The 72089-nt window shown below is 42.4% G+C and overlaps 1 protein-coding gene and 2 long non-coding RNA genes across 3 annotated transcripts in view; 1 reads left to right on the forward strand and 2 right to left on the reverse strand.

Moving 5' to 3' along the window:
- Positions 1–523: 523 nt before the first annotated feature.
- LOC143876037 (cuscuta receptor 1-like) lies at positions 524–30148 on the reverse strand. Its single transcript, XM_077377642.1, has 6 exons — positions 29625–30148; positions 27643–27720; positions 20167–20319; positions 19135–19287; positions 10724–10876; positions 524–2397 (listed from the first exon to the last, which is right to left on the reverse strand). The coding sequence occupies exons 1-6, from the start codon at positions 29983–29985 to the stop codon at positions 797–799; spliced, it is 2499 nt and encodes an 832-aa protein (XP_077233757.1). The 5' UTR covers positions 29986–30148; the 3' UTR covers positions 524–796.
- LOC143876038 (uncharacterized) lies at positions 3843–32374 on the forward strand. Its single transcript, XR_013250286.1, has 5 exons — positions 3843–5821; positions 18846–18913; positions 31683–31797; positions 31902–32113; positions 32240–32374. It is a non-coding gene; the product is annotated as an uncharacterized LOC143876038 (long non-coding RNA).
- Positions 32375–60505: 28131 nt separating this feature from the next.
- LOC143875713 (uncharacterized) overlaps positions 60506–72089 on the reverse strand; it is a 12307-nt gene continuing 723 nt past the window's right edge. The window contains exon 2 of the long non-coding RNA XR_013250177.1: positions 60506–60807. This is a non-coding gene — a long non-coding RNA (uncharacterized LOC143875713). The remainder of the gene's footprint in view (positions 60808–72089) is intronic.

Raw genomic sequence — 72089 nt, forward strand, 5'->3', positions numbered from 1 at the left:
TCTGTATAAATCCTTGCTCTGCCACTGCCTAGGGAGTATCTTTATAGGAGAAATTATATGGTGGCCGACTGTGAAGTCCCCTAGAGGTGGTACATCAGACGTACCCTTGATATTTGATCCAACAGCAGCCTCTTAAAATTAAAGTGGGCAGATGTTGGATCAAATATCAAGGGTGGTACCGCTTTGACGGTACTTGACGGTCGGGCACCATTCAAAAACTCTCTTTATAGATCTAGAGATGAGAGAAGAGATCCCCTGTAGATCCCCTGTAGAATTATGTTTTATGCAAATGGATAAACATGGTGCTTATCATCCTTAGTGAGCGGTTGATTGGAACAGGCCCACAAAGGATCAACGGTGATCTAGCCAAGGCCACACTAAGGTAGGGATTATTTTAACGATAGCTTAGCAATTCTCAAGAAATATTTTGTTTTTATGTCATTATTGTGGTATGCTCTTTTCTTTGGAGTCATGATTGCCAATGCTTTGATCTTTATGGTGTAACTAATACTTCACAATCATATTATATGCATTATAACTGGAATAAAATCTTATTATTAGTTCTCACAATAACATTGCAATACAGGGGAAGGAAAGTTGAAATTAAAATTACTTGGAACAAAGATTTCTCAAGAAATGACAAAATCGTACATGCATCCATAACATTGAAGTATTTATACCACCAATTCTTGTTGAGAAGAAGAAATCCGATGACTCCCCAAAATCCCAAAGCATATGACATTGCTATGAATGAGTAGAAAATCACAGAATTATCAAGAACACTTGATTTTTCCCCCTAATCTCTAGGAGGTTGTGGATGGATGTCCAAGGAGCAATTTCTTTTTAGTGGTGGCCCACATAGATATGGATTTCCCTCGTAGCTATCCTCGCCAAATGTGGAAAATTGTTTCTCATAAGGGATACTACCTGATAGGTTATTGTAGGCGACCATGAAAAAAGTAAGTGAATGGAGCTTAGTTAATTCATAAGGGATTCCCCCGACCAACTTATTATGAGAGAGATCCAAACTTTCTAAGTTTTCTAAGTATTGGAAGGATTGGGGAAGATGGCCGGTTAGTAGGTTATTGGAAAAATTTAATGAGCGAAGCTCTCTCAAGTCTCCTATTTGGAAAGGAATATCACCTGTCAAATGATTCATAGACAAATCAATTCCAGTCATTAACTGAAAAGGAAGGCCCTTTAAAGAGTAAGTTAGTGACCTACTTAAAATAACCTTGTGAATTTGGATTGGATTTTCTTTCTTCCATGAACTGATGTTGTTGAGACAAGAAGGTATTTTCCCAAAAAGAAGATTGTTGGAGAGATCCAAGGTATGGAGGTTACTGAGTTGACACAATTGCATTGGAATGTCGGCTTGAATGAAATTATGCCCTAAAAGAAGTGATACCAAATTTGAGAGGGAGAATAACCAACTAGGAAAAAGACCAGACAGGTTATTATATCGTATATCTAGAATCATCAAGTCGGGGCTATTCAACAAGCTAGATGAGATTGTTCCTGTGAAGTTATTGAGGCTAACAAGTAAAACTTCCAATTGTGTCATGTTAGCATCTATTGGGAGAAAGTCTCCTTGCAACCTATTACTTGATACACTTAAGTATACCAGTGACTTGCAATTTTTGGTCAGCTGATGTGGGATTTCTTCTGAAAGCTTGTTGTCGGATAGATCCAATACCTGTAAGTATGCCATTTCACCCATGGACAATGGTATCCTACCTTGCAAAGCATTTTCTGATAGGTCAAGGACATGCAAATTATGGAAAAGAGTTCCTATGTTTGTAGGAAGTTGCCCATCTAGATTGTTGTCAGATATATCTAGTGAGTAGAGATATGATCCAGTATTGTCAGTAGAGTGAGGAATTGAGCCTTGGAACATGTTACCCCTCAACGACAAGGTTTCAAATGATGCATTGTACAATACCCAAGATGGGATGAACCCTTGAAGGGAGGTATGGTCCAAATTTAAACTACCTATATGCTGACTAGAAATGAAGCTTGGAATGCTACGAGTGCTACGTTGGTTGAGGTTGCAATTTTCTAAGCCCAGGTAATAGAGTTGGAAAGTAGGAACCCAATGTGGGTGTTCGGTTTCAACGTCTAATTGGGTATTGTTCAAAAGTTCAATATTTACAAGCTGTGAAAGGTTGGCTAACGTTGAAAAGTAGAACTCACCCATGAGCTGATTATTTGAAAGATCAATGAACCATATCATCGTTAGGTTCTTGAAAACGAAAGGAGGAATCTTTCCTGTAAATCGGTTGTCAGAGAGATCAAGCTTTTGCAGGTAATGCATGTCTTCCATACATGGATGAATACTACCCTGAATTGAATTGTTCCTCAATATCAAGTCACGTAAGTTCTTCAGTTTGCAAATCCCTGCAAGAATAAGACAGATATTTTTCACGAAATTAGATTGATGTTGCAAAATAATACAGTCATCTTTCGCTCAAAAAAATTAGAGAGATATTGCAAAATAATAGTCATCTTTCTATTCTGATAATATAAAGAGGAAGGGAGGCCAGTGGAACGGCCGTCCGAAAACCCATGATCCCACCTCGACCTCTCATATTCTGAGATTTTTTACCCACCACCAACTCTAACCAGTGGACCCCGGCATAGACCTTTTTCGGGTTTTCCGCTTCCCCTAACCTAACGAACACAGAGCCGATCTCCGTTTCTCCGGGGCTGAGGAATTGACCCTCCGATCATGATAGAGTACTTCTCTTCCAATGATTTCGGTCATCAACATGCATAGCTTGCTTCATGGAGTGATTGCAATGGCTTTTGATTTGCAGAGATTCCACTCTACTTGCAAAGAATGGGGTTTATTCAACGTCCCTTGCTCACAATTTTTCTTCTTTTTGTTTTTTAATCAAGGGGAATGATAGAAGTACTAAGGCCTGTTTGTTTGAGACTTTGAACTGATTGTGAGTCCAATAATCAGTTTTGGGCTCACAGTCGGTTAACAAAATCCTGAACAAACAGTGCCTAACTTGGAAAAACTTTTTTGTTCGTGTGGTATCCACTACCCTCAGTCACGTTTCAGGCCAGCTGTTCGTTGTGTTTATTTTTTGTTGGACTATTGAGGATGATTGATATGTGGATTTTGTTTTTGAATTGTAGGATGTTAGCAACATATGGGTATTTCAATGTGTTAGAAATTTTAAATTGAAAAGTCATAGATGAGGGAAGATTCAAATTAAATTTTCCCTCTTGTTTTCAAAGCAAGAGTCTTGCTTGTATGGGGACTTGAACCCAAGATCATGGGGTGTGTGTGGAGTGGGCTCCCAACTACAATTCAAAATCAAATGGTCCCACATTGGTCATGGAGAAGGAAAAACTCATCCGTATAAGATGGAGAGTTGGAGAAAGGCTTGGGCCTTCAAGGGGCTTTAGAATTTGTTGGGTGCCTTGCTTTTCTATGAACAAAGTTCATATTCAAAACGCGCTCGCCTCGCCTCACCGGGCCGTGGTCCGGGTATGGGTAAATTACAACCTTCTTTTTAGTGCTAATTACAACCTCTTTTTCGGCTCGGTCGGGTTAGACCGTTGGGGTCTGTCAAGAGGCTCGGTCGGATTGAGCTGCAAAGCTCGGAACCGAGGAATGACCGAATGGTCGGCCCAGTTCATTTCAACGACTAGTTCTTGAGCGGGTGAGTTCCGAAGTGTTGGATCGAAGGGTAACGGCACACATTAAGTGTGAAAGATCGTTTCAAGTCTCCAACGGTCATAAATGTGGTTGTTAGGAAAGGAAACATTTTTCTCCTTAATAGTGGCTATTCCCCAACAGTCACACCCTTAATTGTGCCTTTCCCCAACAGTCATATTGATGTCTATATAAAGGGAGAAGAAAGCACTGGTTAATACACGATCTATACATACTAATTCTGTTTTGCAAAGACACAATACACACTGTTTCTGTTCATCTTCTTCATCCGTTCCATCCGCGTCTGAGTACTATTCCGCGGTACTTATGGGTGGACCAGTCAGCGAGTGCACGTGGATTGGAGCTATATTTGGCTGTTTTATCTTGGAGCGTCGGTTCGCGGATCCCGGTTGCGCGGGTAGGGGGCGGATACGATACTTAAGGAGAGTGACCGACTGGCACGACTCAGCCTTCTCCTTTTCAATCCGATTTACAGAAAGGTTTTCTTCCAAAACAGATAAGTACAATCTCCTTAAGATTTCAGTTCTGAATTTTTTCAACAGAAAATAATTTTGACTTCGAGTTGCATATTTTTGGGTTCGACTAAGTCGTAGATCAGACTCCTCATCTAGATTTTCCAACACAATGTCATTTGAATGCTTTGGGGTATTGGAAACCATTCTTTTAGGAAACCATGGATTTCCTTTTAAAATGAAGGGGTTCTCAAGATGTATATCATTTGTTTGATAGAATGCTTACAAGAACATATTTCCTACAATATTTCTTGTTTGCATTCATGGGTTCTCAAGATGTATATCTTTTTTTCCCTTTTTCCTTTTTTCATGTTTAGAATTGCTATGAGCACATAAATGAATATGATTAGTATCAAAAGAGTATCTGTATACGTTCAACATGATTAGTTCATGTCATTTTTTCCTTTCTATTTGTCCAAATTGTTCCCCATTATGATCTTTTAGGTACCCATGTCAAACAAAGCATTCCACATAGGAGAAATGAAATTACTGGGTTTCAAGCTTTGAATCTTGAAGATGCTTGAATCAGCTGGTAAAACACTAATTATAAGTGTTTGTCATAATGAGATGTTGGGAATTTGTAATCTTGAATCGATACTTTATCTATAAGAATGGATTTTGTTGATTTTATAATAGTTTTTTCAATTATCCACCCCTTTTCTTGCTAATAGTCCTTTTTTTCTACATTTTGATATTTAAGTACCTTTGTCTAACAAAGCATTCCAGGAAGGAAAAACAAAATTGAAGTATAATCTTTTTATATCATTCAATTTCTAGGATTTTTTGGGTAATTGAAGATTGTTTGCTCATTAACTCTGAATTGTTCTCAGATCAAATGTTATTGATGTTGGAAGGTCTTTTTTATGGGTATTTTATTTTTATATTTTGATATGAACAATTATTTGCCACTTATAAAAATTGCATGTTGTTTTTTTTATGTTCCTCTTCTATCTTATAAAACTGTTCTTCATGTGGGTTTTTGGTAATTTTTGTTGGAATTTCTGCTCATTGGTGATTGATCTTTGGAAATGTGAATAATGAATTGTTTTCTGTTTTGAATTACTACATGTTCTTGAATTACTTCCTATTCTTGAATCACTTCTCGGGATCGATGATGACACCTTCTATGAATCCAACATGACACCTTCTGTGAATCCAACAACAACCTAATATGGTGTGGTACTCAGCGGGGTGGGGGCAATTTTGGTGGTGTTCCCTGATTGCAACTCGGCAGATTCTTTGGTTGCAAAGAGTCATGATAATGTGGAACCTCTTTAAGATATTTATATGTTTACTCGGTCCCGTGCTTGTGATATTAGAAAATTTTCTGACCTTTAATTTCTCACAGATTCTTTTCAATCTAAAATGACTTCCAACCTTGTCTATTTGTTTCGATTGCATTTGTTGGTGCTTCAGACATTTATTTATTTATCTGATGATTGTTTCCCTCCATCTAATATACAACCATATCTTATATTTCACACTTGAGTCATCTTTTCACCTTTTCAATATATCTTATTAATGTTTGCTTTTCCTTTTTTCCCTCCTTATCAGAAGCATGCTCAAGATAATGATATATAATGGGGGAGCTTGAGCTTTACAAGACATGTAAAGCTATTCAGTAAGTACATGATTTGAGCATATAATTCGGATTTCATTACATTTTTACTCGAAAAGCTTTGGAAAAAATCCGGGCGAAAACTTTTTGGGTCTCATTGCATTTTACGATTACGCTTTCAAAGTTCTAACTTTCAAATTTGCGTATCAATCTACTTTGGAATGTTTACTGTTCTCCTTGTTAAAGATAGAAAGATACAATTGCAATATTCTATAAATGGCAAACAACTCAAAGATACCAAATCTGCAAATGACAACCAAGTCAAAGATAGCAAATCCCCAAATGGCAGCCATATTAAAGACAGTAAGTTACAATATCCTACAAATGGCAACCAAGTCCAAACTCTTAATGGCAGCCATCAATCATGAGATTCTCAAATCTCTTGATTTAGAAATCATGCCCATAATTAACAACATCATCCCTCTTTTTATTTATTACTCTTAACATTTAGTTAGATTCTTTCCCTTCACATGATAGACGTGAAGACCTAACCTCAGTGTCTATAAATACATATACTCCCATTAGCCTCCTTAAGGCAATAAGGAGTTTTGTTCCTATAATCAAAAGCCTCTGATTTGGTATCAGAGCCGAAGACCTAACACTGGTCCTGTTTTTACTCCATTCCTACATCCAAGAGAAGTTATCTCCCCTTCATCACACGGCTAATACTCCCATGGCAGATACATCCTCCACGGCTACCTCCACGGCTACCTCCACTATGTCTTTTGCCTTGAATGCTCCTTCCCCTTCAACAACCATGCAATCATTTGGCAATGTTCATCATGCTCTCTTCATCAAACTTGAGGGGCCAAACTATTTATATGGCGCTCTCAGTTCCTTCCGTTACTCCGTGCGCATGACCTATTTGAATTTGTCACTGGAGACAATGCATGCCCTCTTATGCATCTACCGCGTACAAACCCCGAGGATCCTCTTATCATGAATCCCTCTTTTTTGGCATGGCACCGACAAGATCAGCTCATCCTTACCTGGCTCATCTCCTCGTTCTCAATCGGCCCACTTGCGCATGTCATCGGCCTTGACACTTCTCGCGCAGTGAGGCTAGCCCTCGAGAAGATGTATGCTTCTCCATTTAGAGCTCGAGAGATGCACCTTTGTTGTCAATTGACGCACCTATGAAAAGGGACGAAATCCATGACGGATTACCTTCAACATGCTAAGATGCTCGCCTATCAACTTGCCTCAGCTGGACACCCTATTCTCGAACCTGATCTAATGGAGTCTACTCTTGTTGGTCGTCCCTGATTACGAAAGTCTTGTCACTTCTGTTCTTAGACGCTCGGATCCAATTCCCATTGAAGATCTTCATGGCTTGTTGTATAGCCATGATGTGCGGCTAGAAATGCAGTCTCTATCTCTTGCAGACTCATTTCCACCAGAAGCCAACTTTGCCTCCAAAGGCTACTCGTCATCCACCTCACAACCTCAACGCAACAACAATAAACAACATAAATATCGTGGCTGGGGTCGCGGTCGTCAGTCATGCAATCACAATGAATTCCCTCCATGCACTGGTCCTTCGCCAGGTAATGTTGTCTGCCAACTTTGTGGCCGCTCGGGTCATGCTGGTTTGACGTGCCATCGCTACACAAGTACTGCTTCACGAGCTCCACCTTCCTTGTCCCACCCATTTGCAGCCAATTATGCTTGCCAGTCATCCACCTTTGATCCCTCTTGGTATGTCGACACTGGCTCTACCAATCATCTGATGTCCGACCTCACAAATCTCCAATCTCCATCTGAGTATCACAACTCCGATCATATTCGAGTTGGCAATGGCCAAGGTTTGTCCATTTCTCATGTTGGTTCTTCTATTTTACCTACTCAATCCAAAAATCTTCAGTTATCACATCTCTTACATGCCCCTCATATATCCAAAAATCTTCTTTCTATGTGACAACTTTGGTGTGATAATAATGTACTTTTTGAATTCCATCCTGATTTGTTGCTGATCGAGGATTGAGTAACGGGACCATCCTCCTCCAAGGCTTCACTAAGGGTGGTCTCTACTGTCTCTCGCTGCTCCAGTCATCAAATAAAGCCAGTGGCTACTCCTTTCTTGGTGAACGTGTCTCCCTAGACCTCCAGCATTAGTGTCTCGGCCATCCATCCCCTCGTGTCATTCGTCATCTCCTTCGTCTCAGATTCCAACTCAACAGCATAGCACTGTTAGATTTTGCCCTTCTTGTCAGCTTGGAAAGAGTCATAGGCTTCCACTCTTATCGTCTTCAACACGATGGGGTTACCCTCTTGATCTGATCTTTTCTGATATTTGGGGCCAGATCCTCTTCTAATTCTGGTTTTCACTATTACATACATTTTATTGATGACTATAGTAAATTTACATGGATCTATCCTTTAGTTCATAAGTCTAATGTTTTACGTCCCTTTCATCACTTTAAGGTATATGTTGAAAATATGTTGTCCCATAAGATAAGGTTACTTTAGACTGATGGTGCAGGTGAGTACAAGAAACTCAAACCATTCCTTCATTTATCAAGACTTGGCCATTGAGTTTCTTGTCCTTCCGCTCATCAACAGAATGGCTCGGCCGAACGCAAACATCGTCACATTTTTGAGACGGGTCTTGCCCTACTTGCGCACTCATCAGTTCCCCTTTACTATTGGGTGGATGCCTTTGAAACAGCCACCTATCTTAATAATCGTATGTCGTCTCCTATTATTAACAACAAAAGTCCACTTCTTGGCCAATTCCCCTTCATGTGTGCAACAAGCAAACTCTCTCACCTGCTTGCCCACCTTCATCAAGAGTTTGCCATCAAGGATCTTGGACCGCCTCGGTATTTCCTTGGTGTTGAGGTCTCTCCTAGTGCTGGTGGCCTCTTGCTTTCTCAGCAAAAATATATCACAGACTTGCTTGTCCGTATGAAGATGGATGGGGCCAAGCCATGCACAACTTCTATGGCCTCATCTCTTAGTCTGTCTCGCTTCACTGGCACGGGCTTCTCGGATGGTCGTGAATATTGCACTACAGTTGGAGTTCTCCAATATTTATCTCTGACGAGGCCTGCCATTTCTTTCGCAGTTAACCAAGTCTGTCAAGTTTTACATCGGCCCACTTCTGACCATTGGGCTGCAGTTAACCACATTTTACATTACTTAAAGGGCACCATCACCTATGGTATTCACCTTCGATGGCCATCCGCTCTCACTCTCAGTGCCTTCTCTGATGCTGATTGGGCAGGTTGCCCTGATGACCGTAAGTCTACGAGAGGCTTCTGTGTGTTTCTCGGACCGAACATAGTCTCATAGAGTTCCAAGAAGCAACCGACTGTTGCACGATCTAGTACTTAATCTGAATACAAAGGTCTCGCCAACACCGCTGCTGAATTAGCTTGGCTTCAGTCTCTCCTATCTGAACTCGGGGTATCATCACTTCGTGCACCCATTCTCTAGTGCTAGGTGTCATTTATCTCACGGCTAACCCCGTATTTCATGCACGGACCAAACATATTGAGATTGACTTCCATTTTGTTCATGAAAAGGTTGCCCAATGATTACTAAATGTACGGTTTTTGGCAAGTTCTGATCAGATTGCTGATATTCTTACCAAGCCCCTCGGCTCCAAACAATTCATCTCTCTACGGAACAAACTGACCGTTCGTTCTTACCCGTTCAGTTTGCGGGGGAATGTTAAAGATAGCAAGATACAATTGCAATATTCTACAAATGGCAACAGACGGACACAAATCTAACCAATTTCTGTTCATCAACCTTGATGAGATGACCCGTGCCCTTGATGTTTAAGCCTTGTTTAAGATTCTGCTAAGAGAAGCTAGAGCTGACATTTGTAGGCCTTAACCTGACAGATGGTATGTCACTAGGCATGGGACTAGGATCATGTGGGTCGCCTCATGGTCTACTAGATCAACGGTCTTGATTACACCCCGGATTGTATGTGAACTTGATCTTAACCATGACCGCTCAAAGTCATGACATGTTTAGTTCTATAAACAAGTGAAGTCACTGCTTTAGACACTAAATGATGATGTTCCTCCTCTAGCCCAATGCTTAAGGCTTTGTTCTTCAATCAAGAGGTCGGAGTGTCAATCCTAGCTTGTCTATCAAAAATAAATAAAAAAAGATGAAGTTCCTCCTACCAAGAAATTATATGATGAAGGGCAGTATAAACACACAAAGGTGGTACGATAGAAGTACCACCCTTGATATTTGATCCAACAGCAGCTCCTCAAAAAGTGAGCTGCTGTTGGATCAAATATCAAAGATGGGATGATCAGTACGCGTTCATACGGCCCTTCATCATATAATTCAGTCCACTTACAGGATATGGCTTGCTCGTTTTATAGTTCTCTCAGTGTGTTTTAGGGCCTCTTTGTAGATAAACCTTGAATAAGACATTCTCCAGTTGCCGTGAATAGCTTGTCCCAAATTAGTTTTATGTTTTATCCCACAAAATCTTACCCAGAGTAAGTGAAATCCCTCTCTCATCTAGAATTTCAGCTGCTCTTATTTTCTAGGGTAAATACATAAGCTAGGATCGTGTTTTGTCCCAATTAAAAAATCATTCTACAAGAGCTCATAAGATGCAATTTGGAACAAGTGATGTCCCCAAAAATTATCCTGCAATCAAACGAGACCTTAGAGATCCAAAGATCTTAATAGAGGGATTGGGAATCATTTTCCATTTACTTTATTAAATTTCAAGTTTATTCCCAAAAATTCGGATATAAGTTGTTCAAGATTCTTAAATGCTTTTATGTGAGTAATATCTTGGAAAAAATCTGAACTTGTAAAACACAAAATCCAATCAAATGCACCATCTTATCATTAAAATGACTAAGAGAAATGAAAGTGAAAACAAAAACTAATAAATGTATAATCATTTTATATATTGTCCCATACCTTTTGATAAGTCGAATATAAATGAAAAATTATTCTCTGATAAATCCAGTTCTTCCAAGGAGGAAAGGTTGCCTAAACATGATGAAAGACTTTCGTCTACGAGATAGTTTTGGCTGAGATATAAGGCCTTGAGTCTATTCAACCCACATAAACCTACAAGAAAATGATCAAGACATAATAAGCCATGGCCCATTTCATTTATTATCAAACAACAAATTCCTTTCGATACAAAAGAAAAAACTCATTGTTTCTAAATCAGGTACATGAAAAATGGTAAATAAATTAAACCGTAGGTTCGTGAAAAATGGTAAATAAACTAAACCATAGGATTTTTCTCCCAAATTATCACTTTTGGAACCCACTTGTGCTGTGGATGTGATCGATTCCTTTGATGCAACTGACCAACACAAATCTGACATATTTCTGTTTGTCAACCTTGATCGGATGATCCTAGCACTTGATTTTGGAGGCCTGATTAAGGGTTTTGCTTAGAGAAGCTAAAGCATTGACATTTGTGTTAAGAGGTAATCAGTTCAGCAATCCAAGTAATATAAATCGAGTGAATAATTAATCTAAAGAGTTTGGAAGGACCCTCAATTATAGTGTGTATAATATGCAATCTCTGTGTAAAATCTTAATCAAGAATACTAGAAACCAAAAATAGATCTTGTGTGACAAAGACGCAATACTATTTTAATGCCACCCTTAAGATAGATTATTTCCCTACCACACGGTTGGTATGCATTCAGATTTCTAATGACCTAGATCCAAGATACCCACCACCTTATGATCGTCATCTTACAACAATCACCTTGTGATTGTGTTTACACATTTTGGGGCATGATCGGTCATGAAGGACCGAATTACCAAGTGGCGACTCGTTTGGACCGAGTCAATGGAGTTACATGCCAATCTGGCATTTGGAGAAAATGTGGGGGAATGTTAAGAGAGTAGACCCTAAAAGATCGGACGGTTATTAGAAGCTCCCTCTGATTTATATCTATCTCTAAACCTAGCTGGTCAAAAGGGACCAAGATGCTAAGTCAAAGAAGTGGTACTTTGTTTGCATGTCAAGAGAAGGTGGATAATAACCACCTAGAGGAATGGAGGGCATGCAAATAAGGGAGCCTGTAATGGGCAGTTACCAAAATGTGCTCTCCTAGAGAACATGGGGTAATGAGTAGCCGTTACCCGAATAAAGCTATATAAGGAGACATCTGTTTCTAGGGAAGAGGTCCCAGAACCAAATCCAACATGTTTTAGTGTTTTATCCTTTACTTTTCCAGCACTTTATATTTTACTTTTTGTAACTATAGCTTTTATCCGGAATAAAGAAATAATGTATTCATCTTCCCAGGAGAGTCTTTTTCTTTAATTCAGCTATCCTTCACACTGGCATTTGTTTATGTTTATTTGTCGTCTAGCTGGTTGGATGGTCCATTACCCTAAGTATCATTTTCATTCAGCGTGCATCGGTGTCGTCTACATTCTGCGCGCATCGATGTTTCTTGACCAATCACGAGTCGTTCACTTTCTGTGTGTGTCGACATGTTGTTCACATTCTGCGTGTGTCGGCATCCCCTCCTTCGGCATTGCATATATACTGTAAAATGTCCTTTCCATCTTTGTAAAGGCAGAGGAGCCCAAGGAAGAAGTGCCGTTCCCCTCTTCTTCTCAATATCCAAAAATCTAATCCTAGGAGACAGGGGGAAGAAGATGAAACCCTAGTGAACTCTTTCCATGACAAGGTGCGAATTGAAGCTCTAGTGAACATGCGTGAAAGAGACAACCGCAGTTGGGAATCCAGAATTGAGATGCTCGAGCTCCATGATGGGTTACCCGCGGAAGAGTTCTTGGATTGGTTATGCACATTGGAAAGATTTTTCGAGTTCAAAGGGGTTCCAAACCATAAGCAAGTCCAACTTGTGGCTTTGAAGCTGAGGGGGCGAGCTTCGTCATGGTGGCTGCATCTGGAATTGACACGATCTCATCAAGGAAAGTACCAAATCAACACATGGGAGAAGATGAAGAAGAAAAATGAGGGAAGCCTTCCTCGCTTTTAACTGCCTTTAGTTTCTTTATCAACGGCTGTAGAATTTAAGAGAGGTAAAGCTCATTAGTTGTCGATGCAGACGATGAAGACCAAGATGAACCTATGATGAGTATGGGGATAAGGAGGATGAAGTAGTAGAACTATAAGGTGGCGTTGGAGAAGCCTTGGTCATTCGAAAGGTAATGATTTCACCTTAAGACAATTCAAATGGCTGGGTTAAAAATAACATTTTCCATACTACATGTACGGTGGCTGAAAAGTTTTACTCTTTCGTAATCGATAATGGGAGTTGGCAAAACATCCTATTAGAGTCTGCCGCGACCAAGTTTTAGATTGACATCACAGATCATCAAAATCCTTACAAGATTTAATGGTTGAAACGAAGAAATGAGAGGGATTTCTCGGAGGATGATGTATCGAATTCGAGGGCGAATTCTTTTCTACAGGAAGCAATTGATGCAATCCAAAAATTATCAGCATATTTTGAGGATGGCTAATTTGGGAAGATTCACAGGTAGAAAATATGGAAAATGAAGAAATATTTTCCACTTAATCTACACTTCGACGTGCAAATCCATAACGATAGCAAGTTGGGATCATGAAGAATATGAAGAAGTTAGAAACTTAGAAGTTTTGGGAAACATGGTTTTCCTGGTATTTGTTTCCTAAAGTACTTGTAGAAGGTTATCCTACACTCTTCCTGCTATTTAGCATTTTTCTAATTTGCAAACTTTAGCTTCTATGATTTTTCTTGTTCTTTTGATCATAGCCATTTGTTTTTTGATCGGTGTTTGGCTGCGTCGGTCGTTTTTCAAAATCTTAGAAGTGTCAATATGGACTAAGTGAGAGAATGTTAAACTAATCTCCCGTGAGATCTAACAGGGTGTGCACATTGCCACTAAGATTTTTTGAAAAATATGTATAGTTGTTTTGCTAAAAAAATAGGTTTTAGATAGTTGAAGGTTAATCTAATTAAGGTTCTAACTTTTAAGTTTAATATATAAGGAAGGTGTGTTGATCTGGGAGACAAATTTAATCTCTTCAATAAATATGGGTTTTTACTTGATGGGAGAAGAGACTTTCACAAGTCAGGATTTATTCTGGTTGGTCCCTAATCTACCAAGGCACGGCCTAAGATTTCATTGATTTGAGCATATAATGACTTGGTTAGATTGGAAGATCTTTCTAGTAATTAACGGTATTCGAAAATAGAAGCATTTTCATATCACATATAGATTGTAACACAATATTAGTCTAATCATTATGGCAAGAGGTCATATCAATTTTCGCACTATGATTCGATTAGATTCTAACACAAATTTTATATCACTTCCAATAGAAATTCCGGTTGATCTAATCATTGAATACAAATCTGTCCCATTGTTGTTTGCCCAACCTTGATCGGATGTTCCTAGCCCTTGCTAAGGATTCCGCTATGAGAAGCTAAAGATTTAATATTTGTCAGTCTTAATCTAACGGATGGGGATATCTGTTAGGTGTGCGATAGGGACCATACAGGATCGCCTCCCGCAAAATCAATGGTCTTGATTAACACCCTTATTCCTATGTGGGACTTGGTGATGACAATATTTGACAACTCAAACTAATAACATAATTAGTCATTTGAATTAACAAGACAAATCTGTTGAAAAGTGAACTTGTGTGGCTGTTCTCTCGTGCAAAAGTAATCTGCGGAAGGGCTCATTTTTCAGCAGATTTTGTCTATCAATGTATTCCGATGGATTTTCTCCTAACATTGAATCAATGAGCTCACTGTTGCAAAACAGAGCACCATCCAATTTGATTATGGCTCAAATACCAAAAGTACTGTTATGGATAGATTATTGTAGTGTATGTTATTTTTCAATCTAAACATAGGTACATGCTATGAGGCAAGATCTAGTCCATTTGCTTTTCTGTTATTCAACAAATTAGAAAAACTTTGTAAGTATTAACTTGTCACTTAGACTTGTGAAACCCCATTTATTTTTGTAAACTTGAATCTATCCGGGAATTAAACCGGGTAGAACTCACCCCTAAAAGCTAGCTGTTAGAGGGAGGATGCCCATTCCCTTATAACCCATCCCCATCCAATCCACTTTACCGATGTGGGACTATTTGCTTTTGCGTGGAACCCCAACAATCTCCCCCTCCACGCGGAAGCAACGTGGACCATCTTGCCCCTCCACATGGTGACAACGTGAGAACCACGAGATCTTCTCCGAGAGAATTCCACCGTCCTCGGAGGCACACCGGGGTTACCGAGATCTTCCCGGGAGTTACCTCGCCCCAGCTCTGATACCATTTGTTGGAGGGGCCAAGACCCACTGCCAATAACATCCACCAATCTACCACTGGCGAACACACGAAATACCCAAGATCTTGCACTACAAGATGGAGAAAATCATGCTGACAAACCACAACCACTAAGGAAGCAAATCACAAGCAACTACAAGAAGACAAGAATATACGTGGTTCACCACAATGGGCTACTCCACGGACAAGGCAACATTCAATCCACTATTTATAACCAAAATAGTACAATGTTACCTCCACCGGTAAAATCCACCGATAAACCCTTCTCTCCAACCTTCTATGTAGCCACAAAATAACCTCCAAGTCTCTACACCGAGTACATGGAAAAAACCATCCTTCGAGAAGTAGTTGGAAAATTTTCCAACACAATGCTTGTGCTACAGTAGACAAAATCCAATGGAGAAGAAGAGTGGAAGAAGAATAATACACCTTGATAAACAAGAGGAGGAAAAAAGCCTTCTACGAGCCCAAGAGAACACCCTCTTCTTGCCCTTAATTTCTCCTCAACCTTGAGTAGAGAACTTTGCTTTTGCTTCACCACAAAATCCCCCTAGAGCCCCAAGAGAAAACCCCTCTTCTTGCCCTAGATTTCACTTCAACCTTGAGAAGAAGAATCTTGCTTTTGCTTCACCACAAAAGCCCTCCTAGTGCCCCCAAGAGAAAACCCCTCTTGCCTTGCCCTAGCTTTCTCTCTTGCCTTGCCTTACCTTGCTTTTGCTCTACCATAAAAGCCCTCTTAGGGCCCCCAAGAGAAAACCCTCTTGCCTTGCCTTAGCCTTTTCTCCTCTCCTCTCTAAATTTTTCGTTCTTCTTCAAACCCTCCCTTTCATATGCAATCCATATATATAGAGAGAAACACATCCCACTTAAAAGGCCCAAGTGGGACCCACTCCAAGAATGAAATATAACTGGTGATTTTGTATCACAAACTCAACAATCTCCACCTTGATGCATAATCACCGAAATGTCGAGCCTTCCTTCTTGAAGCCAAGAGAAGTTACATTAATCCAACTTCTCTCCTTGAACCACCATAGTGAGCATAACTACCACATTCTCCTTGGTTCCCACTTTGAACAATCAAATCCTTCCGTCTTCTCATAAAAAAGCTCCACCTTAAATATGTGCCTAGTCATTTTCTCAAACCTTGCTTCTCTCAAGCAATTTCACAAACACCTTGCTTACAAATCTCGGACGCTCTGATACCACTTGTTGTGGCAAGACCCCGCCGCTATAAATCCGGTTATCGAAGACTACTCAAACCAAACAATACCAAATAGCCTTCGGCAACCCACAAAATTAGCCCAAACGAGTGTGTGCAACAAATCAAGAGTGTAGTGAAATAAAGAAAGAAAACAAGAGAGCAAGAGACACAAGAGATTTACATGGCTCGGCACTTTGGCCTACTCCGCGGACAATCCGGCAAGTAAACTTCACTATCAATGATGAGAAATTACAAACAAGGGTTAAAACCCTTATTACCTCTCCAACAATGGTGAAAACCCACCAACACCCTCTTCTTACAACCCGAGCAAAAAACCCAACTCCCTCTTTACAATGTCTTTTCAAACCCAAAAACACCTTAAAAGGAACCCCAATAACCTTGGATCAAAACCCTTGCAAGAGAAGAAGAAGAAGAGACCCTTGGAGAGAGAAAACCCTTTTCTTGTAGAGAAAAGCCCCAAATCCATTTCTTTAGAATAAGTCCCAACTAAAGACAAACCCCTCTTTAGTGGGCTTATAAACCACATTCCAAGAATGCCCTCACTTAAAGAAGTAATTCCCAAGTGATTTTATATCACTAATACAACAATCTCCACTTTGATAGAAAATCACTACTTGCCATTGTCAACATCACCAAACTCACATTGGGATAATACCGAGAGAAGTCAAGCTCCACTCCAACTTCTCTCCTAGGATCGTCTTGGTTAACATGTCCGCTAGGTTTTCCTTTGTTCCTACTTTTGAAACAAGTACCTTTCCTTCTTCAACAATTTCACGGACATTGTGATATCGAACCGTAATATGCTTTGTTCTCTTATGGAACACCAGATTCTTGGCCAAGCAAATAGCACCCATATTGTCACACAACAACTCCATGGGTTGAGTGATAATACCGACTTCACCCATCAAACCTTGAAGCCACACCGCTTCCTTGCAAGCTTCCGTCAAAGCCATGTACTCGGCTTCAGTAGTGGACAATGCAACCGTTGATTGCAACTTTGACATCCAACTAATGTGACCATTTCCAAACCGGGATACATAACCCGTAGTTGATCTTCTTTTGTTCATATCATCAGCATAACTTGCATCAATAAAACCATGCAACGACTTCAAATCCTTTCCATATGTGATAACATAATTACTAGTGCTTCTTAAATAGCGAAGCACCCATTTGGCGGCCTCCCAATGCGCCTTACCCGGATTAGCCATAAACCGGCTTAAAACCCCAACCGCATAAGCAATGTTCGGCCTAGTGCATACCATGAGAAACATCAAGCTCCCAACAAGACTAGCATATGGGACTCGATCCATTTTCTTCACTTCCTCCTTCGATTTTGGGCATTGATCGGAACATAACTTGAAGTGAGTCGCTAATGGTGTCTTTACCGGCTTTGCCTTACTCATCCCAAAACTTTCAAGTACCTTTTCCACAAACATCTTTTGTGAAAGCAACAAAGTTCCATTCTTCTTATCCCTCATAATCTCCATTGCAAGAATATGAGTTGCCGGTCCGAGATCTTTCATCTCAAATGAATTGCTCAATTGTGCCTTGAGCTCTTTAATCTTTGCTTTATCCTTGCCCACCAAAAGTATGTCATCTACATACAAGGGTAACATCAAGAAGGTGCCGTCCAGAACTTTGGTGATACAAAATCACCGGTTGTATTTCATTCTTGGAGTGGGTCCCACTTGGGCCTTTTAAGTGGGATATGTTTCTCTCTATATATATGCTATATGGATTGCATATGAAAGAGAGGGTTTGAAGAAGAAGGAAAAATGTAGAGAGGAGAGGAGAAAAGGCTAGGGCAAGGGAAGAGGGTTTTCTCTTGGGGGCCATAAGAGGGCTTTTGTGGTAGAGCAAAAGCAAGGTTCTTCTTGAGGAGAAACCTAGGGCAAGGCAAGAGGGGTTTTCTCTTGGGAGCACTAGGAGGGCTTTTGTGGTGAAGCAAAAGCAAGATTCTTCTTCTCAAGGTTGAAGTGAAATCTAGAGCAAGAAGAGGGGTTTTCTCTTGGGGCTCTAGGGGGCTTTTGTGGTGAAGCAAAAGCAAGGCACTCTACTCAAGGTTGAGGAGAAATTAAGGGCAAGAAGAGGGTGTTCTCTTGGGCTCTTGGAAGGCTTTGTGGTGAACAAAAAGGTTTCTTTCCTCCTCTTGTTTATCAAGGTGTATTCTTCTTCTTCCATTCTTGTGTAAGAAGAAGAATCAGTGTAATTCTATTATTGTATTTGCCTTGCTCTGTATGATATATTTTCAGATTTCCAAATTCTAATCAATTCATTGCCCTGTAGTTTCACTATTGTGTAAAGGATGCACATGCCAGCTTCTCTGTCCATGGTTTCCGAGCCCATTTGAAGTGTTGTTCTATCTGCAATTTTGATGCGCTCTTTTTTTCCTGTGTTATGTTTCTATCATTGCTTTACTGAATGCTTGTTTCAGTTGTCAGTTGCACTTAAAGGATGCACATTCTAGATGCATTTTGTTTGTTCACTTTATAGTTTCTTTACTTTGACTTATGTTGGTTTTTGGTCTGAAGGTTAATGTTGGAAGGATTCAACGGGCCTGATTGCCACTGGGACTGGCTGTCCCATGAAAAGAAAAGGGGTGAATTTATCATTTTCCTATATCATTAATTTCCTTTATTAAATTTCTAGTTTATTCTATCTGATTATGAAGATTCTCAAATGCCCTTTTGCTTGTAATATGTTGGAAACACTCAAAGAAAACCAACAGCAGCCCTATCAAATGCATCATCTCATAAAAATGGCAAGCGAAATGAAAGTAAAGACAAAAACTACGAAATCCGTATCATTTTGCCCCTGTACCTGTTGAGCTGCCAAATGGAATTATAAGATTATTCATTGATAAGTCCAGAAATTCCAGCGAAGAAAGGTTGCCAAGACATGATGTAAGACTTTGGTCTTCAAGATTGTTTTGGCTGAGATAAAGTGTCTTTAGTCTCTTCAAGCCACATATACCTACAAGAGAAATTGATCAATACAAAAAACCCATTCCCATTTCACTATTATGAAACGATAAATTCCTTTCAATGCAAGGTAAAAAGATCAAATTTATATATCACTTATATGAAAAAAAAAACCAAAATGATATGGAAACCTAGAGTAAGTGAAACATGTTTTGACGACATCGGCAAAGAGTGAAGGAGGAAGAAGATTTCCTCCCAAAACGTTAGGCTGTTGTCTCATCATACAAATGTAAGCCCTGAAATGACTTTCCACTAACCCTGTTTGGATTGCAAGAAACAGGAACCTTCAACTTATCATGTTATCCCTCTAAATTAACCATAGAAAGAAAAAAATTTCCCCATAAATGTTTTTCTTGCAATTCAAACATGGCCTTACTCTATTTAACTGGCTTTTAAAGGTCGTTACAACTTACAAAAATGCTGTCAACACCACATTTAAAAAAGTGTAAAGAGTGTAGTGCCATTATTGGAACAAGGGAGTGGGAATATCATTTCCCATTTTCATTTTTTAAATTTCTAGTCAATTCATGAGGGAATTGCTAGCGTCCATGCAAAAGGGTTTTCGCGGCTGGCCAGCCACCTTGTTAATGAAGACAACAGCTTTTGTCTCCATTCACGAGCCGCGAAAGTCCTTTTGTGATGGACCTTAGCAAATCCCAATTCATGAATATCTAACTATTTGTTCCTCCTGAAGATCCCCAAATGCCCTTTAGGCTTGTAATATGGAAGAAACAAGCAGAGTTGGTGAAAACAAAATTGGCCTATCAAAAGCATCATCTTATTATCATTAAAATGGTAAGAGAAATGAAAGTGAACTCAAAAACTGCTTCAGCCACATCATTTTGGATGAGTAGGTGTTATAGCTCTGTACCTGATGATATGCCATTTGTGAATCTAAGATTATTGCGAAAGAAATTCAGTTCTTCCAGAGAAGTAAGACTGCCTAGACATGATGGAAGAGTTTCATCATCAAGATAGTTTCCGCTGAGACCTAAAGTTCTGAGTCTCTTCAAGCCACATAAACCTACAAGAAATGATAATCACATGAAATTCCATGGCCCTATTTAGGAAAACCATTTTGGGGCTCACTTTTGCAGGAGAGACCAGCCACCTCAGATGGATAGAATAAGACAACTAGCTTAAAAGTGAGCCTACGTGGTCGTTCTCTCCTGCATAAGGGAGCCGTGAATTGGCTTTCACCGATACTGCCTTAGCAAATCCATTTCATTTAATACCAAGCAACGAAGTCACTTGAATGCGAAGGAAAAAAACACTCAAATTTCTATTTCAGTTACATAAAAAATGAAAAACTACTAAAAATCCCCTAAGTCAAAATATATATACGAGAAACACCCCCAAATTTTCTTAAGAGGAATGCTAGATTCATGAGCCCTTGTAAAATATGGGGCAAAGGGCGTACCCATTGGTCAAATACCATTAAATATGGCACAAAAAATTGCAATCATAACTTTCTTTAATTGGCATTTGAGCAATAAGGGCTCCTCCCTTTGCTCCTTAATTTGCAAGGGCGACTATGAATCTAGCATTCCTCTTTTCTTAATGAGATAATGTACAAATATCTCTCTCTCTCTCTCAATTGAAGCCATTTTCGTCCCACCGTCCCTGTATTTCTCTTATTTTTTGGTAACTCTCTCTCCACCCTTAAATGAATACACCATTGTAGCATTCTTGAGCTCAAAAACCATTTCCTATATATATATATATATATATATATATATATATAGAGAGAGAGAGAGAGAGAGAGAGAGAGAGAGAGAGAGAAGCGTTCCTGTGCTGCAGCACAGGGAGCTTAACTGCGCTTTAAACCAGCCTCCCATTGGTTCGTACAACAGGTCCCCCTTTGAAACGTATAGCGGGTCAACAAGAAAGGAACCAATGGGAGGCTTTATAAACCACTTAAGCGCAATTAAGCTCCCTGGGATGTAGTGCAGGAATGCTTTTCTCATATATATATATATATATATATATATATATATATATATAGAGAGAGAGAGAGAGAGAGAGAGTTAAGTGAAGCTACACATACGTGTAGCTAACTTAGCTACACCGACGGCTTAAAATACAGCGGGCCCACATTGTTTGGGTGATCCAAACCATTCATTTGATAGGCCCTCACATTGATAGGGTGTGCCCAAAAAATCAGCTCCATTGGATGATCCCAACCCTTCAAACTGTGGAGGCAAAAATGGACAAATTTGTGAAGGTTTTTACACGTCCATTTTTGCCTCCACAAATTGTAGGGTTGGGATGATCCTATGAAGCTGATTTTTTGGGCACACCCTATCTATGTGAGGGCCCATCAAATGAATGGTTTGCATCACCCAAACAATGTGGGGCCCACTGTATTTTAAGCCGTCGGTGTAGCTAAGTTAGCTACACGTATGTGTAGCTACACTTTTCTCACACACACACATATATATATATATATATATATATATAGAGAGAGAGAGAGAGAGAGAGAGAGAGAGAGAGCAAAGCATTCCTGCGCTAACGCCCATCGAGGCTATCTGCGCTGTAGTGAAAAAATTAGTTTCTATTGGTTCGTATAGCGGGTCCCCCTTTGACGCTTTAAACTTTAACAATTTTTTTTTTTAAAAAGACAGTCGAGCCCTCTATTCTTTCTCCAAAACAAAACAAATTCCAGTCGAGTCCCTACTCTTTCGTAAAGGAAGAAAAACCAGTTGAAAGGCGTGAGATAAAAAGAGGAGCCAGGGTTCGTCAATCGATTTTTCTTCTCCTGGCCAAAGATTTTGTTTAAACGAAGGCTACTTCGTCTCCTCCACTTCATATCCGTCGAAGCTCCAAATCAGGTAAGTTCATCTATTTTTTTGTTTCCATTTTTTCCTGTGATTAGGGTTACTTATTTCAGTGTTTTTCCTATTCATCTTTTCTTCTTCTTCACTTTGGTTGGTATTTTCAAGGTTTATGGTTGCTATTTTATGATTTTCCCCCCTTTAAAACCCTATTTTGTTGAATGTTAAACAGATTATTGGACTCAAATTTAAACGTAATTTTGAATCCAATAATAGATTTGGCACTTGCAATCAGTTGTAATAATCTTAAACAAACAAGGCCTTGGTAATTTGTTGTCATTAGGGTTATTATTTTTTAGGGTTTCTTTCATTTTTAGGGAGTTCTATAGGGTTTTTTGTTTGAGGGTTGCTATTTTCAGGGTTTATGGTTGGTAATTTGTTGTCATTAGGGTTATTATTTTTTAGGGTTTCTTTAGGATTTTTTGTTTGAGGGTTGCTATTTTCAGGGTTTATGGTTGCCCTTTTCAGGATTTGTTTTTCATTTTTTGAGGGTTTTTTATATCTAATCCATTGTATTTTCACGGTTTTATGTAAATTTCAATAACTTTCTGTTTTCTGTGGGTGTAGGGATTCATTGGGTTTGTCCTATTGATGTGTGAATGTTTAGTGACGTGTGAATGTTTTGTATGTGAGTTGGATTGTTTTAGTCATTGGGTTTGTTTTATACATTGATATTTTAACTTTGTTTTTTTCCCATATGGAATTGTGGTTTTTATGTTGATTAGGGGGTGTGGAGTTGTGCTCATGTAAATTTTTTATTCTTTGCTAGCTAAGGTTAATTTTTTGAATAGTTGCTTCCATTCTTTGCTTATCAACTTCTTTTTTGTTTTTTTTGACATATTTCAACTTTTATGGCTGGTTTGTTGGTGGTTTATGGCTGCTTTGCGGTGGTTTATGGCTGGTTTGGTGGTGGTTTGTGGCTATTTGTGGCGGTTTATGGGTGTTTTGGTGGTGGTTTATGGGTGTTTTGGTGGTGGTTTATGGCTGCTTTGCGGTAGTTTATGGCTGGTTTGGTGGTGGTTTGTGGCTGTTTGTGGCGGTTTATGGGTGTTTTGGTGGTGGTTTATGGGTGTTTTGTGGTGGTTTATGGCTACTTTGTGGTGGCTTATGGCTGGTTGGTGCTTTATGGCTGCTTTGTTATCTAGCGTCGTGCCCTAGTAAAATGGATGATTCTTTGTCGCTCGATTCTGTGTTTCCTGTCGATGGTTTGTTGAGGACGTTGTGTTGCAAGCAGGCAGCTTATCTATTGATGAACAAGGTTTAATTTTATGCGATCAAGGGGAAGATTTAAATGAAGGTAAGCAAATAGAAGATCAAGCGGAAGATTTAAATGGAGGTAAAAAAGAAGAAGATCAAGGGAAAGATTTAAATGAAGGTAACCATGTAGAAGATGTTGAAGATAGGAATGACGAGGAGAGTGTAGAAAACAGGCCGTTTGTTGGCCAGGTGTTTGATAGCTTTGACGATACGTACATATGCTATAATACCTATGCCCTGAATGAAGGTTTTGGAGTGTAAAAATCTAATATATCAAAGTCCACCAAGACAAATGAAGTGATCTAGAAAGTACGTATGTGACAAGGAGGGGAAGAAAGACCCTAATAACAAGAGACGGGCTGGTAGGAAAGTGATTCCTCGTCGCACTGATAGGCTTGGTTGCGAGACCAAGATGGTGATAAGATTGAGAGACAAGAAGTGGATAGTGGCAGTTATTGAAGACAAACATTCGCATGAACTCACATCTCCACTTAGAAGATGCATGCATCGTTCACATAACCGACTATATAAGACTGAAAGTAGTTGTAAAAATTTGATGGATAGTTTCCATGGAATTGGGTTGCGGTCTGCTGGTATTGTAAAAGTTATTAATGTTCAATCTGATGGACTAATTGGTGTTCTCTCATCAAAGCAAGTGCAGTCCCATTTGAGATTGAAGAAGAGGAACAATATGGGGCTACACGTTGAGATAGTGGCCGACTGTCTCCAACAGAAAGGAACTGAAGAGCACGACTTCTTCTTTTTTTCTATTGAGTTGGACTCAGAGTGTGCATTAAGATCTATGTTCTGGGCTTATTCGAGGGCTAGAGAGTCTTATATGACCTTCAGCGATGTGACTGTTTTCGATGTGACTTATATGACCAATATGTGTTTGATGTCCTTTGCACCATTTACAGGGGTCAACCATCACAGGCAGTTTACCTTGTTCGGATGTGCACTCATCGCCGATGAGACTAAGGATGATCATACAGGTCTGATTTTTGGTACACACCCTATCCGTGGAATGACCTTCCAAATGAATGCTTTGGATCCCCCAAAAAATATGGGGTGACATGCGTTTTTGAGCTATAGCTCAGATAAGCTTATCTGAGCTATAGCTCAGAAACACTTTCCTCATATATATATATATATATATAGGTTTCTGAGGTATCGCGCAGGGTGAGCAGCTCTCTATAAAACACCACCTACATGTTGCTTCAGTTATCCAACCCATTCATTCTATAGAACTTCACATAGATTAGGTGTTCCTAACAAACCATAACCATAACACAAATAGTTTCTAACCATGCATTCAAAAACCTCCACTAATCATAACCATAACCCATAACCCTAACCATAATCCTACCTATATATATATATATATATATATATATATATATATATATATATATATATATATATATATCGGGAGATGATATTTTCACCCCTTTGGCCGTACTTGCATACCCTCCTTATAACGTGATTTGACATAAAGTTGCCCACTTTTCACGCTAAATTAAGTTATGAGAGAGGAGAGAGGACGGGAGGGGGGGGGGGGGGGGGGGGGGGTGGGTGCAAGTCCTGCACGGGGTGAAAATATCATCACCCTATATATATGTGGGTGCAAAATAATGGGCCCCACATGAAGATGAGGTGGGTGGAACATTATTTTCCTCATGTTTTGATCAGTGGGTCCAATATTTTACACCTCGCTTTCGTGTGGGGCACTTTATTTTACACCCATGCATAGCATGGGCCAAGAATGTTGTGCATGGTAATATAATTATACACCTAATTTCCATTAGGGGGCCCACCATTTTTACCCCTCATGTTCTATTATGGCAGGCCCCATGATATCTACCCAAGGCTGTGCATATGGTGTAAACTACCATTTTATACCTATAGGTGAGCCCACTATTTCCACCCATGTACGTCTATGCATCGGGTGGGACACCATTTTGGGTGCCAAGACCATGCATAGGGGTGGGCCGCCCAATATTTTACACCTCATCTTCATGTGGGGCCCATTACTTTACACCCATATATGCGTGGCATGAGCCAAGAATGCTATGCTGATGGATCAATTAAGAGAGGAGAGAGAGTTACCAAAAAAAAAGAGAAACATACAGGGACGGTGGGAGGAAAATGGCTTCAATTGAGAGAGAGAGAGGGGGGGGGGGGGGGGGGGGAGAGAGAGAGAGGGATTGTAACGTAATATAATTAAGGGTAAAAAGGGTAGAGAAAAAAATTTAAAGCTAGTTATGATACAATATGATGTTATTGGTAATTAAGTAAATTTTGGGGGTCGGAGGGGCCAGGCCGGCGTGAATGGGTCTTAGTTGAGCTAGGTTGTTTGTAGAAGATTTACAGGTTGGTAACTGAGTTTATTTCAATGTAGAATTCTTTTAACTAGCAGTATTGATTGTTGTTGTTTGAGTTTTAGATAGAACAGGATTTTGGTCACTGGGATTTTAACCAAGTTGGTGTTTTCCATTTTGTTTTTTTTATAAACGAGAGAAGGAAGAAAAAAACGTGAAGCGTAGATTGGAGTTTTTATAATATTATAATAAAAGAGAAGTTTCTCTCTTCTAGTTTTTTTGTTTTTTGCTTCATTTCTTTACTTTTGCTTTGATTTCTTCAACAAATGGTATCAAAGCTAGCAGTCAATGACTGGTTTAAGTTCATCGATCAAAGCCGGATGAGATCCGACACATCTAGACTAAGGGATCACCTGTAGAAGTTGTAGATCTAGGGTTTGACTTCAAGATATCCACTCATCAGAAAGTGCGATCAAAGAGATGGACCTTGCCAATTTGATCAATGGGATTGAGAATATGAATAACACAAATTATCAGCTTTGAAAATCTTGGAAAGAGTCGTATCTCCAAAGGCGAGATTTATAGGAGATAATGAATTGGGTGGAAACGATTTCTCCTAATGAATGTGCAGAAACCATAAATGTTTTGAGGAAGCAGAAGACATAAGCCGGCAAACCGATATTCGTGTTGAAGGCTAGCATTCAAAAGGATTTGCTCGATCATATTCCGGAGGACAAGACACCAAAGGAAGCATGAGATGTGTTCACCACTTTGTTTTCGAAAACAAATGAAGCAAGATATAGATGCTCAAAAACAAGAGAGGCTCCATATCTAAAGTAGACACCACGATTATTGAGTATTTCACGAAGGTAAAGAAGATTTTTCTTGAATTATCACAACTCGACGAAGTGTCTAGCATTATGGAGACTCGGAAGCAGGGGATATTAATCCGAGGATTGAAGCCCGAATACTATGAATTCATCACAACAATCAAAGGATGCCTAACTCAGCTAACACTCCTTGAATTGGAGTGTCTCTTAGCTCCTTGAATTGGAGTGTCTCTTAGGAAATCAAGAAATTCCAATTGAGCAAATAGTTGGGCATATGATAAAAGAGAACTAGAAAGTTCAGTTCACTACCCGAGGAAGCAAGTCTCACAGTTCCAATTTAAGAAAGAATAAGAAAAGTAAGTCGAAGGCCTAATTAAATTAAAACCAAGAAAGTTTTGATCAAGGGAGAGCCTCCATTAATTGTGGTTGTGGGAAACGAATTCAGGACTCTTGACCAAGATGGATGTGCTATAATATGGTATGTCGGGTCACTTTGCTAGAGATTGTCATGCACCAAAGAAAAATCGAAGAAAGAAAAACGGCAACATTTGAAGAACCCCCAAAGAAAGATAGTGATAAAGAATGGAATACTCTTTTATCTATTATAGAAGAATAAGATAATCCCTTTGAAAGTTTGAAGTTGCTCTTAGACTGCAGAGGTTGTGGATGTCATTATTTCGGTGGACAAAAAAGAAGGTGACCGAATAGGCTATTCTAGAGATTGGATAGTTGATTCGAGATGTTTGAATCACATGAAAGGAGAAGAGCAAAAGTTTGTGACATATACTGAATACAAAGCAGGCCAGAAGGTGGTAATGGCAAACAATGCAAAATTACCTATTACCTACATAAATAATGTTTTTCGATCCAATAGAGAGCACAAGTTACTCAAGGACATCTACCATATTTCAGACATGAGGAGGAACTTAATGGATGTATCTCAATTGATGAGATTAGAAAATTATATTCTTTTTGACCCCCATGATGTGATATTTTAAAAAGATAACTCTGTGTATTAGTACTATGATATTTTATGAATGAGTCATATGAAAAATTCTAAGTTATAGGTTCTACTATAAAAATTATATTTGTGCCACAGTGTCAATACCCAACAAGGATTGCCTGCTTTCATTTAGCATATTCTCCCCAAGTTCCAATGCCTCCAATCTTTTCATTTTAGTAAACCCTGCAAAAAATCAAGAGCAGATGACAGAGTGAGTTGATGGTGATTCCAGTTTTCCTCTCCTTTCAAATGCATGAAAAGTTAACTAGATCTTATAAAATTCAGATAAATCCATTTATAATAATACTAAAATTATATAGCATTATGCAGGTAATGATTTTATGATTTCCTTTTCTGAATGATAGAATTTTATTGAGGGAAGTGATATTTGCGCCCCTTTTGATTACTAGGGACACCTAGCGCCCCTATATATATATATATAGAGAGAGAGAGAGAGAGAGAGAGAGAGAGAGGAAACTGTTGGTGAGCTTAAGCTCACCAAACTTATGGTGAGCTAGCTTGCCCAATCACATGGGGTCCCACATTTTGGGGAGTGATCCAAACCATTCATTTGCAAGGCCTTATCATAGATAGGGGGTGTACCAAAAATCAGCTCCATAGGATCATCCTAACCCCTCCATTTGTGGAGGACAAAAATGGACAGACACAAATCTGCCCCATTTTTGTCCTCCACAAATGGAGGGGTTAGGATGATCCTATGGAGCTGATTTTTGGTACACCCCCTATCTATGATAAGGCCTTGCAAATGAATGGTTTGGATCACTCCCCAAAATGTGGGACCCCATGTGATTGGGCAAGCTAGCTCACCATAAGTTTGGTTAAGCTCACCAACAGTTTCCTCATATATATATATATATATATGAGAAAACGATTATTACTCATATGTGTAGATAAGTTATCTACACATTAGCTTAAAATACAGTGGGGGCCACATTATTTGGGTGATCCAAACCATTCATTTTTAAGGCCCTCACATAGATAGGGTGTCCACAAAAAATTAGATCCATAGGATCATCCTAACCATTCGAACTGTGGAGGCAAAAAATGGACTAATTTGTGAAGGTTTAAAGACATCCATTTTACCTCCACAAATCGTAGGGTTTGGATGATCCTATGGATCTGATTTTTTGTAGACACCCTATCTATGTGAGGGCCTTTAAAATGGATGGCTTGGATCACCCAAACAATGTGGGCCCCCACTGTATTTTAAGCTAGTGTGTAGAGAACTCTCTACACATATGTGTAGGAACCGTTTTCTCTCTCTCTCTCTCTCTATATATATATATATATATATATATATATATATATATATATATATACTAGTAAGGTTTAATCCATTTTAGGTCTTTGTTCAACAAGTAGAACAACCTAAGTGATGTAGAGGTTTAATCCATTTTAGTAGACCTGGCAAACGGGCCGGGTCAAAATGACCCGGAAAATTTTAGGGGTCACTAAGCTCAGGCCTGCGCCCGGCCCGTACGGGCCGGGTCGACCAGCGGGTCACCCTTTTTTTTAAAGGAAATTTTGTATTCACTGTTTTGGAGCTTAGCTGTTTTAAAATATGATATTTCCACCTCCTGTTTGGTTTTTGGCCTTGCAAGAGAGAGAGGGAACCGTTGCCTGTCACTGTTTTTAAAAACAATGATGTTTTGACAGAGAAAGAGGACGTTTTTACAGAGATATTAATGTTTTGGCAAATTAAAAATTGACTTTTAGAAAATGGTATTTGCAACTCCTGGTAAAAGAGAGAGATAGAGAGACGACCGACAAGTCGTTTCCCACCTACTCTGAAAGAAGATTGACATATAAAGAGGGCTAGGAAATGATATTTCCACCTTCTATTAATGACTCTTGCACTTTTACGGGCACCCGCGGGTCCACCCGGCCCGGCCCGGCCCAGTTTTGACGGGCCGGGTGGACCCGCGGGTCACTTTTTGCCAGGTCTACATTTTAGGTCTTTGTTGAACAAGTAGAAAAACCTAATTTGTTGAACATCCTTCAATATATTTGAATTGCCTATGTAAGTTGAGGAAGGATTTTGTAAAATTAGAGTAAAGAAACATTACCTTGCGGCATAACCCATCCACCGATCTGATTCTGTGACAAATCTAAAGATTCCAATTTCTTGAATTGGGCAAACAGAGTAACATTCGGATACCATATTCCAGGCGCACTGAGCCTTGCAGCGGAAAGGTCGATGGTAACCACACTAGAAGAATTTGAGCATGATACATGCTGCCATTGGCAACAATCCACTCCAACCCATTCTTCGAAATATGTACCACTATATGTAGAGTTGATGGTGTCTTTCAATTCTAAGAGTGCTTCTCTCTCTTTCTTCAAACATGCTTGGCACCCATAAAAACAGCAACACAGACTCAGACACAGAACCACTACCACAGTCTTATACTCCCATAAACCCCTCATACTTTTAACAACTTAATCTCCAAAATCCCAACTAAAAGATGTGCTGTAGTTGCCCTCCGAGCTTCAACTTGGATATATGTAGAGAAAGAAAGGTAGTAGGTGGATCCAAATTCCAAAGTCTTCCCTTCTCCAGTCTTCACCACTTCACCAAAGTAGAAGAATAATCCTCATATCCTCATATATATCCTTATACTTACATATAAAACGTGAATCCTTAACTTTTTCTTCTAACCTATAGCTTTAATTCCACACTTATCCTCTAGCACAACACCTTTTTCAGTGAGACTTGCGACTTTCATTAGGGGTATTTTCGGTATTAAGTTCAACCACTTTGCCCTTGAAGAAACTGCCAAATCCTCGCTTCTTTTAGCGCCAATAAAATTTCTTTCTTCTTTCTCGGCTGCAATAGCAATTACCGCTATTATTATTTTGTCCTTTTGTGCAATAAATATCCTAGCCCAAACGTCCAAAAACCAGTGCCACCTGTTACTTCTTTTTCTTCTATTATTATCTTGTCCTTAGCCCAAACGTCCAAAAAACAATGTCACATGTTACTTCTTTTTCTTCCCCCATACTTTAGCTTTTTGACATCTACCATTTTTGGCCAATAAATTTTAGGGATTTGCTAGCGTCCATCGCATAGGGATTTGCTAGCATCCATTTTTGACCAATAAATAGGCTATACCCCATAAATCAACACATTCAACTCCGTAGATCCAATCTTAACCGTTATGACCATCAAATAAACGGTTTGGATCATCTATGAAGTGGGTCCTCATTAAAATTTGGTATGTTACCCATTTATTTTAGTTTCTTGCTTGTACTTATCAAATTGAAATGGTTTTTCAGTAAGATTCTCCATCCGGAGTCAGTTTTTTAATGATATCACTAAATAAATGGGTTTTTAAAAAAAAATTGGATTCCTTAGTTGCCTTTTCCTATTAGTGTAGCCATAGGATTATGATTGATTTCTGTCATAATCTTTGAAGAGAAAGACCTACATGTTCTCTATAATGAATTCTTGGAAAATTGTTAACATGATTGCATTTAGGCCTCAAAAAAGAGTGTCAATATCAATATTTTTTGTTTCTTATTAGACCAGCTTAACATTTTTATGTTTATAGACCCCTTTGGAAACCATTAACTATAATTAATGGTTATATTTAATGGGTTTTTTTTTTCTTATAGTTAATGGTTTCCAGAGAGTGTCAATATCAATAGGAATTGACACAAATACTCATTCAACTACATTGCACCTGGTTGTCTTAAGTAACGGAAAGGGTCGCATTTATCATTTCCCTAATCTTTGGGTAGTGATATTTGCAATACCATGTTTTAATAATTACACAAAATTAGCTTGTATTTCCTTTGCAACTGGCTCTAAAAAGGAATAACATTTGATAGTTATTTAAATAAAAAAGACAAGATTAATTATTGCAGTTATCAAAACATGATAGTTCCAATATGAATACTTTAATATTTTCTTTTCTTGCTTTTGTGTGTTTATCTCTTCTATGTATATTTTTTCCCATGTATTAGTTATACAACCTAATAGTGTTCTTTTCCCCACGTATATGAAAGAAGGCAGAAAAATGTAGCAATTGCTTCTCAAAAAGGTTTCAAGTAGTTGACAGGTAAACATTGTTCACAACTTACAAAAAATATATTTACTACACTCACATAGTTTTGTTTTATAGGTATTTGTTACAAATCAAAGTTGGAGATAAGACAGGTGCACTGTGGCTAACAATATTTGATAAAGAAGTTGAAACAATATTCGGTTGTAAAGCATCTGAATTGAAAAATATAAAGGTATGAAAATTAATATAACTTTTATAGAATTATTTCAAATAATATCATATGTATATCCAATTCTTATTTTAATATCCCAATTTCGTGTTTCTTTATTCATACAGGAAGAGGACAAAATGGAATTTATTACTCGCATAGAAAAGTGTTTATGGATTCCATATGTTTTCATCATAAAACTTTCATAAACACATTTATTGTCGGTCCTCGCGACAATACACCTGTACTGATGTAGAAGAAATTGATAATGACGACTGGAGGAAAAAAAATGTCACCGGCAAAAATAATGTCCTTCTTGCAGAGCAGTTGAAATTTAGTGGTTTGCAACTCATTTTCTTCCATTATTAAATTCTTTCTCCATTGTATTATTTGATTTTATTTTTTCATTATAATGATATGCATATCTTTATAAAATTGATTAATTGTAATGTCTACCTATTGGCAGGAATATTCTCTCACTACTCCGAAACTACTCAGAAGCTACCTCAAGAACAATCTGAAAGTCTGTAAAAAAACAAGTTACATATGTCCATATTCAGTTAGTTGTTTCCTTTATCATATGTTGTAGTTTTCTTTTGTGAATTACTTTCTATGTATAATAGGTTTCGAACAATATGAATGAATGTATAAATAAATCTTCTGTAAACAATTATGTTTTATTTTTCCCTTTCTGTTCTTATTTTTATTTGTCTTTTTGTGATTCCTCTTTTACTTTCTATTATACTTCTCTAAAGTTGAAAAAATATATCTAGAAAGAAAAAAAAATCCTCTTAATATACAGGTGATATCATAGATCTTCTTTCAACACATTCAAAACAAAAACAATGGTAATTATTTCCTCTTTCATTTACTAGTTTATTTACTGTTAGGTCTAAAATTGGTAACAGGTTATGGTAGAGCCGGAAGGGCTGATCTGGCAAGCCACATCCGAAGGGCTAAAGGAGTCCTGCGTTGCACAAGGGCACAGACAAGAAGACAAAGGGTCAGAAGACCAACCCGGAGTGGTGCTCCGGACGGGCGCTTCGACACTCAAGTCAGTATGAGCAGGAGTGCAGAGCAATGTCAGAGCAAAAAGCTTAGGGTTTTTGGTCTCAGATCCCCTACCTCAGCACAAGTGAAGGCTATTTATAGTGGTTCTGAGCCACCTGTCCAGGACAGGTGGTGGCCCCTGTATGGACCAGGTCTCATACCTAGGAGGGGCAGGTGGAAGTCCCTGATTGGTCCAGGTGTCATACCTAGCAGGGACAGGTGTTGGCTTTGCAGTGGTCCCTGTGAGGGCCACGTGTCAACAGCCGATTGGTTGCAGATTTTGGACCCCATCAGTTGCCCCCTGGTTCTCCGAGTCGTGACAGCGGCTAGGGGAAGCAAAAAGAGGGTTAAAACAGCATCCGGCCGGCCTTAAGGCCTCTGGGCAGCTGAGGCCGGCCTCAGGCGGGGGGCCAGAAAAAACCGCGGCCAGACAAGGGCCTCTGGGCGGCCTGGTCCGGCCTTGAAGCTTGGCCTGAAGGAGCACGGCCGGACAGGAGCCTCTGGGCGATCCAGTCTGGTCAAAATTTGAACCAGAAGTCTGGCCGGCCAAACCTCCTGGGCGTCATGGCCGGGCAGATCTCCTGGGCGGGGCGGCTAGGCCGGACAGGCCCTCTGCCGCCTAGTGATTGCGCCATATCCTGTCCGGCTAAGGCGCTGGACGGCCAGGCCGGGCAGGTCGTTTGGCGTTTAGCGATTGCGCCATATCCTGTCCGGCTAAGGCGCTGGACGGCCAGGCCGGGCAGGTCTTTTGGCGTTTAGTGATTGCGCCATATCCTATCCGGCTAAGGCGCTGGACGGCCGGGCCGGGCAGGTCTTTTGGCGTTTAGCGATTGCGCCATATCCTGTCCGGCTAAGGCGCTGGACGGCCAGGCCGGGCAGGTCTTTTGGCGTTTAGTGATTGCGCCATATCCTGTCCGGCTAAGGCGCTGGACGGCCGGGCCGGGCAGGTCTTTTGGCGTTTAGCGATTGCGCCATATCCTGTCCGGCTAAGGCGCTGGACGGCCGGGCCGGGCCGGGCAGGTCTTTTGGCGTTTAGCGATTGCGCCATATCCTGTCCGGCTAAGGCGCTGGACGGCCAGGCCGGGCAGGTCTTTTGTCGTTATCACTTTGGAACTTGTGCCTCGCATTTAATGCGGACGGCACATTTAATGCGGTCGGCGCATTTAAGGCGGTAGGTGACGTGGCGCACTCCGGCTGGTGGGAAAAGGGCGGGATTTTTCCCGCTCTTCCCAGCCTATATATACCGGAGTTTTTACTCCTCATTTTTCACTTTTCACATTCTTCTCTCCTCCTCTACTGCTCGGCTAGTCAAATTTCTGCCCGCTTCGGATCAGTGAGCCCGGAGATCTTCGGTCAACACTTCAGTTCGGTAATTTCTTTTAGCTTTTCTTTTCTTTCCTTTTAATGTCTAGCACTAGTTCGGAGTCGGACTCTGGCTCAAAGGAGTCCGGTTCGACCAGTAGTACGGGGTCCGGGGCGTCGGAGAGGACGAGGCCGGCCTCTCCTACGGAGGCCGGTGTTGAGGACCAAGAGATAATAATTGTAGACGAGGAGAGCAGGGAGGAAGTGATTGTGGACTTAGACGCAATCCCGGTCCGTGGGGACGGGCCGCACGGGGCAGAAACCAACGGCGATGAAGAAGACGTTGAGGCAGTAATTCCTCGCTCGCCGTGCGCGCCCGTCGAGGTGATAGCGGAGGCACGGATGGAGGCCAATCCGCAGTACAACATCGGGGCCCTGCGCGAGGGGAACCGTCTGGGGCCAGACAAACTTCAGGCCGTCAGGGACAAATACTGTATCCCTGATCGGTATACTTTGAGGGCGGCCGTCGAAGGGGACCGGGCTAGCAATGATAGTGAAGATCTCTGCCTATACGAAGAATCCTTCCGGGCCGGGCTCAGGCTTCCCTTGCATCCGTTTTTTGTCGATGTACTGAGGTACTACGGGCTGGCGGTTACACAGGTCGTGCCGAACTCTTGGAGGACGCTGGTCGGCTTCCTTTATTTTTTGGGAGTTCGTCTCCGTAGGAACCCCACCGTGCCCGTCTTCAGGATGTGTGCGCATCTGAAGAGGCACAAGGAGGGCGGCTGGATCTACATCAGCCAACGGCCCGAAGTGAAAATGATCACTGGCATACCTACTTCCATTCACACATGGAAGAACAGGTTTTTCTATGCTAGGGACACCGAGCCGGGCTCCCACTGGCCTTTCTCGTTGGAATGGAGAACGCCGGACACCCAGAACCTTAGTCAGAAGCCAGCCCTTAAGGGTTACGACCACATGACCTTCGCTTTGATCAAAGAAGAGCTGAAGCGCGGTCAAATAAACTGCTCAGAGTTCTCCGAAGAGGCCGTCCTGGTAGCGCTCGGGATCAGCCGTGCGACGCCGGCATGTACGTAGACTCTTTAGGCCAGCTTCTATTTTTTGAACTGTTCATTTTTTATGGTTCTAACTGTGTTCTGTTCTCGCGTCCAGAAATGGTGAAGCAGATGTCCATGCTGGACAAGATCAGGCAGACCTCCCAAGCGTCCCCAACGCAGGAGCAGCCCCAACCCAAGGGCAAGAAAAGAAAGGTGCCGGAGTCGACTCCGGCAATGGCCGCACTGGCTGAGCCTCTTAAAAGCAGCCGGGCGACGCATAAGCTGTCCGTCAAGTCGAGCCGGACAAATCTCGTCGGGCAGAGCTCCGGGTCTGCAAGGGTGACAGAGCCCCAACACAGCGGGGCGGTTCTGGGCATCCCTGCCGCCCCGGCGGCGAGAGGCGACAACGTCTTAAGGCTGTGGACGGCCAGGCCTATAAGGCAGGGTTCCTTCTCTGCTCCGAGCAGGTGAAGAAGACTCACCCCGACATTTCCCTGGACGGACTGGCCGTCCCGTATGCACCTCCCGAGGAGGAGGAGGAAGAGGAGGAAGAAAGCGAACTGGACTCCTCCCAACCCATCGAGGTGGAACAGGAAGTCGTTCTGGCTTCCGAGGTCACCGCTCCAACCACTGAGGACGGCCAGGTTGCAACCCCTACTTCAGAGGCAGTCACCGAGGAGGTGGCCGACGAGGAGGCCTGAGTGGTTGTGCATTTTTTGTAATGGCCCATGAGGCTCATTCTTTGTAAGCCAGCTCGGCGAAAAGAGCACTTTTGTAATATGAATACAAATTCAATTTTGTCCAACTGTCTGTACGGCTGCATTGCTTTTTATGCTTATGACTTCTGTACTGCTTCGTGATCTTTCTGCCGAGCCGGAGTGGTTGTCCGGATGTCGTTGGCCGAACTGGTCTGTAAGCCAATTAGGATGAGCCGGAGTGAACCACTCCTGCCCTCTAAGTCTGCGAACACTTAGAGTCTTTAAGGCGGTTTTCCACTAGGGTGGGTCCATGGTTGGAACTGATCTCCACACCAAATTGGACGCGCCGGAGTGCACTACTGCCGTTCTCTAAGTCTGCAAACACTTAGGCTGAGAGCTAAGTCTGCAAACACTTAGAGTCTTTTGGAGTCTAGCGATTGCGCCATATCCTGTCCGGCTTAGGCTCTGGACGGCCAGGCCGGGCAGGTCTTTGAGGTGGTTTTCCACTAGGGCGGGTCCATGTGGTTGGAACTGATCTCCACACCAAATTGGACGCGCCGGAGTGCACCACTGTCGTTCTCTAAGTCTGCAAACACTTAGGCTGAGAGCTAAGTCTGTAAACACTTAGAGTCTTTTGCCGTCTAGCGATTGCGCCATATCCTGTCCGGCTTAGGCTGTGGACGGCCAGGCCGGGCAGGTCTTTTGGCGTTTAGCGATTGCGCCATATCCTGTCCGGCTAAGGCTCTGGACGGCCAGGCCGAACAGGTCTTTGAGGTGGTTTTCCACTAGGGCGGGTCCATGTGGTTGGAACTGATCTCCACACCAAATTGGACGCGCCGGAGTGCACCACTGCCGTTCTCTAAGTCTGCAAACACTTAGGCTGAGAGCTAAGTCTACAAACACTTAGAGTCTTTTGGTGTCTAGCGATTGCGCCATATCCTGTCCGGCTTAAGGCTGTGGACGGCCAGGCCGGGCAGGTCATTGCGCCATATCCTGTCCGGCTAAGGCTCTGGACGGCCAGGCCGGGCAGGTCTTTGAGGTGGTTTTCCACTAGGGCGGGTCCATGTGGTTGGAACTGATCTCCACACCAAATTGGACGCGCCGGAGTGCACCACTGTCGTTCTCTAAGTCTGCAAACACTTAGGCTGAGAGCTAAGTCTGCAAACACTTAGAGTCTTTTGCCGTCTAGCGATTGCGCCATATCCTGTCCGGCTTAGGCTGTGGACGGCCAGGCTGGGCAGGTCTTTTGGCGTTTAGCGATTGCGCCATATCCTGTCCGGCTAAGGCTCTGGACGGCCAGGCCGAACAGGTCTTTGAGGTGGTTTTCCACTAGGGCGGGTCCATGTGGTTGGAACTGATCTCCACACCAAATTGGACGCGCCGGAGTGCACCACTGCCGTTCTCTAAGTCTGCAAACACTTAGGCTGAGAGCTAAGTCTACAAACACTTAGAGTCTTTTGGTGTCTAGCGATTGCGACATATCCTGTCCGGCTTAAGGCTGTGGACGGCCAGGCCGGGCAGGTCTTTTGGCGTTTAGCGATTGCGCCATATCCTGTCCGGCTAAGGCTCTGGACGGCCAGGCCGGGCAGGTCTTTGAGGTGGTTTTCCACTAGGGCGGGTCCATGTGGTTGGAACTGATCTCCACACCAAATTGGACGCGCCGGAGTGCACCACTGCCATTCTCTAAGTCTGCAAACACTTAGGCTGAGAGCTAAGTCTGCAAACACTTAGAGTCTTTTGGTGTCGAGCGATTGCGCCATATCCTGTCCGGCTTAGGTTGTGGACGGCCAGGCCGGGCAGATCTTTTGGCGTTTAGCGATTTCGCCATATCCTGTCCGGCTAAGGCTCTGGACGGCCAGGCCGGGCAGGTCTTTGACGTGGTTTTCCACTAGGGTGGGTCCATGTGGTTGGAACTGATCTCCACACCAAATTGGACGCGCCGGAGTGCACCACTGCCGTTCTCTAAGTCTGCAAACACTTAGGCTGAGAGCTAAGTCTGCAAACACTTAGAGTCTTTTGGTGTCTAGCGATTGCGCCATATCCTGTCCGGCTTAAGGCTGTGGACGGCCAGGCCGGGCAGGTCATTGCGCCATATCCTGTCCGGCTAAGGCTCTGGACGGCTAGGCCGGGCAGGTCTTTGAGGTGGTTTTCCACTAGGGCGGGTCCATGTGGTTGGAACTGATCTCCACACCAAATTGGACGCGCCGGAGTGCACCACTGTCGTTCTCTAAGTCTGCAAACACTTAGGCTGAGAGCTAAGTCTGCAAACACTTAGAGTCTTTTGCCGTCTAGCGATTGCGCCATATCCTGTCCGGCTTAGGCTGTGGACGGCCAGGCTGGGCAGGTCTTTTGGCGTTTAGCGATTGCGCCATATCCTGTCCGGCTAAGGCTCTGGACGGCCAGGCCGAACAGGTCTTTGAGGTGGTTTTCCACTAGGGCGGGTCCATGTGGTTGGAACTGATCTCCACACCAAATTGGACGCGCCGGAGTGCACCACTGCCGTTCTCTAAGTCTGCAAACACTTAGGCTGAGAGCTAAGTCTACAAACACTTAGAGTCTTTTGGTGTCTAGCGATTGCGACATATCCTGTCCGGCTTAAGGCTGTGGACGGCCAGGCCGGGCAGGTCTTTTGGCGTTTAGCGATTGCGCCATATCCTGTCCGGCTAAGGCTCTGGACGGCCAGGCCGGGCAGGTCTTTGAGGTGGTTTTTCACTAGGGCGGGTCCATGGTTGGAACTGATCTCCACACCAAATTGGACGCGCCGGAGTGCACCACTGTCGTTCTCTAAGTCTGCAAACACTTAGGCTGAGAGCTAAGTCTGCAAACACTTAGAGTCTTTTGGCGTCTAGCGATTGCGCCATATCCTGTCCGGCTAAGGGGCTGGACGGCCAGGCCGGGCAGGTCTTTTGGCGTCTAGCGATTGCGTCATATCCTGTCCGGCTTAGGCTGTGGACGGCCAGGTCGGGCAGGTCTTTGAGGTGGTTTTTCATTAGGGCGGGTCCATGGTTGGAACTGATCTCCACACCAAATTGGACGCGCCGGAGTGCACCACTGTCGTTCTCTAAGTCTGCAAACACTTAGGCTGAGAGATAAGTCTGCAAACACTTAGAATCTTCAAGGTGGGTTTCCACTGGGGCGGGTCCTTGGTTGGAACTGATCTCCACACCAAAGTGGACGCGCCGGAGTGCACCACTGCCGCTCTCTAAGTCTGCAAACACTTAGGCTGAGAGCTAAGTCTGCAAACACTTAGAATCTTCAAGGTGGGTTTCCACTGCGGCGGGTCCTTGGTTGGAACTGATCTCCAAGCCATTGCGGACGTGCCGGAGTGTACCACCGCTGGGCTGCAGAGGTCTAAGTCTGCAGACAGGTTCTACACTCGGGGGGCCCGTGGCTAGAACTGACCTCCAAACCATTGTGGACCGGCCGGAGTGAACCTCTGCACCGCTGCTCAGTCTGCGCTGCAAACAGGTTTTACACTCAGGGGGCCCTTGGCTGGAACTGACCTCCAAGCCATTGCGGACCGGCCGGAGTGAACCTCTGCACCGTTGTTGAGTCTGCGCTGCAAACAGGTTCTACACTCGGGGGGCCCTTGGCTGGAACTGACCTCCAAGCCATTGCGGACCGGCCGGAGTGAACCTCTGCACCGCTGGTGAGTCTGCGCTGCAAACAGGTTCTACACTCGGGGGGCCCTTGGCTGGAACTGACCTCCAAGCCATTGCGGACCGGCCGGAGTGAACCTCTGCACCGCTGGTGAGTCTGCGCTGCAAACAGGTTCTACACTCGGGGGGCCCTTGGCTGGAACTGACCTCCAAGCCATTGCGGACCGGCCGGAGTGAACCTCTGCACCGCTGCTGAGTCTGCGCTGCAAACAGGTTCTACACTCGGGGGGCCCTTGGCTGGAACTGACCTCCAAGCCATTGCGGACCGGCCGGAGTGAACCTCTGCACCGTTGCTGAGTCTGCGCTGCAAACAGGTTCTACACTCGGGGGGCCCTTGGCTGGAACTGACCTCCAAGCCATTGCGGACCGGCCGGAGTGAACCTCTGCACCGCTGCTGAGTCTGCGCTGCAAACAGGTTCTACACTGGGAGGGCCCTTGGCTGGAACTGACCTCCAAGCTATTGCGGACCCGCCGGAGTGAACCTCTGCACCGCTGCTGAGTCTGCGCTGCAAACAGGTTCTACACTCGGGGGGCCCTTGGCTGGAACTGACCTCCAAGCCATTGCGGACCGGCCGGAGTGAACCTCTGCACCGCTGCAGAGTCTGCGCTGCAAACAGGTTCTACACTCGGGGGGCCCTTGGCTGGAACTGACCTCCAAGCCATTGCGGACCGGCCGGAGTGAACCTCTGCACCCCTGCAGAGTCTGCGCTGCAAACAGGTTCTACACTCGGGGGGCCCTTGGCTGGAACTGACCTCCAAGCCATTGCGGACCGGCCGGAGTGAACCTCTGCACCGCTGGTGAGTCTGCGCTGCAAACAGGTTCTACACTCGGGGGGCCCTTGGCTGGAACTTACATCCAAGCCATTGCGGACCGGCCGGAGTGAACCTCTGCACCGCTGCTGAGTATGCGCTGCAAACAGGTTCTACACTCGGGGGGCTCTTGGCTGGAACTAACCTCCAAGCCATTGCGGACCGGCCGGAGTGAACCTCTGCACCGTTGCTGAGTCTGCGCTGCAAACAGGTTCTACACTCGGGGGGCCCTTGGCTGGAACTGACCTCCAAGCCATTGCGGACCGGCCGGAGTGAACCTCTGCACCGCTGCTGAGTCTGCGCTGCAAACAGGTTCTACACTTGGAGGGCCCTTGGCTGGAACTGACCTCCAAGCCATTGCGGACCGGCCGGAGTGAACCTCTGCACCACTGCTGAGTCTGCGCTGCAAACAGGTTCTACACTCGGGGGGGCCTTGGCTGGAACTGACCTCCAAGCCATTGCGGACTGGCCGGAGTGAACCTCTGCACCACTGCTGAGTCTGCGCTGCAAACAAGTTCTACACTCGGGGGGCCCTTGGCTGGAACTGACCTCCAAGCCATTGCGGACCGGCCGGAGTGAACCGCTGCTGAGGTCTAAGTCTGCAAGCACTGCAAACACTTAGACTCAGGACGCACATGCCTGTCCCGGAGGCTGTTGTCTCGTCTTGTGAAATGACGAGTCTGATTCCGGTCCGGGGGCGTGTGCTCTCTGCGCCAATCCGTCCTACCATTTTTGTCTGAGTGAGATTTCGAACAGCTTTTTGTTGCGGGGTCCCACGGATGGCGCCAAATTTGTTAGGTCTAAAATTGGTAACATGTTATGGTAGGGCCGGAAGGGCTGATCTGGCAAGCCACAGCCGAAGGGCTAAAGGAGTCCTGCGCTGCACAAGGGCAGAGACAAGAAGACAAAGGGTCAGAAGACCAACCCGGAGTGGTGCTCCGGAAGGGCGCTTCGACACTCAAGTCAGTATGAGCAGGAGTGCAGAGCAATGTCAGAGCAAAAAGCTTAGGGTTTTTGGTCTCAGATCCCCTACCTTAGCACAAGTGAAGGCTATTTATAGTGGTTCTGAGCCACCTGTCCAGGACAGGTGGTGGCCCCTGTATGGACCAGGTCTCATACCTAGGAGGGGCATGTGGAAGTCCCCGATTGGTCCAGGTGTCATACCTAGCAGGGACAGGTGTTGGCTTTGCAGTGGTCCCTGTGAGGGCCACGTGTCAACAGCCGATTGGTTGCAGATTTTGGACCCCATCATTTACCTTATTTCTTTATGTCTATTATTGGTAAATGTATGTTTCCTATTACATGTTGTAGCAGATAGAATGGGTTATGCTACTATGTATGAACTTGTTTGTATTGGAAGGAGATTCTGCCATGATCCAAGGTATTTAACATTTATATTCTCTGTATACAAAATTTAAACAGATTCTAAGATCTCCCTTGTTTTATAGTCTTTACCTTTTACATTTCTCAGATACATAACAAAAGAAAAGTATAATGAGGCAATCCTCATGAGTTGAAAAAACAAATAAAATATTGATGTTAAAATATACCTTAAAATAGTGTGGACCCCGATCCGAGAGAGGCGGCGGTGAGAGACGAGCCCCCACGCGCTAACTGTCTCAAATGGATCATCCACGTGAATGGAGAGCTCTACCAAGGAACTCTCGAAAGAAGTGCCCCTCACAGCATGAGTGACGATACAAAGGGTGAGATACCTCTCGATTCGGGGACTAGCCCAGATTCGAGGCGTACCTTAAACAAAGAAGAGTCGCCATCCAAGGAAAAAGGCAAATGGGCCCTGGATCCCATACTATGCTCTGTTGCAACGGATAACCAGAGATATAAAAGAAGGTTCGTGACTGGTTACGAATTCGGAAGGTCTAAAGAGCACCTCATCCGCCCAAGTGTAAACACCTGGTCTCTTATGCCATTTACTTAATAATTTTGAAGAGTTTTGGGCGAAAGTCATATGAAATGGGAACACAAATCTCCGAGAAAACATCTATCTAATCATGCATGTCTCGGAGGAATAATAAACACACATAAAAGAAATAAAATAAGTGTCACCTGAGAATAACTAGGTTATGAATGTCAAACCTAATTGGTGTCTAAGTTCTGGTGTGCAAACACATGCATGCTACAGCTAAAAGCATAGGATCTGTACATGAAAATAAGAAAACACATCAAAACACGTAACACAAATCAATTCTATACATGACTGGACAAGACAAATCCTAAAACTCTAATGCAGGACTTGACTCGGACCAAGATGGCCATCCATCCTAGCTGCTCTACGTATCCCGGCCTCGGGAAGAATCAGAGTCAACATAGTTCGATGCCATATTCTAAACTACTATGCCTAACCATCTAGAACCGCTATCCTAGACTCGATCCACTAGACTCGACTGATTTTTAAAGCTTTTTGTACGATTTCTTAATTTCAAGTGAATTGTAATTTTTAGGACTCTCTATATGCCCTAACTAATGCAAGTTGGTTAGCCTTAAACTAATGCATATGAGCCCTACATCCCATGTGTAACTAGGCTGTGCATCCTAAAGAAAACCACGGGCTGACTATATGCTTCCTAGTCTAGCCATCGGTTCGACTAAATGTCTAATCGATCGACTCGAGGCCTCATAACTCTAGGGACACTCACACTACAGGACACACCATATCAACAAATCAGGACAGACTCCTAACTCTAAAACACCCTAAATGTCTAGGACAGAATCCTAACTCTAGGGGAAGATCCTTTTGAAAAAGGTTTTGAAGAATTTTTGTATTTTTGGAAAGTTTAAAATGTTTATTTTTAAAGGTTTGGCTGGACTTGGGATGTGGATCCCAAGCTGCACTACGTACCCTGTTGAAAGGGATCAAGCCAACGTAGTTCGGAAAAATATTTCCTAACTACTCCTAGGGACTCAAGATTTTTGAGATTTTTGGTTTTTCAGATGTTTTTTAGATGTTTTTGAAATTTTTGACACAAGAGGACAAATCCTATCATCATAAGGGGAGAACAGACTCCTGATATCCCGCAAAGGTTGGACAGCATCCTATGCTTTGCGGGGGAATGAAAAGAATAACAACTCTGCAAGGGTTGGACAGCATCCTATACCTTGCAGGAGCGGATAAAAGAACATGATCTGATGAAAGGTTGGATAAAATCCTAACCCCTATGATGATAGAATTTGATTTCTGAACAAGAGGACTGACTCTCTAGACTAAGGATGGATTCCTATGCTAGTGGACTATCAAACTAAGATAAAGCTCACAAGTAATAAGGAAAAAGAGACCTTGTGCATATTTGGCAAAGGTAAAACACCCAGCCGGGCCGGACAGCTACCTAGCCCTAGGGTGCAACAAATGTGCAACCCAATACCCATAAGGGTAGGGGTATGATGCCAAGCCGAGTAGGGTGTTCTCCCAAAACCAAAAAACGCACAAAGAGGAGGTTTAGTAAGAGAATGAGACTGGGTAAGTCTCTTAGACACAGAGGTAGAATAGAGAAAATTGCTAGCGAGACTGGGCAAGTCTCCTAGGATGGGCTTGGGTTATCACCTTCATCGCCCTACAAGAAAAGGGGATTCTAGTATCTAAAGAAAATTAACAGCAATCTATAAGACTGTGTTAGTCTATCAAAGAGAGAAGAAAAGGCTACCAGATAATCGCAAATTCCACTCTATTCTTATAAAAATAAATCAAGTGCTAAGCAAAGAAGAATTTTCAATAAAAAAACAATACACAATCTATAGCAATCATAAAATGATAAACAACATTAATTAGTCCAGACCAGCCGCTGGATAGCCTAATAAAGTAAAAGAAAACAATATCAAACACTTCTATGCCCAACCACAAACACCACCCCAATATGGGGATGAAATCAGATGATGCTAAAGTAATCATCTGATATCATATACACATGATAATATTTCTATATCCCGCCTTGAGATCAGACTGTACTCATGTCGATAATATCGAATAGAGTAGTCATCTGATCTCCTTCTTCCTATTAAACAATTTATTTAAATAAAAAGGAATGAGTATAATAAGCTTTGATATAATCTCACCTGAACAATCCATTTATCTTCAGAATCTAACTCAAAACTTAAGATAAAAGAAAAGTAATAAATTCTCAATATTTTATACAAACTTTTCCAATGATATTTCTAATCTATACAAAGTATAAATTAAAAGAGGCATTCATTTAATATATGTAAGCAGCGAAGTATAACTAAATCCAAAAATATGATATTTGCTATTGTCAGGGTGAAATAAGGCTGTTAATATCAAAATATAAATGGCTACCACTATTAAGGTGTGAGAGGGAAAATTCTAAGACTTACTAAAGGCTGGATAAGCCTAAAAATGAAAAGGGGAGCGCTATTCAGGCTATGTAAGTCCTCCAATAATGGGCTTAGGATAACTCCTTCATCGCCCTTTTGCAATGAATGGGGCTGGTTACATGAGAACAAAGCTTATGGCTCAAACTTGTGTGCTGTACATGCCTTGTTGTTGTGAATTTGATTTTTGATTTTTTTTTTATACTCGTTTGCCCCTAAATTAGTTTACTATCTTGGATTTTATTTTATTTTTAAATCATGAGGTAAGACTCATCATAGTGATTTGGCAGAGGCTGAATTTCAGAGAAATCTATTTGGAAAACCAATGATTGTATGTTAGTACAAATGTGGTTGAAGGTTTATCCCCTTAAATTTGAAAGAGGTTATGTGCGATAATGAAGACAAATTTCTTTAAGTCTCAAAATAAAAGCTCAAGTATTTCAAAGCACAAGCAGTCATACTGACATATTCAAAAGCAATTTGTATATACAAAATTAATAAGATCATGTTTCAGTACTTGTGTTAAACTCTTCTTCTCATAGCATAATTTTTCAAAGTAATTGAATAACATGGATTTCACCATCACAAAGCCATGAAAAATCACAACCTTATTTAAAGTTTAACCTATTATCTAGTTTAAAACAAAACATAATCAAACAGATGCCATTCCTTTATCCAATCACAAATGCTAAGTGCTTAAGCCCTGTTTGATTTTTCAAAGTATATAAGTGTGATTGCATGCTAATTACTACACACAGTCTAATCCCAAGAACATCCTGACTGCAATGAGAACACATATCAAAAACCTCAACCAAATTATACTCCTAACAACATATGAATCAAAGCATCTCAAACAGAATTAAATAATTTTTTCTAGTCATTCATTCATCTTTTGATCAGTGGAAACTAAATTCCTAAAAAAAAATCAATTAATGTTACAAAAGTAGAAAATTAGACAATCATCCAAACAGCAACAAAAATCATAAGCTTAAAATCCATACAAAAAATGACCATAGCGCAGAAAAAGATGATAAGAATCAAATACAATAAAAGAAAATTTACCTCTTCTATGCTTCGTTTCTACCTGACTTTGGAAGAGATTAGCGAAGAAATACTTCAATACAAGTATACCAAATTGGATCCTGATTGAAAATTACAAAAACTAATAGATCTGAACCGAACAAGTACTCCTTGCCCTCCTTTTCTACTCTTTACACAATTCGCCAAACGCCTCAGATTGGAGCCTTGCGGAAATTATGCCGGAAAATGACCGGAGATTGACCGGTAAAGAAAAAGGAATAATAGCTAGGGTTTCGGTAGAAGAACCTCTCAGATCTGAACGTTTGAGCTCCAAAAGAAAACTTGAAATCTTCAGCTGATGACAGAGATCTAACGGATCAGAGAAAATGACCGGATCTCTCTCTCTCTCTCTCTATTCAGATTTTAGATATGAAATGCTGTAGAAAATTCGAGGAAATTGCCAATACAAATAGAGAAGAAGATCGGAGAAAATGTGAAAGACTAGGGTTTCAGAAGTTAAAATGGAGGCTAGCAGAGGAGGTGCCGAATTTCATGAGATTCACCGGAAATTGCATCGTTCAGAATTACAGAGTGAGGATTTTCTAAATCTAGATGAAGATAAGCTATGGCCAAGGGTTTTGATATCAAGATTTGAGCTCAAACGAAAATAGAAAAGGACAAATCTGAGTGGGGAAGAATGATCGATCGGAATGTTAGCCGGAAACTCAAGGATTTGGTCGGAGAAGATGAGCGGAGTTAGGGTTTCAACATCCTAAGAAGAATTTCTTAGAATTTCCAGAGACATAGCTAAAGAAAAAGAAGAAGAAAAAGAGGAAGAAGAAAATTTGGTCGATGCTCACCGTAGCTTGCCGGAGAAGACGAGATTAGGGTTTGGGGATTGGATCGGATTTTTCTCTCTCGTTTCTCTCTCAGATTAGGAATTTTTCTTTAAATCTCAAAGATTTGAGATTCGGAACCTCTTGGCGGCCAAAAACAATGGCGAGAATCCGGATCTGCCGGTGAGAATGATCTTGCCGGAGCTTGAAATCTCGTCGGAGTGGAGGCTAGCCGGTGGTGAGGTGAAGATATCGGTTGGAATTGGATGGAGCTCCGACGAAATCGTCGGAGAAGATCGGAAGTGAATACTCTCAGATCCCCTTTCTCAGATCTGAAAAATGAGAAAAAAAAATAAAACCCCCCTTCCTCCTTTCTTTCTCTGCGAATTTTTTTTTATATAAGGAAATAAGGGTGATGATATTGGCACTACCACCTGATGGACGCGCGGTTTTGCGGGAAAAAGTGATGGGCGCACGCCCGAATCTTGTCTTATTCGGCCATACACGTCCTTTCAAGAATAAATTCGCCCCCCTAACCGGATAAATTCAACCCCCTTTTTCGAACTTGCACTACGACTTTGCTCGACTCGTTCGCCAGGCAAACGAACTCGGATTTCGAGGAAATTTTGCAGGGAGCTAGATGGGATCCTACCCTAGCTTAGAGTGAAATTTGGGACCCTAATTCATTCATTTGATGGGGATTTGCTCAAACTCAAAAGGTTTAGGGTACGGTCAAAATGGGGTGTCTACAAATAGGCTTATACTTAGGTGGTTTCCAACATTTTATAAAAGCCCATCATTATTTTCATGAAATTACCTTAGTATTTAGGTATAAAAGAAACATGTTTTTTTTATGTTTTTATGTTTGATGAAATTTATGCAAGAAAAAGTTAACAATCTGTGAAAAGTAGTACAAAATTTCCTCTTTTTTCAACATTTTTACCATAAAGAGAATCTTTTACTACTTTCTATAAAAAAATAATACTCTTTCTTGCATAAATTTTCATCAAATATAATAACATAAAAACCATATTCCCTTCATACCTAAATAATAAAGTAGTTTCATAAGAAAGATTATGGGCTTTTATAAAATCCTGTACACCATCCAGACATAAACTTCTTTCAATGTCTATTTCATATATCATTAGCTTTTTAAACTCATAAGAACTGCATATAATAGCAGAGTTATGATAATTGTGAATGGGTCTCCTTATTTTTTTTGGATCTGCAACTGCATCTATCAATGAGACCTATATTATTCCTTCTCCATGATTGACTAAACCGCTCATCTTTAATAGTTACATTGCACATCTAATCACTCTTCCATTTTCATGTAGTTGGATCTGGAGAAAGCAATGATGCACTCCTTGTATTACTGATTGTGTCATGGCAGAGCTTGAAAAGTTGGGCCAAAAGTACCGTGAGGCTTTGAGGTATCATCTTTTGTGATTAAGAACTTTTTAATATCTTCACAATACATTAGGATTTCAGTTCTCCCTCCAAAATCTGCATTTGATGGCATGTGCACAGTACTGTGTATTCATTTGACTACATTCTTGTCTCTCCATTCACTAAACATGAAACTACCTCTGTTTTTTGTTATAGAATTGCCAAAGACCCTCGGTTTGATAGCTGCACACATAAAGGAACCTACGCTGATGACTGTATTGTTGATAGAGTTACCCAGGTATAATTAGATATTTGCATTCACTGCAACATCTTAATGTTGTTGGTGTTCTCTGCATCATTCAGGATTCAAATTCAGCTCTACAGTCTGTTATTGGTGTTGATTTTATGTGTCATTCAAAATTCAAATTCAACCTTATATTCCTTTGAAGAAATGCATAATCTCTCCATGTCTCTCTTTCTTCAATAATAATGTTGATGCAAATTGTACATGGAGGGCGACTCTTCACTATTGCTACTGCATCCAGTAGCCCAGGCACATCACTTATCTTCCTTCTAACTAATTACTATATAAATGAATGATTATTGGCAATCTATAATCCTTTGATATTACTTAGTAACATTTTACCTTAAACTAATCCTTATACTATATATAAAGCGAGAATGATGGGTTATTTTCTTCCACCCATTCACTTCAATCCCCTCTGTTGATGAGCGTTCCAATTACATCCTCTCTTAAAGACCAATTCCGTCATTTCCGCCTCTGCTGTACTCCTGCATATCCGTCCAAAATAAGAAAGCAATATCTTACTTTTAGTATTGCTTTTGCTTCTACTCTTTAGCTTGAATTCCCTTTAGCTCTTCTCTATCTTTTGATATCTGCACAAACCCAGACGTCTTATCCTCTTTAATTGGTTCGTGAGAATTGTTTGGGATATGTAATAACATTTTAACAGCTCTTTAAGTACTAAAAGACAAGATGAATTAGTGAAAAAATCAAAATATGGTTGAGCTTTCCATTCGGGTCATTTGGTGGAGTGAAATCAGTTCATGTTTTTATTTATCATGAATTTGAAGGCACCCAGCTTTCATATGTTCTATAGTTATCTGTTTTACTCATTGTCTCCATAATGTTTCCATGTGCAAATATGGTTTTTCCTTTTCCAATTTACAGTGTTCAACCTCCATCTACTATGTAATTTCTACTTCTGTTATTTCTTACTTCTGTTATTTCTTTATATCTTCTTTAATGTTGTTATTTTTATTTTTTTTTGACGGAGTGAAGATAAGCCTGATGACGTAAATGCAAAACGACATATTCTTGGCTGGGTCTTAACCTTAGGAGATACAGAAGAGTAAAATTTGTGAGATACACAAAAGTAATATTTGTTTACACCCTCATGTTTGTATTGTTGAAAGTTCTTAAGTTGGGTTAGGTCTCTTAGGTAGAAGTAAGATAATGCAATTGTCCCCTTGCAGTATTACATTATTGCCACTTTTGGCAATCTAATGTGAGGCCTATAGGATTGTATAAATGATACTCTTCTTTAATTTTCCTTGCTATTCAATGACAGATTGTGTACAATCTTGTATCATTGAAAAAAAAAAAAATACATTCTGTACACACATCTCTTCTATGATCGCTTTGCTCTAAATTTCCTCTGTTGCCTTTTAATTATTATATGCTCACCGGTATTTTATGATTTGTGATGCTTTTATTTGTGGCTGTAGGGAGGGATGGTTCTCTAGATGAACTGCATGTGCAACCCACGTGCATTTTTACTAGTAATAAAAAAAAACCAACTCCACTTTCTAATAGTGGCATCTTTAAGTCCTTTGGATTGCACGAAAAAATATTGCTTGCAGAAAAAAATTTCATTGGGCACGTCTGGCAACCATGAAAAATTATTTAATGGAATATTTGTAGGTCCAAGTGCAAGACAAGAGGAAGTGGGAGAGACTTGAGAGGGTGAGAGTGGAGAGAGTTTGAAAAAGTACGCTACTTCAAATTGAGTTTTTTTTTTACCATTTTTTAGGTGCTTTTCATGCTCTCCTCACTCCCCACTCTCAAGACTTTCTCTCGCAACTGGCTCCATTAATTCAGTGGAACATCACAATTTAGAAGAAAAAGTTAAATTTAATTGATATCATCATAAATTAGGGGAATTATCAGCACAACCATATTTTGATATTTTCACTATTTCCTCTTGTATCTTAGTATTTAAAGTGCTGTCCAAAGGTTATTACATTTCCCAAAAAGCTCTCACCAGCCTATTAAAGAAGAACAGTGCTGGGTTTGTGCAAAAGCTCCCACCAGCCAATGGAAAAATAGGAAATTCTGAATTTGTTTTTCCTTTCAAAATTTCTCCACATAAAGCTAAAAAGTGAGACCCACTGAAATACCCTATCGTAATTACGTTTTAAGGAAGAGGGTATTTTGGTCAAAATATACAAAATCTAGATTAGGGTTCCTTAATTGAATATAAATAGGGAAATGTTATCAGCACTACTGTATTTTGATGAGGGCACTCCTCACTTTATTAAAAATAAAGTATGGCCCGCACCAACAGGATGATCCAAACCGTCCATTAGATGGGGCACAACCTAAATCATTTCCATAGGTTGATATTAACCCTCTATAGATTGGAGGGTTAGGATCAACCTATGGAAATGATTTTTGGGGCACAACCTATATAGGCTGTGGCCCATCTAAATGACGGTTTGGATCATCCTATGGTGCAGGCAGGCCATACCCTACTTTTAATAAAGTGAGGACTGAGGAGTGCCCTCATCAAAATACAATAGTGCTGATAACATTTCCCTATAAATAGTCATGTTATGTAAATTCTCTCCAGGACAAAACTTAAACCAAGGATGAGAACAAGTAAAGAGAACCCAAGCGCCGCTGGATTCCATTCCAAACAACCAAGGGAACAATTCGAGGCAAGAGATAGATTTAGAATGTGATTTTCATTTAAGATATTCTAAGTACATCGATTTTGCATGGATTAGGGTTCTTCATATAGATATTTTACATTCTTTTCATTTTCTGGTGGATCTCCAACAAGATTCCGGCGATTTCGTTGAGTTCTTCGAAGCCTTCTGTCACAAGCTTTCCAACTTGCCCAACCACGCACAGATCCAGCAGGAAGATAAGACTTTAGAGTAGTTCAAAGATGAAAATAAATCGGAGATCGAAAATCTCCCACGGGGAGAGAAAAATTTCCGTTATCACACTCGGTCGATCGCACATGGCCAGCCGACCGTGGTGATGGCTATGGATTTTATTAAAAATCTCAGTTTTGGAGCCCATTCAATAGTGACGATATTTTATATATAAAAAAAAAATCATAATCTTAGGGCATTGTCGACCGTGCCAGGCCAGTCGATCGACTGAACCCGACTCCACCCCAAAAATTTGTTTTGCTCATTTTGGTCATTTTTCACAGCATCTCTTGCATTGATTGTGACAATTAAACCTACTAAGGTATGTTTATTATACTTAGGGAGTTTGACGGTAATTGATCGAGCTTTGGACTATGAAGAGATTTTGAAATTTTGTTCAATTTAAGTAATATTGTATCGACTATGAACTCCTGTCATGTGTCGGGCCATGGTGTTGGTTCGGAGAGGGACACGCACCATCACATTAAAGGTCATCTCTTTCTCTATCAATCCAAGAGAGGGAGAGAGTCAAGGTCATCCATTGAGTGCTACCCACTCTAGATGACCAACACAATCACTCAGTAATGTTCCCACCTTGCATTGAAGGATGGTAGGTTCCACTCATTTGCTTTTTGTGTGTACTTTTTTTTTAATTATTTAGATAATTGGTGAAGTTGGGTGTACATCACAACATAAGAATTAGATTAATCCCACTCTTTGTCAATCTAGACCGTCAAAAAAGTGATTTGTTTAGTATCCATGATTAGCTTTACTAGCTGGATGGTCCAGATTGAACAAGGTTAGTGGGAGCTACTTATCTCAATAAATACCTGCAAGGAAAAGTTCATTTGGAATAACATAAAAAAGAAAAAGATACACCAATGACTTTATTTGGAGTTTCAACCTCTAGATAAAAGTTAAAGGAGGTAAGTTCCTCCATTGCTTGATCTGGACAAGCCCCATCTTGTCGTCTCAAACCATATCGATCATTGTTGGTTTGGTGATCTATGAATCCTTGTTTAGAGTTGGGTGAAGAATAAGTAAAATATTAATTTTCATATCCATTTATCTATAAGATCCAACATTTCGTTTACACACACGTCTTTAAGCAACACCAAAAAAATGATTGTTAAGATTAAACTCCATCAAATTATCGTAAAATCCCCTTAAGCATGGGATATTATACAAAGAATTTTTTTGTTCCGCATTCAATAATTGCTATAAAGTACATATTTTAAAGGGGGGAAACTGATATTCCGACGAACATATTTTCATAGTTCATGGTGTGCCATATCAGGGGTGCAACTTGGGTCGGACTCAACCCAAACCCGACAGATTCAACCTGATTTTATCTCGGGGTTGGAATTTCCTCAAGTTGGGTTGGGTTAGGGATGGGAAAAGTCAACCCGACTTAATTTCTAGTTGGGTTAGGGTTGAGGCCTTTGCAACCCAAACCGGACCTCCGTCCACTAATTTTATCATGTTTATCATGATTTTCTTTGGGTTATGTTTTTTCTTGTATTTTTCTATTCGGCTCTAGGTGAGCGCGAACACAACCTGACCTGATTTCAGGTTAGATGGGATGGTTAGGGTTGACAATCCTCAGCCTGAGGCTTGGGTTGGGTCGGATTAGGGTTGAAGGAATGCTATATTCAGGGGCGGAGCCACATATAGTGTGGGGGTGCCCCCCCCCCAGCACTTGCAGAGTGCTTAAGTACCGCGCTTACCGAATCCAAAGACCTGGATGACCTTTTATGTCGAGATAGAGCTTCAACAATAGAGTCAGGAGCATCCTGCAAAAAGCCAAATTGGCACAAACACCGCATAGAAAGAAAAGAAGTCTGCACCCGAGCGATACGAATGAGACAGCAAGCAGCAAGCGAACTTCAACTTACTACCCCCCAAAAAGTTATTCTGCCCCCCGAGTGTAAATTCGTTGCTCCACCCATGGCTATATTGGATTGGGTTAGGGTTCGCCTCAACTCGATCCAATCCGATCCGAGTTGCACCCCTCGGCCATTCCCTCAACTTGAGTTGTAGTCAGTTCATTTGGAATGGGTCAACAAGGTTATATGCCACACTCGCATTTGATGATATACGGAGGAACGTACATATACTGGAGCCTAGAAGATTGGGCAGTTATTGGGAGGTTTTCGTAGAATATTTCTATCTTGTACTCTCGACTCAGTCGAGGACGTGGTACTGCGATTGTCAATTGGGGGAAGGTGGGTGATAACCATGGTTTGAAATTTCAGTTTCGGCATAAATTTCAAGCCTAGCTGAAACCGAAATTTCAGCCGAAATCCTGAAATTTCAGCTGAAATTTGGTAAAGACACGAAATGCCTGTTTTTTTGGCCGAAATTTCGGCTGAAATTTGGTAAATGAATAAAAAATTAATATTTTTTTGAAATTTCACCGAAATTGATGAAATTTCCAAAATTGGTACATTTTGGTAATTTCAGATTTCAGTGCTGACCGAAATCCAAAATTTCGATCGAAATTTAAAACCATGGTGATAATTACCTAGAAAATAGAGGTTGTGAGAGTAAGGGAGCCCGCCATGGGCAGTTACCAAAAGGTTCCTCCAAAAGAACGTGGGGCAATGAGTAACAATTACCCGAATAAAAGCTATATAATGAGGCGTCTGTCTCCAAGGAAGAGGTCGGAGAACCAAAACGCAGGCTCGCTCGGGTGCAGACTTCTTTTCTTTCTATGCGGTTTTTGCACCATTTTGGCTTTTTGCAAGTTGTTCCTATTAGCATTTTATCATTTACTTTTCAACACTGTACCTTTTACTTTTAGTAGTCGTAGATTTTCTCTGGATTTAAGGACGCAATGAATTCATCTTCTCAGGTGAGTTTTTCTCCTTAATTCCACTATCACTCGCACTGACGTTTCGTTTGTGTCATTTTGTCATTTAGCTTTGATCGGAAGGTCTGTCGACCCCGAGAGTCGTTTACATTCTGCGCGCATTGACCAATCGCAAGTCGTTCAACGTGTCGTTCACATTCTGCGTGTGTCGACATCCCCACATTTGGAGTCTCGACTGCACCTAAAAAGTCCTTTCCATCTGTGTAAAGGCAGAGGAACCCAAGGAAGAAGTGTCGTTCCCCTCTTCTTCTCAAACGCCTAAGATCCAATCCTAGGGGACAAACGTTTCGGTCGTCAAACCCCTCGAACTCAATTTTCTTGTGTCGAGAGAGGCTGGCACGCCCACACACAGACACTCCACTCCACTCCTCACACGCACATACACACACAGTTGCACCGACTGACTGCGCGAGAGCATCTTTCTTTTGGTAGGCTCAGTGGGACTCGGTGCTTTACATGGCGTTAAATGGCTCATAATACAAGAAGTAGAACTTCAAGCTTCGGTGCTTTCAGAAATGCTAGTGACTCTAATGTTTTCGAGAGTGTTGAGACATATGATAGAAATACTTCTAATCGGGAAAATCCTTCGCTGGTGGAGAATCCTAATCCAGTTTTGTTAAGTGGCCAGATTTCCCCACAAGGCCGAAACTCGAACCCGCCCTTATCATTCCAAGAGGTGGCCGTTGCACGTAGGCAACACTTGGATGAGAATTCCCATGAGTTCTCTCAAATGATAGCGTGCCAGATTTCTGACGTGAATAGGCTCTTCCACTCCCCTAGTGAGAAATTTTCCAAGCAGGTAGACAAATTGTTTGGTCTACTAACAGACAGAATGGTGCCGACAATGCCAGTACAACCACCACTTTGGCAGGGTAATAAGCCAGTTCAACAGCTGCCATACACTAGAGCAATCCAGCAGCTATCATACACTGGTTCCGCATTTCCGAGTGCTACTACCCCGCGGGAAGGTGGAATCAGGATTGGCTAGGTCCAACTTTTAACTAGCCCCAATTCTACTCCTGGAGGTCCTCTTGGTGGCCCCTCTGTATTTGTCCAGGGAGAATCAAGCCAAAATTCCACACCAAGGTATACTCTGCCACACAAAGGGACCAATGTTAATGACTTTGCCTCTACAATGCTTCCACAGCAAGTGAGGTCTTCTATGGCAGATAGACCAGATCCTAGAACCATTAGACCAAACGAGGGTGTGGTTGACCCTAGTGGTGGTGTACAAAATTATAATGAGACTGGTGTATCATAAAACAACAACCAAAACTAAAACCATCCTCGTACACCACCTCCAAATCCCCAAGTTGTTATGGGTATTCCTATCGTAGGCGGAGCTGGGGCAACCAGTACTGCCCGACCCTAGAGTCGGCCAACCTTTCGTTAGGGGCAACTACACACCCCAGAACATCGGCCTGAATAGAGACCAGGTCATGGAAATGATTCAACAATAGCTCAATATGATGTTCAAACCGATACACAGGCCAGTGTACAGAAAAACGTACCCTGGTTGGTATGACTATGACTACCCATACCCTAGGGGTTATAGGATTCCTGAATTCACTTTATTTTCTGAGGAAGACAATCAGTCTACCGTCGAGCAAGAGTTCAATTGTCAAATCTAATGGCAAAAGGCAGAGTATGAGCCAGAGCAATGTCCATGAGCCTGAGCTACAATGATCAAGTAGAAGAAGATGAAAGAAGATGAGAGTATCCTTCGAGGACACTGATTTTGATGAAGCAAAAGAAGAATGGGGCAAACTCTCTTGTAGGCTACTTCTTGGGGCGACAACCTTACTTATATCATTAAAAGATTCACTATCTAGAAAATGGTCCCTAAAATGAGAGCTTGACCTCTTCACTTTGGTAAATGGATTCTTCCTTTTTAAATTCTCCAATCCAGAAGATTGTACTCAAATCTTGGAAACACCAGTGCATAATTACAGTGGAAGGATCTTGACACTGCAGAGATGGACGCCTCACTCCTCTCCTAAGACCTTCCCTATTTAGGTTCGGTTCTCAGCCCTGCATCTCAAGTTCTACGCCCTGCAAAACCTCAACAAACTTGCAAGCATTATAGGGATTCCCCTTTACATGGACACCCAAACGGCAGAGAGAACAAGACTAAATTATGCAAGGATCTGCATCGAAGTTAAAGCTGGGAAAACTCTTCTTAAGTGAATAGAAATCTTAGACCCGAGTGGAATCCAATGGCAAAAGATAAAGTATGATTGGAAACCTAAAAGTTGTACGGTGTGCCATAACTTCAGTCACAAGTGTAGGGAATCAAACTAGGCAGAACTCGCCCTTAAAAGCTAGTTGTTAGAGGGAGGGTGCCCATTCCCTTATAGCCCATCTCCATCCACTTCACTTTACCAATGTGGGACTATTTGCTTTTGCGTGGAACCCCAACAATCTCTCCCTCCATGCGGAAGCAACGTGGACCATCTCGCCCCTCCACGAGGCGGCAACGTGGGAACCATGAGATAACTACACCGGGTTTCTGAGATCTTCCCCGAGGGACATTCCCGCCCTCAGAGGCAAACCAGTGTTACTACACCCTAGTTCTGATACCACTTGCAGGGAATCAAACCGGGTAGAACTCGCCCCTAAAAGCTAGCTATCAGAGGGAGGGTGCTCATTCCCTTATAACCCATCCCCATCCACTTCACTTTACCGATGTGGGGCTATTTGCTTTTGCGTGGAACCCCAACAACAAGATTGAAACTTTTAATAGGAACCCACAAATTCAAGAGAACGCCACAAAGCAAATGTGGAGAGCTGTTCAAAAGACTATAAACTAAGAAGAAAACACAAAAGTGGAGACAGGTTTCAAAAGAACATATTGAGAAGGATATCCGACCAATGCCCCTTCACATAGAAGATGTCAACGAGAATGTCACTCTTTCTAATAGCTTTTAGCATACTGGAACAAGTGGAAGAAACCCCATTAGAAGACGAGAAAACAGAGGACATCGAAATGGATAGTGAAGAAACACAAGGAGCATAATTGGGGAGAGAAGAAAATCACTCATCAGAAATGGAATACTCCTCAAATAGTGAAGATGATCCAATTGAAACAGAGGATATCCAGAAACAACAAAAACGTACGAAGGAAATTATCTCAATGATTAATATGGAAGGGAGATTACTATCAATCCTTCAAAATCACCCACTGAAGATGAGATAGGAAGAGACAAAGAGCTTAGGCAAGAAGCTTGATGCAGTCCAAGAACCTGGACGCTCTTCGTGGCGCAACAACGGATGCAAGATTGATAAAATAAATGAAAAAGGGCCCCTTCGAACACCGTCAAACGGAATATAGTACTTCGATCACCGTCGTAGGGAATATAATACTTCAATCACTGTCGAAAGGGATGTGATTTACTTCGATCCCGTCAAAGTCGAGTTTCTCAGAGCGAAACTAGAAAATACTCCTGCAGGTGCTAATCCAAGCAACCAAAAGTTCTCAAAAGAACTCAAAAGCCTAAAGGCAAATTTCATTCAATAATCAAACTCCATTACGATGCTTACATAACATATATTTATAATAAAACAAGCCGTAAAAGCTAACTTAATACCCAAGCAACTAATCATAGCCGTCCATCTAAAATAACATAAATAAAACCTAAAACTTTATTAAAACTTACCTGAAATAGTAATCCCGTAATAGGCACTTACCATATCCTAAAACTGCCTATAACTTAGCCAAATCAAGTCCAAACCGCGTAATCTTGGCTCTTTAGATAGGTAATCGAAAAACCTTTCTAAAAACACCAAAATCATGCTAAAAGAACAAGATTTGATGCCCTAAAAAATTATTACAAATAAAATGACGAAAATACAAATTAAAAAATAGTAAACTTGTTCCACGCTAACGAACCCAACTATTCTTCATGATTTCCGTCCGCATCATACTCCCCTGGTTCAAAAACACTCGTCCTCGAGTTTTAAAGTGTTGAAAAACATTCATCAATTGAAATTGTTGAACATCAAATGTTTCTTCATAATCCAGAACAGGAAAATATAATATATCTTGAACTTGAACCGGCTTGAATTCATAAATATTCGCACCACATCCAATAAAAACGGATCAATATAATTTGATGAAGAAATTTATATAATATTTTTTCATTCGCCCATCTCTCCAATCTCCAATAATTCATCTAACTATCAGATCTAATTTCTTTTATTCTTCCATTAAAGATTTCATAGGGCGCATCAATTATTGCTTCAAGTGTTCACTGATCACTTTGTCACCATCAAAAATTAATGATTCATCTGAACTCTTAGGAAAAATTAAATACCCATCTTTCGAATATTCATCATAGATTTGTATTGAGTCCCAATTTATGATTTCTTCCTCTAGGTAATAATAAAACGATTTTAATTGTGGTATTAGCTCCCAATCTTAAAATTTAGAAACCCTCCTTTGAAGTGACCGAAGATAGTCTGTAGCCATCGCGAATCCACACAAATCTCACTACCAATTTTCCTCTTCAACCCAATGAAAGAATCGGCTCTGATACCAACTGATGTAGTCCAAGAATCTGGGTTCTCTTCGTAGCGCAGCAACGGATGCAAGATTGATAAAATAAATGAAAAAGGGTCACTTCGAACACCATCGTAGGGAATATAGTACTTCGATCACCGTCGAAAGTGATGTGATTTACTTCGATCCCATCGGTACTAATACTGAGCGAAACTAGAAAATACTCCCGCAGGTGCTAATCCAAACAATCAAAAGTTCTCAAAAGAAGTCAAAAGCTTAAAGGCAAATTTCATTCTATAATTAAAGTCCATAACAATGCTCACATAACATATATTTATAATAAAGGGATAATTACATTTACACCCCCTCTAGTTTCTGACACATCCACTTCCACCCCTATAGTTTAAAAAGTGACAAATACACCCCTGTAGTTTCAATTTGTTTAAGGTTTGCCCCTTCAGCTGAAGGTTCGTCCATAGATTGAAGGGTTAGGATGATCCGATGGAGCTGATGTTTTGGGCACACCCTATCTATGTCAGGACCCATCAAATGAACGCTTTGGATCATCCAAATAATGTGGGCCCATACCCGAATCCAAACACTACCAAACGCTTTGGATTCGGGTATTGGCCCACATTATTTGGATGATCCAAAGCGTTCATTTGATGGGTCCTGACATAGATAGGGTGTGCCCAAAAAATCAGCTCCATCGGATCATCCTAACCGTTCAATCTATGGACGAACCTTCAGCTGAGGGGGCAAACCTTAAACAAATTGAAACTACAGGGGTGTATTTGTCACTTTTTAAACTATAGGGGTGGAAATATGTCAGAAACTAGAGGGGGTGTAAATGTAATTATCCCTATAATAAAAGAAACCCTAAAAGCTAACTTAATACCCAAGCAACTAATCATAGCCATCCATCTACAATAACATAAATAAAATCTAAAACTTTATTAAATCTTACCTAAAATAGTAATCACGTAATAGACACTTACCACATCCTAAAACTGCCTATAACTTAGCCAAATCAAATCCAAATCGCGTAATGTTGGGCTCTTTAGATAGGTAATAGAAAAACCTTTCTAAAAACATCAAAATCATGCTAAAATTACAAGATTTGATGCCCTAAAAAATTATTACAAATAAAATGACGAAAATACAAATTAAAAAATAATAAACTTGTTCCACGCCAACGAACCAAACTATTCTTCATGATTTCCGTCCGCATCAAAGCTCGAAAGAAAAAAGTATCATGGTTGGATGGTTGTCATCTTGTCAATTTGATCCCAATTGAGCAAGAGGATAGTGAAGAAGAGGGCCCAGAATGAGTTATGGCATAAAGTTCCAAAGAAAAATTGCCTAAGATGCTCCCAAAGATCCTAACATACTCCCAACAAACTTGCTGATTATGTAACTCATGAGTATTGAGCAGTTAAATCTCTTAGGTTTAGTGTTCGTCTTTCTCTAGTTTTGGATCTCCCTCTTTCACGTGTTCCGAGTTAGGGAAGGCATCTCGTGCCTATGAATGTAATATCGTTCTCTTTATTCAATAAACCTATAGGGGGAAGGGGTCACGGCCAAATCTCAGCTTACCTACTAATAAAAGTAACTCGACAGAAGAATCAGATAAGGGATAGAGGAAAAACACCTCTTGGACTATAATGGAGTCGTGTTTAAATGAGTTTTTTTCTTTTATGGATCAGCTTAATTGACAATACCAAATGCAGGAATTCTTTTGATATCAAATGGCTTGGTTCCTTTCATGAGCACAGATACAGCAGTACTCTTGAAGCAAAAATACCCAAATATCTTAAATTATACACAAAATAAGTTGTTCATGAAGCTAAAATCATATTAAAACATCTAATTATGCATAAAAACTAATTCTCTAGATCTTATAAACTGAGATTTGTAGGAAATCTCTGAAGAAGAAAAAAAGAATAGAACAATCCAACCCAATGGGCATTTCTTCCAGAAATCACAACAACCTAAAGGCCAATAAAAACCCCAAAATTCATAATAATGGTTTCTAATAGATTTGTTCTTTTTTCTTTTATTCAAAGAAATGGGTTAGAGGCAAGGTTTCCAATCGATTTGGAAAAACCTTTGAATGCAGAAACAACATAACGCAAAAAATAAGAAAACGAGGCTTGCCTAATCAGAGCCATTACCCAAATTTTGAACTCTCAAAAACCCCTCTTATTCCTCACAGCTGTGGATTCTATTCCATTTCTCTGAATTTTGGAACCCCTCCTTAGGAAATTTCCTTTCTTACGATGTTTCCCAAAACCCTCCTCTTCTTAGAAGTTCTTCAGCTGCAAAACATCCAAAATGCGGTTAGATACAATGCCCTGAAATCCTCTCCATAGTCCATGCACGTGCAGCCCCAAAAAAAAAGTGGGAACTTTTCGGGGTGATCTAAACCGTTCATTTGTTGGGTCCTAATGTAGATAGGGTGTGTCCAGAAAATCTTCTCCATAAGATGTTCCTAACTCTTCAATTTGTGATAGTTTAAAATGGACGGCACAATATTTAAAGCTTCACGGATCGGAGGCTTAGGATCATCCTATGGAGAAGGATGTTTGTGCACACACTATATACATTAGACCTCGCAAAAGTGACCCGTGCCCGCGGGTCGACCCGACCCGACCCACCCGCAAATTTGCGGGCACGGGTCTGAGTTTTAGTGACCCGTTAAAACTAACCCGCAGGTGACCCAACCCACAAAAACACGGGTCGGGTTGGGTCAACCCGCGGGCACCCGCAAGTCACTTGGCTTTTTTAAGGGTGGTGATTTTGTTATGCTAATCTAGTTAGATGACTTTTTTTTCTAATGCAAAGGATGGTGATTTTGTCATGCTAATCTATGTTTTAAGGGTTTGCTGCCTAAATAGGTTATGGCTGGCACCATAGAATATAAATAGGTTGTGGCTAGCACCATAGGTTGATCCCACCCCTCCGATTTGAATGTTAGAGGGTTGATTACTTGATCCTAACCCTCTATAGATCGGAGGGTTAGGATCAACCTATTGAAATGATTTTTGGGGCACAACCTATTTAGGCTGTGGGCCATCTAATGGACGGTTTGGATCATCCCACGGTGCCGGCCATACCCCCCTCATCAAAATCCAGTGATAACATTTTTCAAAATAAACAACTGTTTGAATTTGCGGGTGACCCGCGGGTTGACCCGGCCCACCCGCGGGCCGCGCGGGTCACCAAAATTCTGACCCGCAAAAATGCGGGTCATCTCCTGACCCGACCCGTGTGACCCGCACCCGCGGGTTGACCCGGCCCGACCCACCCGTTTGCCAGGTCTAATATACATCAGGGCCCAACAAATGAACGGAACAGAAAAGGTGGGCCCCACCTTCTTTTTTTTTTGGTGATTGCATGTTCATGCACGGTCGTCCACCTTATAAATTCTTGTGAATCTTAAGCAGAGATGCCTCGAACGGCAAGAGGGGCTGCTAAAGATGCTGGGTTCCCCAACCTTCACTCTAAGCTTGGGGCTCGTTGCGTCTCTGTAGTTTCTTAGTTTCCTCTTATTGCTATCATTTCAGTTTCATTTCTTTGCTTCACCCTAAGCATAGGGATCCATTAGTTTCAGGATTTGATTGGGAAAGGAAATAGAAATGACGTGGCAAATGGAAAGCAAATAAAAAAGAAACCCTATAAGATGGGCCTTTAGCTTTCATAAAACTATAAAAAAAATAATAAGAATTATTTGTTTAGTTTGGGGAAATGATATCTGCGCCAAGTGTTTTTGATAAACATGCGCTCCACTTGTTTGTCGTGTAGTTTTTAAAGGGATGTCAGAGAATATTACGGTTCTCAAAAAGCGCTTAAAACCCTTTAAATGCTAGATGACAAGCAAGTGGAGCGCATGTTTATCAAAACACTTGGCGCAAATATAATTTCCCTTAGTTTGACAGAAAACAAATGAGAAGTTTACAAACTTCACCCCACTCATTACGTGATACCCACATGTAACAACCAGGCATCTAACATAGGGCCCACATATAATAGACACCCTAATGTTCTAAAGTCAATGTAGTATATATATTTTTTTCCATAACTAATGATTGACTTGTAGTACTGATCAAATTTAGGCGATGATATTGTCACTACCCCGTGCATTCCCAGCCCTTATAATGCTTTTTGACATCAAATCACATTAAAAGGGGAGGCCAATAAGTACCGCAGGGGGAGTGAAAATATCATTGCCCTAAAATTTAGGGCAGTGATAAATCGACTCCCCATGTGTCTATGTCTCTCATCTTTCTCTCTCTAACCAAGAGGAGAGAGAAAGACACATGGGGAGTCGATTTATCACTCTCCAAAATTTATTATGATTAAAATCAGGGAGAGAGTAAGAGGAGTAATTATATGGTGGCCACCCTTTACATATAAAGGGCGGAGAGAATCAGGTTAAAAGTTAAAAAAGTGGGTCTGACCTGGATCAAAATTTAAGGGGAAGAGTTTTTTCTCTCTCTGCCTTTGTTGGTGGACGGTCAGCCACCATATAAAAACTCTAGTAAGAGAGGCTTCTGCCATTTTTGGAAAGATGGATGCAAAGCTGTTCGTGTTGAGAGAGAGAGAGAGAGAGAGAGAGAGAGAGAGAGAGAGAGAGAGATTTCTGCCCTTTTAGGCAGTTGATTACATGAGCCAGAGCTAGCACATAGTGGAGGCGAGAGCAGGAGCCAGCAGTGATGTAGGCGTATAAGAGTTCAATAGTCAAATCTAATGGCAAAAGGTGGAGTATGAGCCAGAGCAATGTCCATGAGCCCGAGCTGCAATAAACCAACAAACAAAGATGGGAGTATTCTTCGAGGACAGTGATTTTGATGAAGCAAAAGAAGAATGGGCAAACTCTCTTGTAGGCTACTTCTTCGGGTGACGGCCTTACTTTATATCACTAAACGATTCACTATCCAGAGAATGGACCCTAGAAGGAGAACTTGAGCTCTTCACTTTGGCAAATGGATTCTTCCTTTATAAATTCTCCAATCCATAAGATTGTGGAAACACGAGTGCACAATTACAGTGGAACGATCCTAACTCCTCTCCTGAAATATTAAAGCTTTTGACCATCACCATTTGGGTTCGGTTCCCAGCCCTGCATCTCAAGCTCTAAGCCCCGCAGAGCCTCAGCAAACTTCCAAGTATTGTCGGGAAGCCCCCTTTACATGGACACCCAAACGGCAGAGAGAACAAGACTAAATTATGCAAGGATCCAAATGGAATCCAATGACAAAAGGTAGAGTATGATTGGAACCCCAAAAGTTGTACGGTGTGCTATGACTTCAGTCACAGTACTGAAATTTTCATAGGAACCCACAAATTCAAGAGAAGGCCCCAAAGCAAATGTGGAGACATGTCCAAAATACCATAAACTAGGAAGAAGACACAAAAGCGGCGACAAAGGTTTCAGGAGAACACATTGCGAGGGATATCTGACCAAAGCCTCTTCACAGAAGACCTTGGCGAGCATTGAAATGGATATTGAAGAAACACAAGGAGAAGAATCGGGGGTGGGGGTGGGGGTGGGGGTGGGTGTGGGGGGGTGGACAAAAATCACTTGTCAGAGACAGAATACTCCTCAAATAGTGAAGACGATCCAATTGAAACTGAGGATACAAAAACAACAAAGACGTATGAATGAACTCATCTCAATGATAAATATGAAAGGGAAACTACTATCAACCCTTCAAAATCACCCGTTGAAGATGAGATGGGAAAAGAGACAAAGAGCCTAGGCAAGAAGCTCGAAGAAGAAAGTATCATGGTTGGATGGTCGTCATCTTGCCAATTTGATCCCAATTGAGCAAGAGGACAGTGAATAAGAGGGCCCAGAGGAATCAAATGAATCATGGCATACTAAAGATGCTCTCAAAGAAATATTACCTAACAACAAACTTGCTGATTACCTAAGATGCTCTCAAAGATCCCAACATACTAACAACAAACTTGCTGATTATGTAACTCACGAGTAGTATTGAGCAATTCGATCCCTTATGTTTAGTGTCCGTCCTTCTTGAGTTTTGGATCTCCCTCTCTCACGTGTTCCGAGTTAGGGAAGGCATCTTGTGCCCATGAATGTAATATCATTCTCTTTATTTAATAAACCAGAAGGGGTCCCCGCCAAACCCCAGCTTACCTACTGTTAGGTCTAAAATTGGTAACAGGTTATGGTAGGGCCGGAAGGGTTGATCTGGGCCTGAAGGGCTGATCTGGCAAGTCACACCTGAAAGGCTAGGGGAGTCCTGCGCTGCACAAGGGCACAGACAAGAAGAGAAAGGGTCAGAGGACCAACCCGGAGTGGTGCTCCGGACGGGCGCTTCGACACTCAAGTCAGTTAGAGCAAAAGCTTAGGGTTTTGATTTTCAGATCCCTCACCTTAGCACAAGTGAAGGCTATTTATAGTGATTCTGAGCCACCTGTCTTGGACAGGTGGTAGTTCTGAGCCACCTGTCCAGGACAGGTGGTGGCCTCTGTATGGACCAGGTCTCATACCTAAGAAGGGTAGGTGGAAGTCCCTGATTGGTCCAGGTGTCACACCTAGCAGGGACAGGTGTTGGCTTTGCAATGGTCCCTGTGAGGGCCACGTGCCAACAGCCAATTGGTTGCTGAGTTCGGACCTCATCAGTGCTGAGTTCGGACCCATCAGTGCTGAGTCCGGACCCCATCAGTTGCCCCCTGGTTCTCCGAGTCGTGACAGCGGCTAGGGGAAGCAAAAAGAGGGTTAAAGCAGCATCTGGCCGGCCTTGAGGCCTCTGGGCAGCTGAGGCCGGCCTCAGACAGGGGCCAGAAAAAACCGCGGTGGCCAGGGGCCTCTGGGCGGCCTGGTCCGGCCTTAAGACTTAGCCTGAAGGAGCACGGCCGGGCAGGAGCCCCTGTGCAATCCAGTCCGGTCGAAATTTGAACCAGAAATCTGGCCGGCCAAACCTCCTGGGCGTCGTGGCTTGGCAGATCTCCTGGACGGGGTGCCTAGGCCGGACAGGTCCTCTGTCGCCTAGTGAACGGTCATATCATGTCCGCCTAAGCCTTCTGGGCGGCTAGGCCGAGCAGGTGTTTTGTCGCGTAGCGATTGCGCCATATCCTGTCCGGCTTCGGTTAAGGCGTTGGACGGCCAGGCCGGACAGATATTTTGTCTTCTAGCGAGCGCGTCATATCCTGTCCGGCTAAGCCTTCTAGGCGGCTAGGCCGGGCAGGTCTTTTGTCGCGTAGCGATTGCGCCATATCCTGTCCGGCTTCGGTTAAGGCGTTGGACGGCCAGGCCGGACAGATATTTTGTCTTCTAATGAATGCGTCATATCCTGTCCGGCTAAGCCTTCTGGGCGGCTAGGCCGGGCAGGTCTTTTGTCGCGTAGCGATTGCGCCATATCCTGTCCGGCTTCGGTTAAGGCGTTGGACGGCCAGGCCGGACATATATTTTGTCTTCTAGCGAACGCGTCATATCCTGTCCGGCTAAGCCTTCTGGGCGGCTAGGCCGGGCAGGTCTTTTGTCGCGTAGCGATTGCGCCATATCCTGTCCGGCTTCGGTTAAGGCGTTGGACGGCCAGGCCGGACAGATATTTTGTCTTCTAGCGAACGCGTCATATCCTGTCCGGCTAAGCCTTCTGGGCGGCTAGGCCGGGCAGGTCTTTTGTCGCGTAGCGATTGCGCCATATCCTGTCCGGCTTCGGTTAAGGCGTTGGACGGCCAGGCCGGACAGATATTTTGTCTTCTAGCGAACGCGTCATATCCTGTCCGGCTAAGCCTTCTGGGCGGCTAGGCCGGGCAAGTCTTTTGTCGCGTAGCGATTGCGCCATATCCTGTCCGGCTTCGGTTAAGGCGTTGGACGGCCAGGACGGACATATATTTTGTCTTCAGGCGTCATCACTTTGCGCTTTGGAACTTGTACCTCGCATTTAATGCGGAGCGGCGCATTTAATGCGAGCGACGCATTTAATGCGGTAGGTGACGTGGCGCACTCCGGCTGGTGGGAAAAGGGCGGGATTTTTCCCTCTCTTCCAAGCCTATATATACCGGAGTTTTTACTCTTCATTTTTTACTTTTCACATTCTCCTCTCCTTCTCTACTGCTCGGCTAGTCAAATTTCTGCCCGCCTCGGATCAGTAAGCCCGGAGATCTTCGGTCAGCACCTCAGTTCGGTAATTTCTTTTAGCTTTTCTTTTATTCCCTTTTAATGTCTAGCACCAGTTCCGAGTCGGACTCCGGCTCAAAGGAGTCCGGTTCGACTAGTAGTAGTACTGGGTCAGGGGCGTCGGAGAGGACGAGGCCGGCCTCTCCTGCGGAGGCTGGTGTTGAGGACGAGGAGGTAATAATCGTAGTAGACGAGGAGAGCGGAGAGGAAGAGATTGTGGACTTAGACACAATCCCGGTCCGTGGGGACGGACCGCACCGGGTAGAAACCAGTGACGACGAAGAACACGTTGAAGTTCCTCGCTTGCCGCGCGCACCCGTGGAGGTGATAGCAGAGGCGCGGATGGAGGCCAACCCACAGTACAACGTCGGGGCCCTGTACGAGGTGAATCATCTGGGTCTGGGCAAACTTCAGGCCGTCAAGGACAAATACTTTATCCCTGATCGGTACCTTTTGAGGGCGGCCGTTGAAGGGGACCGGGTCAGCAACGATAGTGCAGATCTCTGCCTATACGAAGAAGCCTTACGGGCCGGACTCAGGCTTCCCTTACATCCATTTCTTGTTTACGTGCTGAATTATTACGGGCTGGCGGTTACACAGGTCGTGCTGAACTCTTGGAGGACGCTGGTCGGCTTCCTGCACCTTTTGGGAGTTCGGGTCCGTAGGAACCCCACCCTGCCCGTCTTCAGGATGTGTGCGCATCTGAAGAGGCACAAGGACGGCGGTTGGATCTACATCAGCCAACGGCCCGAGGTGAAAATGATCACTGGCATACCTACTTCCATTCACACATGGAAGAACAGGTTTTTCTATGCTAGGGACACCGAGCAGGGCTCCCACTGGCCGTTCTCGTTGGAATGGAGAACGCCGGACACCAAGAGCCTTAGTCGAAAGTCAGTCCTTAAAGGCTACGACTACATGACCTTCGTTTTAATCAGAGAAGAGCTGAAGCGCGGTCAAATAAACTGCTCGGAATTCTTCGAGGAGGCCGTCCTGGTGGAGCTCGGTATCAGCCGTGCGACGCCGGCACGTACGTAAACGTTCTTAGGCCAGCTCTTATTTTTTGAACTGTTCCTTTCTTTTCTTCTTTTTTTTTTATATTTCTAACTCCGTTCTGTTTTCACGTTCATAAATGGTGAAGCAGATGTCCATGATGGACAGAATCAAGCAGAGCTCCCAAGCGTCCCCAACGCATGAGCAGCCCCAACCTAAGGGCAAGAAAAGGAAGGTGCCGGAGTCAACTCCGGCGATGGTCGCACTGGCTAACCCTCTCAAAAGCAGCCGGGCGACACACAAGCTTGCAGTTAAGCCGAGCCGGCCAAGTCTCACCGGGCAGAGCTCCGGGTCTGCACGGGTGGCAGAGCCCCAACAAAGCGGGCCAGTCCTGGGCATCCCCGCCGCCACGGCGGCGAAAGGCGACAATGTCTTCCGCCCAAACTGGGCGGTGCAGAAAACGGACACCGGCCTCGGGGATAGCCGGGTGGCCACAGAATTGATGTATCAGGGCGTCCTCCCGCGCGACATTCGGGAGGCCGAGAAAGAGGTGCCGGAGACCTGTGCAGAGGTGATCGCCTCCGCCCTCTATCAGCTCCAGGTGTACTCTAGATATATGGCGAAGAAGAGTTATCTCTTCTCTGAGACGCTCACAGAGATAGAGTCCGAGAAGGGCCAGCTCCAAAAAGACAAGGACGGGCTTAGTGAAGCCGTCCAGGTCAAAGAGGCCGAATGCAACAGCCTGAAGGACGAGGTGCAGAGGGTCAAGAACCAAGCCGTGCAGGATCTCCTAACTGCGAGGGAGAGAGCCGACCAGAGGGAGAAGGCGGCTATCGAGGCGGCCGTGAAAGTGGCAGTGCGGGAGGCCGAAGAGAGGAAGGACACACAGTTCTTCAACCTGGGCCTCCAAGCCTATAAGGCGGGGTTCCTTCTCTGCTCTGAGCAGGTTAAGAAGGCTTACCCCGAAATCTCTCTGGACGGACTGGACGTCCCGTATGCACCTCCAGAGGATGAAGAGGACGAGGAGGAAGAAGGTGAACTGGACTCCTCCCAACCCAACGAGGTAGAACAGGAAGTCGCTCTGGCTTCCAAGGTCACCCCTTCAACCGCCGAGGCCGGCCAGGCTGCAGCCCTTACTGCAGAGGCAGTCACCGACGAGGCGGCCGACGGGGAGGCCTGAGTGGCCGGGCAGATCTCCTATCCTTAATTTTTGTAAATTTTTGTAATGGCCCGCGAGGCTCAATCTTTGTAAGCCAGCTCGGCGAAAAGAGCACTTTTGTGATACGAATACAAATTGAATTTTGTCTAACTGTCTGTACGGCTGTCTTGTTTTTGAATTTATGACGTCTGTGCTTCTTCCTCATCTCTCTGCCGAGCCGGAGTGGTTAACCGGATGTCATTGGCCGGAATGACCCACTTCTGTCTCCGAGTTTGCAAGCACTTAGAGTCTTTTTGGCGCCTAGCGATTGCGCCATATCCTGTCCGGATAAGGCTGTGGACGGCCAGGCCGGGCAGGTGTTTTGGCGTTTAGCGATTGCGCCATATCTTGTCCGGCTTCGGCTATGGACGGCCAGGCCGGGCAGGTCTTTGAGGAGGTTTCCACTAGGGCGGGTCCATGTGGTCGGAACTGATCTCCACACCAAATTGGACGCGCCGGAGTGCTCCACTGCTGTTCTCTAAGTCTGCAAACACTTAGAATGAGAGCTAAGTCTGCAAACACTTAGAGTCTTTTTGGCACCTAGCGATTGCGTCATATCCTGTCCGGCTTCGGCTATGGACGGCCAGGCCGGGCAGGTCTTTGAGGAGGTTTCCACTAGGGCGGGTCCATGTGGTCGGAACTGATCTCCACACCAAATTGGACGCGCCGGAGTGCTCAACTGCTGTTCTCTAAGTCTGCAAACACTTAGAATGAGAGCTAAGTCTGCAAACACTTAGAGTCTTTTTGGAGCCTAGCGATTGCGCCATATCCTGTCCGGCTTAGGCTGTGGACGGCCAGGCTGGGTAGGTGTTTTGGCGTTTAGCGATTGCGCCATATCCTGTCCGGCTTCGGCTATGGACGGTTAGGTCGGGCAGGTCTTTGAGGAGGTTTCCACTAGGGCGGGTCCATGTGGTCGGAACTGATCTCCACACCAAATTGGACGCGCCGGAGTGCTCCACTGCTGTTCTCTAAGTCTGCAAACACTTAGAATGAGAGCTAAGTCTGCAAACACTTAGAGTCTGTGGTACCCTGATCCCGCGAGAGGGGTGTGGGGCGCGAGCCGCCGCTCTCTCTCTCTTGGTCTCTCGTATCCACGCGATTGGCGTGTGCATTTTATTATTGATTTGAATTAATCTTTCCTGTGAACTTGGGATCACTAAGGCAATCCGAATTCCACACGAAAGAGACTGACAGAGTCGCCACCTAGATGTGGGATCTAGGACCCGTAATTAACCAGAAATCTAGACTCGCTACCTGGTTACGAGAATGGAAGGTATGGGGAGTTATCCACCACATGCACCATTCTTGCCCGATAATCGGTCTTCGATTCCAAAAGCTAACTCTTTTAAATTTATTTTAAATGGCTCATTCAACTCTATGTTAATGTGCGAACTAAGTGACATGCATCCTATGATCTAATTTCAATGTGAATCCTAAATGTGTATCTTGATTTATTAATTTGTCTGGATTCAATCTATGTGAAAGTTCTCCTAAAATTCTAATTTCATGGAAAGTCCTAAGTGATTTGATTAAGCATTTACAAGAAAATTAATATACAAAACACCACAATTTGTTTGTGGTGCCGACTCGCGGGTGGTATGCCATCAGACATCCAAGCTGCCTACGTACCCAAGCCTCACTGGGATCAGAGTCGACGTAGTTCGGTGCACCTAAGCTAAGCTACTTATGCCTAACTCAACTAGGACACCGACCTAGACGGGATTGACTGTTTCAACAGTTTTAGGAGAAGTTATTTAATTCAAGTTGAGGATTTTATTATCTTAAGATTTCATCTAAGATGCTATATGATTCTCATCTAAATGCAAATGGTCCCTTAGACTAATGCAGGTTTGCCTACATCCTAGTTTACTAGGCTTGTCCTAGGGAAAGATTGGGTGACTAGTGTAACTAGACCTATGGCACGGTTGCTATACATAGCAAACGTCCGTGATGAGGCTGGACTCCTAACTCTAGGACTCCCTAAAACCTAAGACTCCCTAAAACTTAGGACACGACACGACACCGGTGTTCCTAAATTGGGCTCTAAGGGTTCCTAAAGGAATTTTGAATCCACCAGCTCTTGGAAATCTCGAATTCTTTTGGGCTTGTGGAAACTTTTAGAGTTTTCTTGAAGCTTTTATTATCTGAAGGTATTTAGTGTGTTTGGTAGCTTTTAAAGTTGTTTATTTAGAAGGTTTTAGTTTCACTTGAAATTTTTAGTGGTCTTTTGGTTAATGGCTTTTAACGGATTTTTATCAGTGGATTTTAAATGGGTGAATTTTAGTTTTGTTAATTTTAGGTTGGATGTACTTTAGATTAATGTCTTTCGATTTTGGTTTGGAAAATGACGTTAACACAACCAAGTTTTGACAATTGCACAAATTCGACAAACCATTGACCATTAAAAGATCTAACAAATGCAGCCCACTAAAACTGTCGTAACTCTTTAACCGCTTGGCCAAATTCAACGTACGAACATGCGTTGGAAAGATCTTTTATAGGGCTACAACTTTTTAGTTCTCCATTGTTTGTAAATCTGTGATTTAGAGGTTCGAATTTGTGTTGCAAACAAAAGGACAGCAACATTAAACTGGAAATGCCTAAAGGTGTGCCGCAACCATTTTGGACTTAACTTTTTAACCACTCGCCGTCTGATCTAGCACGAATACTCGTTGGAAACGGCACGAAAATATCTACGACTTTGTAGTTAATCATTTCCCACGATTCTGTTGTTTAGAGGTCGAAAAATCTGTTTAAAGTCTAACAGCTAGCACTATGACGGGAATGATATTGGCACCCCCATGTTTTCTTTTGATAGTTCTTATTTTTTTTAGTGATTAAAAGACGGTGAATATGAAAAATGGCTTGAATGGGCCTGAGATTAGATTCAAATGGGATGTTTGAAAAAGGGGTTGTTTTTATCTACTTGGCAAGGTGGGGTATGGATATTGGGTTCTTGAGATTGAGTGGGGGCTGTTGTTATCAAATTGGAGTGGGGGCTGTTGTTATCAATTGAAAGATGGAGATTTTGTAAGCCAAATTAAATGGGTTTTGATAATTCACGTAAAATTCAAGTTTTCTTTCTTGTAAATGTTCAAAATTTTTAATGAATTGTTTTCCCAAAAGAAATCTAAATTCCCTAACAAGCCAATGATTTCAAAATCCCATCACAAATAGGTTCTAATGACCCTATCACATTAATTATATTTAGCATAAGTGAGAACATGACCAAGGCCAAACTAGTACGAAATTAAACA

The sequence above is a fragment of the Tasmannia lanceolata genome, unplaced genomic scaffold (genome assembly GCF_043159265.1).
Source record: "Tasmannia lanceolata isolate RefF3 unplaced genomic scaffold, GAP_Taslan_0.1 ptg000004l, whole genome shotgun sequence".
Lineage (NCBI taxonomy): Eukaryota > Viridiplantae > Streptophyta > Magnoliopsida > Canellales > Winteraceae > Tasmannia > Tasmannia lanceolata.

What these genes read in the sequence shown, in the direction of transcription:
- LOC143876037 (XM_077377642.1), bottom strand. Translation starts at nt 29,985, where the DNA reads ATGAGGGGTTTATGGGAGTATAAGACTGTGGTAGTGGTTCTGTGTCTG. An exon ending in CACAAATGGCATATCATCAG is followed by an intron (nt 19,288 to 20,166) that starts GTACAGAGCTAT and finishes TTTCTCTTGTAG; the next exon opens with GTATATGTGGCTTGAAGAGA. An exon ending in TCCATTTGGCAGCTCAACAG is followed by an intron (nt 10,877 to 19,134) that starts GTACAGGGGCAA and finishes ATTTTCTTGTAG; the next exon opens with GTTTATGTGGGTTGAATAGA.